Source organism: Equus asinus, chromosome 14 (assembly GCF_041296235.1).
Source record: "Equus asinus isolate D_3611 breed Donkey chromosome 14, EquAss-T2T_v2, whole genome shotgun sequence".
NCBI classification, from domain to species: domain Eukaryota; kingdom Metazoa; phylum Chordata; class Mammalia; order Perissodactyla; family Equidae; genus Equus; species Equus asinus.
In genome coordinates, this window is record NC_091803.1 from 17,577,413 (window position 1) to 17,646,378 (window position 68,966).

At 51.4% G+C, this 68,966-nt stretch overlaps 3 protein-coding genes across 18 annotated transcripts in view; 2 read left to right on the forward strand and 1 right to left on the reverse strand.

Moving 5' to 3' along the window:
- The first annotated feature begins 13,856 nt into the window (after window positions 1–13,856).
- On the forward strand, window positions 13,857–38,084 carry EIF4H (eukaryotic translation initiation factor 4H). 2 transcript variants are annotated; one of them, XM_044746705.2, is made up of 7 exons: window positions 13,982–14,160; window positions 28,869–29,056; window positions 31,059–31,123; window positions 31,210–31,306; window positions 31,609–31,668; window positions 35,764–35,901; window positions 36,187–38,084. In XM_044746705.2, exons 1-7 carry the CDS (start codon window positions 14,102–14,104, stop codon window positions 36,321–36,323), a joined length of 744 nt encoding a protein of 247 aa, XP_044602640.1. In that variant the 5' UTR covers window positions 13,982–14,101; the 3' UTR covers window positions 36,324–38,084. The 2 variants fall into 2 exon arrangements, with proteins under 2 accessions (XP_044602641.1, XP_044602640.1); XM_044746706.2 differs by lacking the exon at window positions 31,609–31,668 and having other exon boundaries at window positions 13,857–14,160.
- Window positions 38,085–44,615: 6,531 nt separating this feature from the next.
- On the forward strand, window positions 44,616–57,728 carry LAT2 (linker for activation of T cells family member 2). Of its 14 annotated transcripts, none has more exons than XM_014856738.3 (13): window positions 44,616–44,763; window positions 48,447–48,575; window positions 48,994–49,033; window positions 51,826–51,869; window positions 52,034–52,094; window positions 52,313–52,350; window positions 52,662–52,697; window positions 52,777–52,807; window positions 53,303–53,358; window positions 54,260–54,319; window positions 54,648–54,719; window positions 55,108–55,229; window positions 56,951–57,728. In XM_014856738.3, the coding sequence occupies exons 2-12, from the start codon at window positions 48,476–48,478 to the stop codon at window positions 55,209–55,211; spliced, it is 642 nt and encodes a 213-aa protein (XP_014712224.3). In that variant the 5' UTR covers window positions 44,616–44,763; window positions 48,447–48,475; the 3' UTR covers window positions 55,212–55,229; window positions 56,951–57,728. The 14 variants fall into 14 exon arrangements, 13 of the variants coding, with proteins under 13 accessions (XP_014712224.3, XP_014712225.3, XP_044602728.2 ...); XM_014856739.3 differs by having other exon boundaries at window positions 44,619–44,763; window positions 56,971–57,728; XM_044746793.2 differs by having other exon boundaries at window positions 44,622–44,763; window positions 55,108–55,225.
- A 1,600-nt stretch (window positions 57,729–59,328) lies between these two features.
- RFC2 (replication factor C subunit 2) overlaps window positions 59,329–68,966 on the reverse strand; it is a 17,043-nt gene continuing 7,405 nt past the window's right edge. Inside the window, exons 6-11 of one of the 2 annotated variants that reach the window (XM_014856732.3) lie at window positions 67,895–67,995; window positions 64,180–64,337; window positions 63,907–63,972; window positions 62,427–62,507; window positions 61,074–61,187; window positions 59,329–59,708 (exon numbers count right to left, since the gene is read on the reverse strand). In XM_014856732.3, coding sequence (XP_014712218.2) covers window positions 59,598–59,708; window positions 61,074–61,187; window positions 62,427–62,507; window positions 63,907–63,972; window positions 64,180–64,337; window positions 67,895–67,995 — 631 coding nt within the window. In that variant the 3' untranslated portion in view covers window positions 59,329–59,597. The remainder of the gene's footprint in view (window positions 59,709–61,073; window positions 61,188–62,426; window positions 62,508–63,906; window positions 63,973–64,179; window positions 64,338–67,894; window positions 67,996–68,966) is intronic. The other variant, XM_070484449.1, reaches the window with a different exon arrangement.

Genomic DNA, 68,966 nt, shown 5'->3' on the forward strand with positions numbered 1-68,966 from the left:
CCCCCCGCCCCCCGTCAGGGAAGCGTAGCAGCTCTGAGCAGTGCAGTTTTAGAGTTAGACAAAGAAAGTGATGCTCATTTCCGGTATGTGGAAAGGTCTGGAGACAGACATTTTCCTATATGTAAAATCAGGAAGAACTGGGGATTTTTAGCCAGGAGAAGCAAAACTCCTGAGGCTGAAGTGTGGTCAGACTTACCACCCACTTGTTGAGGAAGCACTGGACAGTGATGCAAGCTGTCCGGAATGGAGGCACTGACTTGTGAGGGAGAGAGATCCCCGTCCCTGGCCGTATTCCAACAGAGGTGTACTATGAATCAAGAATATTGGTGAGGCTGTTCCCACTTTGGTTATGACAATATCCCCGTTAGGAGGAGTAATGCTCTTTCCGGGAGGGGAAACACATGGGCACGTTTTTTTGAATTCACTCCATGCCTGGGGAGTGCAATTGATGTTTGGTGAACGCACTTCTTGGGTAAAGATTACCTAAACGCAGAGCGTGCCTCCACAGAGAAACTCAGGGGGAAGGGTCAGAAGAGAAGAGGAGATTTGAGTTTTATTTTAGTGATCCAACAAATCTTACACAGAGCCCTAAAACACAATTCCACTTTCAATGTCTAATATACAGATGTATTCATACTTGTCGGAAATGATATATGTACAAGATTATTTCAGAAAAAAAGTTGGAAGCAATTTAAATATCTATAAATTATGGTTCATCCACACAATGGTCTACTATACAGCCGTAAAATCAAGTGAGGGAGGCCAGCCCCTCGCCACGGTGCTTAAGTTGGGTGCACTCTGCTTCAGTGGCCCGAGTTTGCAGGTTCGGATCCTGGGCACAGACCTATACCACTGGTCAGCCATGTTGTGGCAGCAACCCACATACAAAATAGAGAAAGATTGGCACAGATGTTAGCTCAGGGCTAATCTTCCTCCACCAAAAAAAAAAAAAAAAAAGGAAGACTGGCAACAGATGTTAGCACAAGGTGACTCTTCCTCAGCGAAAAAAATCAAGTGAGGAACCCACTCATAGGTACATACCAATGAGAAATACCTAACAGAATTGTGTTCATCAAAAGATGTGGACGAGGGGCTGGCCCCGTGGCCGAGTGGTTAAGTTCGCGCGCTCCGCTGCAGGCGGCCCAGTGTTTTGTTAGTTCGAATCCTGGGCGCGGACATGGCACTGCTCATTAGACCACACTGAGGCAGCGTCCCACATGCCACAACTAGAAGAACCCACAACGAAGAATACACAACTATGTACCAGGGGGGCTTTGGGGAGAAAAAGGAAAAAATAATAATAAAAAAAAAAATCTTTAAAAAAATAAAAAATAAAATAAATAAAAAAAAAAAAGATGTGGACGAGAATGGTCACAGCAGCACTGTTAGTTAGAACTAAGCCTTGGAACCCGCCCAGGTGCCCATCAGCAGTAGAATGGATAAATGAACTGTCATGTATTCATTCAGTGGAGTGGTTCTCAGAAGAGAGAATGAATCAGCTACAACCACAAACAGTGTGGATGAATTTCACAGATGTAACATTGAGTGAAAGAAGCCAGACACCAAAGAGAAAATCCTCTATTTATATAAAGTACAAAAGCAGGCAAAACTATGCCCTGGTGTGAGAAATCAGTACCACGGTGGCTTGTGGGTAGCACGGTGCTGGCGAATATAGTTAATAATACTGCATTGTGTAGTATAAGTTGCTAAGAGAGTAGATCTTAAAAGTTCTCATCACAAGAAAAAGAAATTTGTAACTATATATGGTGACAGATGTTAACCAGACTTATTCTGGTGATCATTTCACAATATATACAAATATTGAATCATTATGGTATACACCTAAAAGTAATAGAATGTTATATGACAATTGTATCTCAATTCAAAAAATATATTGAAGGAAAAAAGATAATAAATACTAAATGAATTTTCAAAAAATACAAAAGAGGCCAGCCCCATGGCCTAGTGGTTAAATTTGGCACACTCTGCTTCAGCAGCCTGAGTTCAGTTCTCGGGCACGGACCTACACCACTTGTCAGTGGCCATACTGTGGTGGCAACCCACAAACAAAATAGAGGAAGATCGACACAGATGTTAGCTCAGGGCCAATCTTCCTCAGCAAGAAAAAAAAACAAAAGAAGAAGTTTGACAGTTGTCTTCTAGCCAACCTCTTACCCAGAAGTTCTCAGTAGCGTCCTGGGCGAGCCAGTTCTTTTCATGTAACCATCCCACATGTTGCAGAGCCATCAGCATCCACTATGTATCAACGACATTTGTGACGTTTGTGAATTAATTTCAAATGGTTCAGCCAAACCAGCAAACAAACCCTATATATACATAGGCAAATGTTAACAATTTTGTAAGTGGTGGGCATGAGGAACTCGTTAACCTGTTATTCAACTTTTCTTAATGTTTGTGACTTATCATAAGTTTGGGCAAAGTCTCTCCTCAAAGACAGCGTTTTATTCTAGTTGTCCTCACTTTTGTGTATACAGCCCTGTACAATTATTTGTAAACGAAGGAGGACCAAACCCCCAATCTACATGCAGAAAGGCCTGGGAAGCGGATGTGTTTGGGAATTGTGAGACCTGTGAGGCAGTCAGCTGGGAGCTCCAGGGTTGCAGGACTGGGGTGAGGCTGGAGAGGTGGCCTGGGTGGAACAGGGAAGGGCCTTGAATGCCACGGTAGGAAGGCTGATCTCTGCAGGGCCTCGGGCAAGCTGCTGAGCGGCAGGGCCAACTTTGGCATTTGAGTCGGGAGCAACGAGGATGATGATGGACTGGAAACAGGAGTCTTAATCTCAAGTGCCTGGAGGGGCAAGACAGCCTGGTTGGGGTCTGTGATCATCAGGGAGATATGAGTCCCCTCTGAAGGGAACAGCTGCCACCGGGGGCAGCCAGTATTCCCGCCAAGGGGGCGAAATGCGTGTGAGTCCAGCAAATTCCCAAGAGCAGGCAGAATTCCTTCTTTGTATGTGAAATCTTCTTGTCTAGTGTGTTGACCCATTTAAAAACAAAAGCAAAACAAGACACTCTTGGAGGCAAAGCAAGTCTCAGGCCCCGATCTGGCTCAGGGGCCACCCTCCGGGGCTGCAATGAGTTAGGAGGTGTGATGATGCACAGGGCAGTGTTGGTGGCTGAGCTCAGGCCACAGCAGGGAGGGTGGTGGGCAGAGCCTGATTGCAGAGACACCCAGAGGGGGGCTCCATCCGGGAGACTGGGTGACTAAGCAGATTCGGAAGGGGGAGGGTGGAGTCCAGGGCGACGCCTGGGTGTCCAGTGTGGGCGACTGACGGGTAAGGATGACACTGTGGAGACGGCATCACAGGAGGGCGGGATGCTGGGGGAGGGTCAGTCTGTGACTGGGCACGCGGATTTGAAGACCCTTTGGGAGCTTGCTGCAACAGGATGGAGACCTGGAGTCAGAGCCGGAGCCCCAGGGCAGGCAGCCGCGCTGGAGGAGGAGCTCTCTGCAGAGTCTGAGGATGGGGAAAGGGCTGAGGATGGAGGGGGTCGGGGAAGGGGATGGAGGAGGAAAGCCAAGGCTTTACAGGGGCAAAAGAGGCCACCTGGGTCCTGACTGTCACTCAAGGTGTCCCTCATCCTTCTCAACTCTGTGCCACACCCCACACAGAGAAATAGGTGGGGCCTAATAGAGACCCCTGTGGCACCCCTAGGTCCTGTCCTCCAGGCTGACTGCCCACTCATCCAGCACCGATGTGTCCAAGTCCACAGAACAGCATCTAGGCCAACCCACACGCTTCCCACGTGACCTCCATCAGGGTCGCCGGACAGCTGGACCCAGGCTGGGATGCAAGTTGTCCCCACCCTGGGATTTGTCTGCCCTGAGCCTGCCAAGCCCGTGGGGCAGAGGTGAGCTCCTCCTTCCTGTTCTAGGGGAAGAATGTGACCTTCACTGAGCAGTTACTACGGCTGGGCTGTCAGGTACTATCTAGTTTGACTGAGTATCAGACCTGCACCAAGGGGGTTATGCTGACCACAGTGTCGCCAGTGACCACCCGTGCATTCATTCACTCAGCATTCATTTACCCAGTGTCTTCTACGGGCCCTGAAACTGTTAAGCACTGGGGAGGCAGGTCTAAGAGACAGGAGTCAAATCAGAACACTAGGGAAGCGAGCTGTGTGTTGTTTGTCAGATTTCCCCAGAGGAGCCCGCCTCCACGCGGGTTCTGGCGCACTCCCCAGGGGGCCGGCTCAGAATTCTGCAGGGAAGAGAGGCCATGAAACACCTTCTGAAAAACCTCCCCGTATGTTTCTGATCTGGCAGGCTAAGACAACCAGGAAACTCTCCCAGTAAAAGTCTTTGAAATGTTTCATAAAATTAAAAAATTTTATTTTAAATACACAGTGGAGCTCCCACAAAAGAAAGGGAAATCCCAGGAGTCCAGAAACAAAGAGGAGACGAAACATCGCCGATGACAGCCAATGAGTTGACAACGCGTCTTCTCTTAGGTGTCAACAAGGGTCAGTAACCAAGAGTGACAGGAGAGAGGCCCTGTACCAGGGCTGCCAGAAAAAAATACAGGATAATGCAGGATGCCCACACACAGGCACGTGTCGCTTAACAACGGGGATACGTTCTGAGAAATGCGTCGTTAGACGACGTCGTCATTGTACGAACATCATAGCGTATACTTGCACAAAGCTAGATGCTACAGTCCACTGCACACTGTACGGAAAGCCTACTGCTCCCGGGCTACAAACCCGTCCAGCGTGTTACTGTACTGAATACCGTAGGCAGTTGTAACAGTGGTATCTGTGTATCTAAACACAGAAAAGGTACAGCAAAAATATGGTATAAAAGATAAAAAATGGTACATCCGTAGAGGGCACTTACGAATGGAGCCTGCAGGACTGGGAGTTGCTCTGGCTGAGTCAGTGAGCGGTGACGAATGTGGAGGCCAGGACATCACCGTACACGACTGCAGACTTGACAAACACTGTACCTTACACTAGACTTATTAAAAAAAATTTTCTTTAAGAATAAATAAAACAGCTTACTGTAATTGTTTTACTTGATAAACATTTTAATTTTTTTAACTTTTTGTCTGTCTGTAATAACACTTAGCACTGCACAGCTGCACAAAAATATTTGTTCATCCTTATTCTATAATCTTTTGTCTATTTTTTAATTTTCCTTTTACTTTCTAAATTCTTTTGTTAAAACTAAGACACAAACACACACGAGCCTAGGCTACAGAGTCAGGATCATCAGCATCACTGCCTTCCACCTGCACGTCTTGACCCACTGGAAGGTCTTCAGGGACAGTCACACGCATGGAGCTGTCATCTCCCTTGATAACGATGCTTCTTCTGGAACACCTCCTGACGGACCTGCCTGAGGCTCTTCTTGAGGCGATGTCACTCTTTTCAGAAATATGTCTACGGTGATTTACTTAGTTTCTTTTTCTCATCATAGATTTGCTTGTAAGCGGATAATGCACCATAAACATTATTCTCTATTAATGAGAAGCTTTTGGTGTTGGGGTCTATGTTTTCAAACTTCTTAAGGAGCTTGCTGAGGTTTGCAAACTCTTCTGCTGAACCTTCACGGTGAATTTTCTTGGGGGTTCTTCTTCTCTTCAAGTTTTTCTCTTGCCTTCTCTTCGGCTGTGCATTCCTGTTCCAGTTCCAACAACCCCTCACCAGCCAGTTCCTCAGGAGCCTCTCAGCGTCGTCCTCGTCCACACCCAGGGTAAAGCTGTCTGCCGTCTCCACCACAGCCTGGCTGATTTTTGCAGCCTCCTCACCCTTGGCAGATCCCTTGAAGTAACAGATGAACCTCTGAGTGTCTTCTTCCAGATGCCATCCACACCCTCCTCACCCCCAAGCCCAAGCAGGGTCCTTGATGCAGTCACAGACGTTGTGATCCTTGCAAAATTGCATCATTGCCTTCTCTGCGTCTTCCTCAGTTGCAGCAACAGCCTGGGCAAAGGTCCTCCGCAGGCAGTCAGCCTTATAAACCCTCTAAGTCCTTGATCCATCAGCTGGACCAAAGAGGCGGTGTGTGGAGGGAGAAACACTGCTTTGATCTGGGATGAAGATCACCAATAAAGAGAGGATGTGCGGGAGCATTACCAACAATAAGCAAGCTCTTGAAAGGTATGTTGTTCACCAAACAGTACTTCACTATTTCACTGGGATAGCAATTCAGGAGGGCACCTTGGCAGAGGAGCTGCGTCATCCATGACTTCTGATTGCTCCCGTAGTACCCTGGCAGTGTGTGCTTGCTGGTATGCTTGAAGACCCTCACTGAAGGCTGTCACTGTGCCAGATCACCGAGAGTTTCAAGTTGTAGGCTGCAACACTGCCCCCAAGTGAGCCTGTTATCTTGTCCCTGAAAGCCTTGAAGCCTGGCACGGCCTTGGCCTCCTCTGGCTGTGAGTCCTCTCAGGCATCGGCTTCCAGAGGAGGGAGGCTTCACCGTGTGGAATATTGCTCTGGCAAGTAGCCTTCCCCCACAATCAGCTTCTCTAGTTTCCGAAAGTTCTCCAGCTGCCTTCACATCAGCTCGCGCAGACCCACCCCCACTTTCACATCGTGTAATGAACAACGATTCTTGAATCATTTCAACCACCCAGAGTTACCAGTAAATTCAACACCGTAGTTGGGTCCAGCCTTGTCATTCAACATTACAAACTTTCACTTCGGCTGTGTCTGTCGTGGTGCTGAGAGGGACACACTTCTGTGTCTGGTCTTCAGTCCAGGTCACTAGAAGTTTCTCCATGTCTGATTTAGGCCCTTCTCAAATTTGTGTTAGTCTCGTTGCCTTCAATGAAGCAGAGCCTTTAACAGCTTCTGTCACTTTGTTCTTGTTCTTCAAGATCGTAGCTAGGGTGGAGTGGAACACGCCTGACTGGCAAGCAATAACCATCACTGATTTTCCACCTTCGCAGCCTTAAATCACTTTAAATTTCGTTTCCAGGTCAATCACTCAACGTGGTCTCTTACTTGCAATATTAGCAGTGGATTTCGTATGTTTAGGGGCCATGAAGAACAAAACAGCATGAGATCAAATCAAGCACAAGAGAAAATGATGCAATCAACAGACACGGTAAACAGGAGATGTATGAGGTTACTGCCTGCATGACATGGCATACTATTTTACAGTAAATGTTTTTATAAGTAGAAAGAGTACACTCTAAAGTAACAATAAAAGTATAGTATATACATAAACCACTAACGTAGTTGTTTATTACCATTACCAAGTATTACGTACTGTGCATCGTTGTATGTGCTATACTTTTATACGGCTGGCGGCGCACTGGGTTTGTTTATACCAGCAGCACCACAAATGTGCAACGCGTTGCACTAGGAAGTTACCACAGTTGGACATCACTTGGCAATAGGCATTTTTCAGCTCCACTACAATCTTATGGAACCACCACCATCTATGCAGTTTGTCATTGACTGAAACATTATGTCACACATGACTGCATAAGTTTTCCCAGAGCAATTAGAGAAGAAAATGAAATAAAAATGTATCTAGATTGGAAAGGGAGAAGTAAAACCGTCTCTATTTGCAGAAGACATAATCTTTTTTTTTTTTTTAAAGATTGGCACCTGGGCTAACAACTGTTGCCAGCCAATCTTTTTTTTTTGTTTTTCTGCTTTATTTCCCCAAACCCCCCCGTACACACTTGTATATCTTAGTTGCAGGTCCTTCTATTGTGAGATGTGGGACGCCATCTCAACGTGGCCTGACAAGAGGTGCCATGTCCACGCCCAGGATCCAAACCCTGGGCCGCCGCAGTGGAGCGCGCGAACTTAACCACTTGGCCACAGAGCTGGCCCAGAAGACATGATCTTATACATAGAAAACCCTAAGGAATCCACTTACAAGCTATTAGAATTAATAAATGAGTTCAGCAAGGTTGCAGTATACAAGACCAATACACGAAAGTCAATAGTATCTTTATACATTAGCAATGAGCAAACTGAAAAATTACGAAAACAATTCCATTTTAAAACAGTATCAAAAAAATACTTAGGGGGCCAGCCTGGTGGCATAACAGTTAAGTTCGTGCACTCTGCTTTGGTGGCCCCAGGGTTCACCAGTTCAGATGCCAGGCGCAGACCTAACACCACTCGTCAAGCCATGTTGTGGTGGCATCCCACATATAAAATAGAGGATGATGGGCACAGATTGGCTCAGGGCCAATGTTCCTCAGCAAAGAGAGGGGGATTGGCAGCGGATGTTAGCTGAGGGCTAACCTTCCTCAAAAAATATATACACATTTAGGAATAAATTTAACAAAAACAGTTGAAAACTTATACTCTGAAAACTACAAAACATTGGTGAAAGAAACTAAAGAGAAAGACATCCCATGCTCACAGATCCTAAGACTGAAAATTGTTAAACTGGCAGTACTGCCCAAACGGATCTACAAATTCAGTGCAATGCCTATTGAAATGCCAGCTGATTCTCTCAAGACTGACAAGCTGATCCTAAAATTCATATGGAAACTCAAGAGACCCCAAATAGCCAAAACAATCTTGAAAAGAAGGAACAAAGTTGGAGGACTCACACTTCCTGATTTCAAAATTTACTGCAAAGCTACAGAAATCAAGACAATGTGGTACCAGCATAAGGCTAGACTTACAGACCAATGGACTAGATTTAAGAGTCCAGAAATAAACTCTTACACTTACAGTCAGTGGATTTTTGACAAGGGTGCGAACACAAGTTGATGGGTAAAGAACAGTCTTCAACAAATTGTGCTGGAACAATTAGATATCCACACGCGAACGAAGTTGGACCCCTATGTCACACCATACACAAAAATTAACTCCAAATGGATCAAAGACCTAAATGTGAGAACTGAAACTATAAAACTCTTAGAAGAAAACACAGGCTAAACCTTTGTGATCTTGGATTAGGCAATGTTTTCTTAGATATGACATTTAAAGCATATGCAACTAAAGAAAAAATAGATAAATTGGACATGATTAAAATTTAAAAGTTTGGGGGCTGGCCCCATGGCCAAGTGGTTAAGTTCACATGCTCTGCTTTGGCGGCCTTGGGTTTCACTGGTTCGGATCCTGGGCACGGACATGGCGCTGCTCATCAGGCCATGCTGAGGCAGTGTCCCGCACAGCACAACAAGAAGGACCTACAACTAGAATATACAACTATGGACTGGGGGGCTTTGGGGAGAAGAAGAAGGAAAAAAAAGAAGATTGGCAACAGATGTTAGCTCAGGTGCCAATCTTTAAAGATTTTATTTTTCCTTTTTCTCCCCAAAGCCCCCCAGTACATAGTTGCATATATATTTTAGTTGTGGGTCCTTCTAGTTGTGGCACGTGCGACGCCGCCTCAGCACGGCTTGATGAGTGGTGCCACGTCCACGCCCAGGATTTGAACCAGCGAAACCCTGGGCCGCTGAAGCGGAGCATGAGAACTTAACCACTTGGCCACAGGGCCAGCCCCTCAGGTGCCAATCTTTAAAAAAAAAAAAAGAAAAAAGAAAAAAAATTTAAAAATTTTCTGCTTCAAATGACACCATAAAGAAAGTGAAAAAGAACACAGAATGGGAGAAAAGCTTTGTAAATCATATATCTGATAAGGGTCTTGTATCTAGAACATATAAAGAACACTTATAACTTACTAATAACAAGACAAAATGCAATTTAAAAATGGGCCAAAGGCTCTGAATATACATTTCTCCAAATAAGATATATAAATGGACAATAAACACATGAAAAGATGTTCATGGTCATCAGGGAAATGCAAATTAAAACCACAATGAGACACCACTTCACATCCATGAGTGGCTATGATCAAAAAGATAACAAGTGCTGGCGAGGATGTGGAGACATTGGCATCTGCACACTGCTGGTAGGAATGTAAATGGTGCAGCCACTTTGGAAAAGTCTGAAAGTTCCTCAAATAGTTAAACATAGAGTTACCACGTGATCCAGCACTTCACTTCCACATGTGTATCCAAGATAAGGGAAAACACTTGTCCACACACAAACTTGTCCACAAATGTTCACAGCAACATCACTCGTAAGAGCCAAAAACGGAAACAACCCAAATGTCTAACAACTGATGAATGGATAAACAAAACATGGTATACCCATACAATGGAATTTTATTTGGCAATAAAAAGGAAGGAAATACCGATACATGCTACAGCAGGGATGAACCTTGACAACACGCTAAGCAAAAGAAGTGAGTCATAAAGGACCACATATTGTCTAACTCCATTTATATGGAATGTCCAGAATATGCACATCTATAAAGATAGAAAGTAAATTAGTTGGGCCCCAGCTCTGGGGGGATGTGGGGATTGAGGAGTTAAGGCTAAGGGGAGCAGGGTTTCTTTTGGGGAATGACAATGTTCAAAAATTGTGCTGATGGTTGCAGAACCCTGTGAACATACCAGAAACCACTGAATCGTGCACGTCGAATGGCTGAATTACGTGGTATGTAAATTACACCTCAATTAAACTGTTAAAAATAATAATAAAGCACCTGAATGGTGCCGTTGTTGAGCCACAGGGTCTTTTTATCCAAAGAGCTCCAGTGGCTGCAGAAGCTCTTTGCGATGCTACCCAAGTTGAGGGACAGGAGGAAATGGGATGATGAAGAAACAGTTTTCATCTGACTCCAGATATTTTCATCTGACCGTTTCCGTAGAAGCACCAGTATTTCCTGAGCTCCGTCTATGAAGCAGGCCCTGCTCCACGTGCTGGGGCTTCATCAGCAAGCAAAGCAAACCGCCTGCTCTCAGGGAAGACATGTGAAATAAGAAAACAACAAACAGATGAGAAATCGGTGAGACAAGTGCTGGGAAAAAGAACCAGCAGGGCAGGAGAGAGAAACTTGGAGGCTGTTGCTATTTCAGACAGAGTGGTTAGAGAGGGCTTCCTTGAAGAGAGGCCTAAAGGAAGCAAAGACGGGTGCGACGCAGGTATCGGAGGACAGGAAAGCATAAGCTCGAAGCAGGAAGGTGAATGGGGGCTTAGAGGAACAGCAAAGCCGGTGTGGCTGGGCAGACAAATGCTGGGAGAGACAAGGGAGGAGGGGCCGGAAGGGCGAGCTGCCGAACGCAGGCTTCTGGACACAGCCAGGTCTTGGCTCCTCCTCTGAGGAGGACGGGAGGGTTTGAGCAGAGCTGTGATATGCCCTGATTTAGGCTGGAAGAAACACTATGGCTGCTTGTGGAAAAGAGACCAAAGGCGCAGAGTTGAAGCATCCTTCTTCACATATTTCCACCTCCTATCTGATATATTGGAGATCTTTTTGAAGTCTTTGAGTTATTTTGCAAAGTCTGCACATTTTTACTGTTAGTAAGCTATAGTTTTGTTACAAAGAAAGCATATTCAGCACGGTTTTTTCCTTCTTTATGTTCATCGTGTATAGATGGCGATTCCATGTGTCAATCTCAATTTTTCTCATATTTCTATTCACTTGTTTGGAAAGCCTTCCACCTAGAGTAACACTCATGCTTGTAACAGAAGCTCTGTAGTGGCTCCAGACAGATGCTTAATGAGACTGACACAGGTGCAGATCTGTATGGATTTACAGATTATCAGTGTCTTTTCACGTAAGTTGAAGATTTAAGTCCCTGATCTTAATCTCAACATAAAAATGGTTCATATCTAGACTATTTTAGATAAGAGTATTACACCGACAAAACAGCAACATTTCAGAACCTAAGAATAGCACGAATACTGAAAGCTGCTATCACAATCACGATTATTACTGTCTTACAGACAAAGAACTGACACATTAAAAAACATGCTTGAGGTCACACAGCTGGTAGTAAGTGGCCTGGCCAGGATTTAAACACAGGCAGTTTGAAATGCAACCCACAGGATCACCGCTACACTCAAGGCTCCTCAGTGAAAGTGGTATCCGAGCAGGACCTTCGAGAGGGCTGCAGGCCCCACTTCTGGGGCTTAAGGGGACTGGTGAAGGCTGGGATTTCCACTCTGGGGAACAAGTTAGCGAACAAATCAGGATCCAAGCTCATGCTCAGGAGAGGGTGGATCTAATTTTGCCATGGAGGCAGTCACCATGTTTATGGAACTTTCTAGTGCTGGCTTCAAATTCTCTGGATCCTGGGTGGGAGGTGGGCCATGTGCTGGAGACCAAAAGAAAGGGAAAGGGCCTACAGACAGTAGGGTCTAGGAGTGTGCCCGAAGGAACTGGTCTCGGGTGCTGGCTGGGTAGAAATGGGGATTGAGACTGAAGAGAGCGGATGACCCAAGGATGGTCCTGGTGCTGGGAGAGCCCCAGCCACAGGCCTTCCAGAAGTCTTCCCTCCCTTTACTTCGTTAACGATTAAATTACCCCCTTCACCCTTATGTAGGGCCCCACAGCAGATGACAGAGAGAATCCTCTCAACATGGTTCCTGTCCTCCAGGATCTCGCCTTGAGGTGACTTTGGACTGGGAGACTTGGAATAAAAAAATGTAAGGCCGTTCAAGAATATTAAGGTCTTAATAAAACTGGAAGAAGAAAGAATAAATACAGAAGTTTTCATTTAGTAATCAAATGCATTTAACTGCACTTTAAGAATAATAGAGTTATGGGGCAGAGATGGGGGGTCCAAGTTTAAACTGTGCAAGAGAGAAGAAACCATTGGTTCTTCTCTGAGCTATGTGCTATGAGATAAAGCTGTGTGACCTTGTGCAAGTCACTTCCTCTCTCTCGGTGTTTCCACAGCTGTAACATAAGAAACTTGGGAATTATATATGTAAAACACCCATAATGCTGCCAGACAAATAGTAGGTAGGTGCTCAAGACAGATTATTGTGGACCAGGAATTTTACAAACATTTCCTCATTTAATCTTTACAATACTGAGGAGGTAGGTGATACCCTCCCCTTACAGAGATGACAAAATTGAGACGTCAAAGAGGTTCAGTAACTTGCTTGAGGCAGAACCCAGGTTACTGTGGGTCTATCTGACAATACTACTTGAAAAGAAAAAGAGACAGAAAAACAAAAAATGTGTTAATAGTGCTCTGTCCATCCCAGTACCGGGATAAAGTAGCAGAAAATGCTTAAATATAAAAGCGTTTTTATACTCTTCTACCTACTGGGTACAGTTCTTTTGTATACTTACTTTTATATTTAGTGGGTATACACTGCAAGAATTCTATGAGGTTCTTTCAAACTGTGCCTAGACACATCAAGGTTTGGAGTAGCCAATATTACCACAATCTCAATCACAAACCTGAGAAATGACCCGGGTAATTAACTTTCATTGGTATCCATTCTTTGCTATTGCTAGATGAAATTCTAGTCAAGACAGGACTCTTCTCCAGTGCAATGACTTCTGCAAAAGCGAGATGCGCCGACTCTCCTTAGTTCAACGACAACCTACACTCTAATCTCATCTCAGGGCCCACCCCATAGCCAGGCCGCGAGTGGGCCCTTGAAGGCAGGATTCCTGTTCGCATCCGCATCGCCTCGCGCCCTCGGATCCTGACCCCAGTCTCACCCTTTCCAGGCCCTCTGCCCTTGTGCCTTCTCATTGAGTTCCCAGCTCCGGGGTCTCCGCCCTGGAGGATGTGGCCCTTACTTTGGCGCTAGCTGGCACGCCCTTGGCCAGGAAGAGGGGGTCGGCGGGGATTCCAGTGGGGCAGGCCTCTGGGGTCCCTGCAGGGTGTGAAGGACCAAACCCTAAGCGACCGCAGAAAAGCACGGGCCGGCGCAGGCTCTCAGGCCAGGCCGGAGAGGGGCCCTCAGAGAGCGCAGGGGACGCCCCGGAGGTTCTCGGGGGAGGGCCAGGCCCGCGTCCACAGGAGGGCGGGGCGGGCGGGGCGCGGGCCGGCGGCGGCGGCGGCAAAGGGTAAAACCACCGGGCCAGCACACAATGGGCCGGGGCGCGGGCCAGGCGCCGGGCCAAAGCGCCGCGGTACCACGTGGGCCGCAGAGCGCGCCGGGACAGCAGCAGCCCGTCGGCCCAGGCCGGGCGCGGCGCGGCGTACGTGCGCGCGCGCGCGTGCGTGCGTGCGATTTGCGATCAGGCGGTGCGGCGGACAGCCCCGGCGGCGGGGCGGGGGGAGTTATATTGCGGGGTCCTTCCTCGCTCACCCTGGTTCCTCTCGGAGCGGAGAAGGCAAATGGCGGACTTCGACACCTACGACGATCGGGCCTACAGCAGCTTCGGCGGCGGCAGAGGGTGAGGCGGGCGGCGCGGGCCCCGGGCGGCGCGGGCGGTGGCGAGGGCCCCGGGGCGGCGGCCGTCCCGCGCTCGCTCGGGGCGGCGAGAGGCGGGGGCCCGGCGGGCCCGCGGAGGCCGGGAGAGGCGCCTGGAGGGCCGGGGCCTGGAAATGGCGCGCTCGGGGAGGGGGCGGCGGCGGTTAGGCTCCTGGGGCTTGCCCGCGGGTCGGATCCCTGCCTCTCTTCCGGCCGGCGACGACGTGTGGTCCTTCCCCGGCCTCGGCCGCAGGGCCAGGCCGCAGCGGCGCGAGTGCCGGGAGGACGGGCGCCCGCCGCCAGCCCCATCCCCCAGGCCGGCGGGGTGCTGCAGCGCGGGGGTGGGGGCGCGGCCCGCCGCTCCAGCCCGGGTGCCCCGCGGTCCGCCGGCTCTGCAGGCGCCTGGCCCCTTCGCCACGAGGCGGGCCGAGGGGGGCGATTCCCTTCCCCTTACGTGTGAGGCAGGGATTTGGCGGCTGGAGCCCGGGACTGGTCCGATTCACGCCAGAGTTGGGGGAGACCGACCAAAGGAAACATATCGTAGCATCTTTCGTTGTTACTTTTTTTTGGGTCCGAGCACCTTGTTGATAAGTGCTGCGTGCTTGCTGGCCGGAAATTTTATGTCTCCTTAGTGTCTCGCTCTGACCTGGAGAAGGAATCTGATTCTGGTCGTATACAGACTATATATGATAGTTGAGGCACCGTGTTTAAAAGAAAAATCCTTGACTGTTTAGTAAAAAGCGTATGGTGTTTAATTCCAGGAACCCGCACTGGATTATTTTTTGTAAACACAAGTTAATTCATACAGAGTTTAGAAGATAGGTTATAAACATCTTGCTGTTGGTCAAGGACACACTTGGCCTTTTGGGCCTTTCCAGAAGGGTTACTTTCCCAGGATAACACCACAGTAGTACCTGCTGAGGTGCCCAGTCTCCGGGGTTTCAATCCCAAAAGTACCTTTGGTGAAGAATGATCTTTTAATACCTTGGTCTGGGAATGGCTCAAAGGCTTGTTTTGGTGCGGGAGTGTACCCAATAATGTTCATGACCCTGGAACATGGGAGTTGGGGAGGCGGAGCCACCTGTGATTTCAAAGACTATTTTATTTGCTAATAAAAAAGAAATAGTTGTTGGATGGCATGTAAAATTATTGCCTTTGGGGTAGGTTTCTAAACATCAAATTTGTACTTCAGTCATCTTGAAATTTAATAACTAAGATTTTTTCCCCCTGGTTTCAAGAAACATTCAGAAGTACCCAGGGAAACTCCTTAAACAAAGTGGTTCAATTTAAGGCAGATTCAAGGAGTTTTAGTTGGTTTGGGTCTACAATAAGTTAGTCATGTTATAATAATCCTGGGGATTTTTTTTTTAATTCTGCCTTTTGACAAATTTGCCAGCTCTTCTGGTGACTTGAACTGTTCAAGCTAAACTTTTAGTGACTGTCAAATTTTGACAGAGTGCCTTGAGCAATAGAAAGTGATCAAAAGTAAAATTCTCTTAAGATGCTGTTGTTTTCAGATATCAAAAGACAAATGAAAGTGTTAGCCATGTGCTCAGATGTGCTCCAGAAACTGGTATGAGAGAATAGTAGCTAGCACTCTACATCTCCCAAGCTTAAACTAATAAAAAGTCTCTTTACGGTTAAGCATCTTCTACATCTGACCTTCTTGGAATTTTCCATTTGATTTCATAGCCATGTAAAAGTACCTAGGAAATATTGCTCAGATTCTTAAAAGTAGGTTTAAACACTTGTTGGTGAATTTGTATGTGCATTTAGACAGTGTCTGGAGTGGGTCTGCAAATTTAAGAGAGGCCCGGGCATGTAGTGGTGTGGTCTGTGCCAAAGCTTTTCTATTCCAGATAGTCACTGTTATTTCGTTTTTCATATTTCCATGTTTTAATTTCATCTGATCAGGAGATATCAGTTATTGGGATCTCTGAAATTTAGCACAATGGTAGGTTAGGTGACCAGATAGTGTTTAGTGATCATTTCAGTTGTTATTTGAATAGCGTTCACATCAGGAGATGTGTTGGTGCTGTTTGTTCAGATACAATGCTTAAGCATTATAGATCCCACCTATAGAAAGCTAGTCTTGGGTTGGCTACTTTTTTTTTTTTTTTTTCAAGATTGGCCCCAAGCTAACATCTGTTGCCAATCTTTTTTTCTTCTTCTCCCCAAAGCCCCCCATTATATAGTTGTACATTCTAGTTGTAGATCCTTCTGGTTCTGCTATGTGGGATGCCGCCTCAGCATGGCTTGATCAGTGGTGCTAGGTCCATGCCCAGGATCTGAACCCCGGAAACCCTGGGCCACCAAGCAGAGTGCACGAATTTAGCCGGTTGGCCGTGGGGCCGGCCCTCGTTGGCTACTTTTTTAAGGCACCTCAACACCTTAGCTAGATTAAATTGTTCAACTCTAAACCACTGGGTCACAGGTGAAAGGAACAGCAGGTTTGAAATATACGGTCATAATCTAAAACCTTGGTTTTAATAACTATGCATTCCCCGTCCGTTTGTTTTGTAGTTGTACGTAATAGCCAGTGCGGTTCTCAGGGAGCACTGTTGGACGACCTGTAGCCGCATGCCCCCAGAAGCCAAGGAGAGAACCAGGGACTCCGTTGTTGCTCAGAAAGCAAGCCAAAACAAAATTCAAGTTCTCAGGAGTTGATTACACCAGATCTTGACTGTATTTTGTTTTTGCAGTTTGCTAAATTATCTTTCTGAGGTTCCAGTTTTTCATTTGCCACTGGCAACAAAGTGGAAAGTAAGACTGATGTTGCATTTCTAACTGCAGCCAAACCTTTCGAGTGTTACCCTGTAAAACCATCAGTCCTGAGGATCAGCTTGGAATTCGAAGTCAGCAAGAACTGAGAATCCTGAAATGGTAGCTACTAAAAATTGATCAAACGACAAATTGAAGTATTCTTTATCAGGTTCCGCTTAGGAGTTTAGAATTCTAACCTTTGAGTCTTGTAACACTTAAGCTTGGCATCTGTCTAAGTTTCTAAGCGTATTTTAAGACTTAGAGCAGGAAGGAAAGCCGTGCATGAAAGCGTAGCTGTTTCCACTGATACCGGGATTTGTAGAGGTATTGAAAAGCTCATTCTAAACTCCTATTTACCTATCTAATGGCAAGTTGTTTGGGTTTGTTGTCATCCTTCTCTTCACTCCCTAGTCTCCCAATGCTTGATTCCAAGTCAGTATCCCCTATGAAAAGTGTCATATGAATACTTGGTTTTGCCAAGAGGTCTCTGGGAGACAGTTCAGTCAGAAGCCCTAGATTTGGAATCAGGCGCTCCAGAGCTTGAGTATCAGCTCAGCCATGTATTAGCTGTGTGATCTGAAACAAGTTCCTTTATTTCTCTGAGCTTCATTTTCCCCACATGTAAGATGGAAACTCCTATAGAGGGCTGGTGGGGTAAATGACATGTCTAAGTGCATAGAACAGTATCTGGTACCTAAAAAGTACTTAATAATTGGTTGCTCTTGATTTATAATTTTTTAATGTCTTAAAATACTTCCCTTGGGGTTAGTAGGGGTGGGGAAAGTTCTCTTGAGTTAACTGAAGTGAGTTTTTACTTTCCTGGCTATACTTGTAAAGCCAAGAGAAATCTGTTCATTTTATGGCATAAAGCAGTTTATGACTAGGATACCATAAGTAATATAAATAAGTACAGAGTAATTCATTCTTGTAAATTATTGATTTGTTACAGAATTTATGCTTGGAATGTTCAATATAAATGCTTCTGATATTTCTAAAAACTTTCTTAGTGTATTTTTTAAATTTGTACTTCTGTTTGAAATTAACCTTAGTGTTCTGGGAAGACGTCACACAAATCCAAGAAGCCTTCCTGGAAGCTTGGAACATACAAAGCAGAAGGGGGTTGGGGGGCGAGTATCACTTCTGGGTCAGATTCATCTTCCGGTTTCCAGCTTCCCCTAGAAATGGGAGGGAGAGTTGGGCAGGCGAGGATGCCGTGCCTCTCTGCCTTTTCATCGTTCGTACAGCTGGTTAGGCCCGCGCACTCAGGCCACGAAATAAGTGTAAGTGCTTGATTTTGATAAAACTCAACAGCTATAATGTCTAAGTTGGCTTTTTAAATCGAATCTCCTTAGTTTTCTGAAATTTTCCTCATACCGTGATTTGTAAAACGTTCCTTCGTGATGGGGCCCTCTGGGTGTGCTCCACTGAAAACGTAACACCTCAGTTAAGCATTGCGCTCCAGCATAGGGTAGGTAGAGACTGTAATCTCCCTGTTCTGCACAGTAGTGTATAATTAATCGGTTGCATTTTGGGAGCCTTTTGAATATCTGGCTTAATACAAGACAGCTGGTTTCTCATACCTGCTTCTGTATTCACTCTTGAGATAGGCTGGGGTTGACACATATGAAGAAAATCCAGCCTTACACAAATAAGTAGTTGGAAGAGGGAGGAGGGTTTTAATAGTCTCTTCACGTAATTGTGGATATTCCTATTTGCTACCACACCAAAACTCGACAGGCAGTAGTTCCATAACGGGTAGTTACAGTGCAGAATCTGAAACTTGATCAATAAACTTTTCATACTGTTACATTAAAATCCACTGATCTGTCATGTTTTCAGTGAATCCTTGACGAGCAGATGGTTCTGTAACATGATGCATTGGTCATTTGGAAAATATCAGTTCACTGAGTTATATAAGTCCTCCAAATGTTGACACATTTCATTATACAGTATCAAAAGTCAGGTTCATTAATATCACCCTCAGTTTCATCAGAAAAATTTCAAGAGTTGGGAGGCTGTCAAGCGTGTGTTGATGGATACAAGTTTTCTTAAATTCTGGTTTTTTGCTTGAAAGCCTGCATTTTATCATTGGCAACAGATACTGTTAGTTTTCCTTGAAGTGACAGGCTCACTTATTTGCAAGAAGTCTGCCTAGTACCGAAGTCTGAATAATAGTTTGTTCATTCTTCTTTCGGATAAAAAAGGTGTTCCATGAAAAGAAGAGCTAGTTCAACTTGTAACTCAGTTGCATGAGTGCTTTTCTGGGAGATAACCGTCGTACTTTGTAGCAACAGAAGTGCTTTGTCCCCGTTTCATAACATGGGATATTAAAAAATGGGTCAAGATTTAATAAAATTAATCATTTTTACTGCTTTATCAAAGACATTCTCTAATGAAGCTGTCTTTTTTTGTTTGTTTTTTCCTTTTTCTCCCCAAAACCCCTTGGTACATAGTTGTATATTTTTAAAGATTTTTTATTTTTCATTTTTCTCCCCAAAGCCCCCCGGTACATAGTTGTATATTTTTAGCTGTGGGTCCTTCTAGTTGTGGCATGTGGGACGCCGCCCGAGCATGGCCCAGCGAGCGGTGCCATGTCCACACCCAGGATCCAACCCGGTGAAACCCTGGGCTGCTGAAGTGGAGTGCGCGAACTTAACCGTTCGGCCACGGGGCCGGCCCTGAATCTGGCTTTTTTAAATACTGCAAAGTGCATGGTGAAACAAGTAGCAGTGTGGTTTGGTATCCCTGTCTTAATTCATGCTGGGGACAATTTCAAGATCAGTGTAGGTCTGTGATAAAAAGAAGATTTGGCAGGGATACAACACCTGGCAGCCCTAAAGGACTGTTAACTGGAAGAAAAGTGTGGCTCTGGAGGCAGAGCTGGAACCACAGGAAGCCGATGTGTTCTTTTAGAGACTGTCTGAAAATATGAAGAATTGCTTCTTGAGCTAATTCTGTTAATGGAGGAACCTCAGTGTGGTCTAAATTGGGCTAGAATTTACCAGTTGCTCATTGTGCCTAACACTTAAAAATGGCTCTGAGCGTGTGCCTACATAAACAGAAGTAGACTGGTGTGTCAGACCCCCAGATGGCCGTTACCCAGGGTTTTGTTGGTTTGTTTTGTGAGATAAAATATGTGTAACATAAAATTTACAGTTTTAACCATTTCTAACTGTACAATTTGGTAGCACTAGTGTTCACAATGATTATAATTCAGTAATCACAGGGTTATGTGACCATTACCATTACCTATTTCCAGAACTTTTTCAAACAAAAACTACCCATAAAACACTCTGTTCATTTCCCAGTTTTACCTTTATCAGCATTTTTGCCATTCCTGTTTCATCTGTCTTCCGCACTATATGGGGAGGGGTAGAATATTTCAAAGCCAAGCCCAGGCACCCTGTCATTCTATCTTAAATACTTGTAATGCTTGAATATGTGTTTTTAATTGATATGGCTTTTTTTTTTTTTTGGTGAGGCAGATTGGCTCTGAGCTAACATCTGCTCCAGTCTTCCTCTATTTTGTATGTGGGACACCACCACAGCATGGTTTGATGAATGATGTGTAGGTCTGCACCCAGGATCTGAACCCACGAACCCCAGGCTGCCGAAGCATAGTGTGTGAACTTAACCCCTATAACTACCAAGCCAGCCCAGGGGTTTTCTTGTTTAACCACCAGTTTTCCTATTACCCAGTCCATGTTCAATTTTTCCCAGTTGTCTCCAAGATTACTTTGTATAGTTGGCTTGTTTGAATCTGCAAACAGGTACTTGATTATAGAAAATTGAAAGTGCAAACAAAAATCAAATCTAATATAATGACCGCCTCATGCACCTATTCCCCCCTTTTTTTTTCCGATGAACGTTTGCCCTGAGCTAATGTCTGTTGCCAGTCTTCCTCTCTTTTTGCTTGAGAAAGTGTAGCCTTGAGCTAACGTCTGATGCCATTCTTCTCTATTTTGTATGGGGGTCACCACCACAGCATGGCTGACGAGTGGTGTAGGTCTATGCCCAGGATCCAAACCCACAAATCTGGTCGCCAAGGCAGAGCATGCCAGACTTAACCACCACGCCCTGGGGCTGGGCCCCCATTACCCACTTTTTTAAAAAGTGACCACTCTTATTTCATCTGTACCTCCCCACTTCACTCTCCTCCTACACTCTTCTGGATTATTTTAAAGCAAATCTTAGATGTCACTATCATTTAATTCATCTAGAAGTACTTCAGTATGAGTGTCAAAGGTAAAAACTTTTAAAAATACTACCATAATATCATCTGAAAACAATATAGGAATAGTCCAGGAAATACTTAGGTTTCTTTAATTAGTCATAAGTTTTGATGTACAACTGATTTGTTTGAATTGGGACCAAACAAGGTTTGCACGTTGCATTTGGTCATTGTGCCTACTAAATCTCTTAATTGATCGGTTCCTCCTCTTTTTTCTTGGATATTCGTTTTTAGAGAGTGTGTGGCTTTTTTCCAGGCACTTTTAACACATTTAACTCTTGTACCATATGTGAAGTAGTAGTGAGTTAAAAATATGTTTGGTATTAACTAACATCATCATTATTAAGTATTTTAATACATATATGTGTATTTTAGTACAAATTACTTAGGTTTTTATGGTTTTTCAAATGTTAAATGAAGAAGAGAACAACTTTTGGCTCTGACTGTATGCCTTTGAATTCTAGATTTTAAATGGTGATCTGTGGCATTTTGTAGTTACCTAAATCATTGAAATTTTAAAATTAATTATATAGTTGTAAGTTATTTGTAGGTCATATCAAATCCAACGTTGTGTGAAAGTGTGGTTTCATTTAAAATGAATTGGAACTGGTGGTATATGGAGTGTAAAAGCTCAAATAATAATTTAGAAGAAAATAACTCTGAACCAGCCCTGATGGCCTAGTGGTTAAAATGTGGCTCTCACCGCTTCGGCGGCCCAGGTTCGTTTCCCGGTCACCAAACCACATGCTGTGGCAGGGGCTCACACAGAAGAACTAGAAGGACTTACAGCTGGAATATGCAACCATGCACTGGGGCTTTGGGGAGGAAAAAGAGGAAGATTGGCAACAGATGTTAGCTCAGGGTGAATCTTTCCCTTGGGGAAAAACAAAACGAACTGTGGGCCTTTGAAGTTCGGAACTAATCCATAGCTTTAAGACAGATGTTTTGGGGGTGGTATTTTCTGAGGATCAGTAAATAACTTGAGGTTTAAGATTTTATTTCCTCTGAAAAATCTGGAACTTTTGGATTGAGTAACCTTTTTCACCCATGTGAAGTTACTAATAGCCCGTTTATTTGCTTTCATTAATGTGTGAGAGTCCAGAATTTTAGTATATTATAATAAATGCCTGCCTCCTAGTAAGAAAAACTTCCCTTAAAAAAATAGATACATCACAAGTCCCTCTTGTGTTCACCATTCATCCAAACAAGGCTTTCAGACTGCCTGCTGTGTCCTAGTGGTAGGTGATGAAATCAGTTTAGTGGGTCCTGACAGCATTTAAGATGAAATAGAATAGAGAGTAGTGTACATCATACTATGAGTTGGTGCTGTTGGGCAAGCTTTTTTTAATTATTTGTACAGTTAATATGCAGGTATGTGTATGCATGCATTAAGTCACGATGTAAAATGTATTTCTTGCCATTGTACACAGCCAAAAAACCTTTTTGAAAAACACTTACGTACTTAATTTTTTTTTTTAATTTTTTTGTGAGCAAGATTGGCCCTGAGCTACCATTTGTTGCCAATCTCAAGCAAAAATCCTCCTCAAGCAAAAAGAGGAAGATTGGCAAAAGATGTTAGCTCAGGGCCAGTCTTCCTCTTTTTGCTTGAGGGGCTTGTCGCTGAGCTAACATCTGTGCCAGTCTTCCTCTGTTTTAGGTGGGATGCCACCACAGCGTGGCTTGATGAGCAGTGCTGGGTCTGTCCCCTGGATCCAAACCTGTGAACCCCGGGCCACTGAAGCGGAGTGTGTGAGCTTAACACTACACCACTGGGCTGGCCCCCCTTAAGTACTTACTTGAAGATGTCATCTAAATACGTGTAACCCCCTCCTGTATTTTAATTTTTTTTCCAAATATGAATGGCCATACTAGTGAAAGAAGTCGTTTGCAATACTAAAGTAGTTGGTAGGCCCGTGACTTCGTTCCTTACACCCCTGTAGGTGTCAGGTGCTATGGTAGTTCTAGTTCTGGGGTTCTGGAGATGAAGCAGTAAACAAGACGGAGTTCCTGCCATTGAACTATTTTGCATTTCCTTTCAAGACTTTATATCTTACAGATGTGATTGAATTATTCAGATGCCATTTATAGCAGAAAAGAGCTTCTTGAAATAGGGCTCATTGACGGATTCCCCATGGACACTGCCCCCAGTGTTTAGCAGAAACTTGCCGAGGCTTTCACCCATGTCCTGTAGTAACGACAGCTTTCAGGGTGAAGGGGTTTGATTCTGAGTGTTGGGTGAAGGCCTGGAAGGATGTGCACGCTCAGCAGGGAGGTCTGCTCGGAAATAAGGTGCCTTTAGTCCAGGTTGCATTGGGCTGGTTTTTAAAAGCCCGAGGTACCACTGAAATGTAATGTGGCATCTTGGATGGGATCCTAGAACAGAAAAAAAGACGTTAGGTTCAAACTAAGGAAATCTGAATAAACTGAACTTTAGTTAATAAAATGTATCAGTGTTGGTTCAGTGATTGTAACCAGTGTATCTTACTAATGTAGGATGTTGTAAGTAGTATAAAATGGTATTTGTGAACTAAGGGTTTGGCTTTTTGATCAAGAGGTTAACCTTTTTTGATTATTGCCTAGAAATCAGATAGGTTACACATTTTGATCATTACTTCCTTCTTTTTTCTTTTTTTTTTTCCTGAGGAACATTAGCCCTGAGCTAATAACATCTGTGCCAGTCCTCTTCTACTTTATATGTGGGTCTCTGTCACAGCACAGTTGACAAGTGGTGTAGGTCCAAGCCTGGGATCCAAACCTGCGAAGCCAGGCCACCAAAGCAGAGCACAGCAAACCCAAGCACTAGGCCATGGGACTGGCCCCTCTTTTTTTTTTAAAGCATGTTCAGTGGATTTTGTCTTTGTTGCTTACTTGTGTTTTACTCTTATAAAGGCAGTCTTAACTGTGATTTTATGTAGGATCTAGCATAGTGCCACATGCCAATCACTGAATGCTGATAAGTGTTTCTGGATGGCGTATGAAAGACTAGAGTTGTTGATCAGCCCTAATGAAACTATCTCACTTAGCTCCTAGAGGTGACAGAAGGCGAACACCTGATGTTCAGAGACTGAAGAGAGGGTGCCTGCTTTCTAGTCTCTGTATCTGGGCATTGGTCTTGATGTTCTAGGAGTGACAGCAACAGTGCTTAAATTCTGTATGGTTTCTCATGCACCTAGAAATCTTTATAAAATCTTTTCCCAGAAATAACTTGGCATGTGCCCCTCATTTTTCGTTATCTTTTATACTTTGGAAGCAAGTCTTGAGCACTTACTTGTGTCTCTCATCTGCTTACTGGATCTGACCCCAGCCCTGATCGTTGCTGCTCTTTCCCTTACAGTCACCCTCCCTCTTGGCTCCCTTCACTCCCTGGTGTCTTTGCTGCTTCATCTTCTTGGCCGTCGGCATCGTCTTGTTGAGAACTCCGCGCTCTCCCTGTCTGCTGTCTGGAAGCTGGAGTCCGGGCTTCTGTGCGCCGCCGCCGCTGAGGCTGTTTCAGTCCCGTCTCCTGAGTTTCTGCGGGCCTTTGCTTGGGGTGTGATTTCTCTTTCCGGTCTAGATGCCCGGAGCCCCTCAGTTGAATTACCAGCTCCTTGAGGATAGGAACTGAGAGTAAGGTTTGTGCCCTCTGTAGTGTGCTCTGCACTTCATGGGCGTGCAGAGCTGTAATTGATTTGGGTGAAGAAAAGTGATTTGTCTGTAGGATTTTGGTCATACTTGGAGTTGAAAGTTGGATTTCTGAACTACTGAGGAATGTACTAAGCTACATTTATTGCTTTAAAACTTTGAGTTATTGTTTTACAAATCAGTAGACTGTCCCCAAGGGGCAGAAATGGCGATGAGCAGGGAGGATCAGTGCTCGGTGTCAGGGTCATAGCCTGGAGGTCGCAGCACAGAGCTCCAGGCCGCCGTCCGAGCGGGGAGGGGGCTGCCCTGACCTGCCGCTTCGCCCCTCTGTTTCTGGTCTCGCGTCTCTGGCTGCGGGTCCGCCTCCTTCTGCACGGACAGCGCGGCCTCGGGTGTGTTTAGTCTACCCGTAGCAGGGTCAGAATTGTTACTAAACTTTTACAAAGCAGTCAGGCTTTATGACGTATTTTTATAGTTAATTTTCAACTTCTTTATGAAATAAAGATTCGAAATATGTAGAGAAGAACGGGCCAGAAAGCTGAGGGAGAGGGGATTTGGAAGAGGTCCTGCGCCCGCTGAACTAAGGTGTCAGATGAGTCTTCGTGTGTTATTTTTAACCTGGTTTAGAAAGTGCTTTCAGGTGACACAGCCTATGTATTCAGATAATAGTCCCCTCTAAACTTAAATTAGTGTCATAGGTATCTCACAGGAGTTTTAGCTCAAAGAATTTTCTGACATTTGATTTTTTCATTTGGTCGATAGCAGAATTACCGTTTAATGATGTGCACATGCACTGCATGGGGCTTCTCTCCCTCCCCTTGTGTCTCAGGTTGCTGGCACACTGTAGGCACGTGAGTGCGTGAGGGAGTAAGTTGGAATGTGCTTAAACGGCCCCAGGCCCTGGCCCTGTAGCATCTTCAGTACGCAATGGAAAGCCAAAACGCTTCAGTCCTGAGGGGCTGCTGGCATCAGGTAGGGTGCCTGGTATTCAGGACGGCTTCGATTGTTTGGGAAGGTCTGGAGCAGGCAGCCGCTGGCAGTTCCGTGCGGCCAGGTGGAGTGAGCAAGTTGATGGGCTGGGGGGAGCTGTTTCCACGTCTCTAGCTCTTACAGGACCGCTCGCCTGAACCGGCCCTTCTGTCTTCCCTGAGCCGGAGCTGGCTTCTTAGCCCACCGCCTGCTACTAGTGCTCCCGTCATCCTTCAGCCTTCACCTGGGCAGCAGACTTAGGAGGCTCGCCTGGCTCCTTAGACTTGCTCGGAGGCCAGTCAGGGCTGCTGGCCCTCCCTTTTCAGTCCTGCAGCCAGGACCCTGCTTAAGTTCTCCAGCAAAGGTTTGCTGTGCACTTTCAGCGAGCCTTCCTGCCTCCATTCTCCTGGGTCATCAAATGTTCTCCTGCTGACTTTTCATCTCTTTATTTTCACCTTAAATTTCTCAAAAATCCTTGAAGCTTTTTGCTTTTTTACATATGCACAAGCATACGCGCATGTGTGCGTACGTGGTTTATCTGTGTTTCCTGTATGCCACTCGGTTGTGAGCTGCTTGAGGGCACGGGACTGTTTTCCACCAGATGGCTGTTGTGTTGACTAAATGAATTTAGAGTGTTTTTTATTATAGTTCATCCTCCATGTTGACATTTTTCCAGATGTTTATACTGTATCTTACATATTTAGTGTCCAGACCCAAAGAATATCTTATTGAAAATATTTTAGGTTTATGGTTATTGAGGTGAGAGCAGAAGTGTTGCAAAGAGGGTTGAAATGTAAAATAACTCACATTTGCTAAACTTTGGGAGAGTGGGGAAGTGGGAGCAAGTGGACTACAAGTCGTTTGTAAACCTATTTTTCTGCTGTTAGAACAGAATGCAGGATTTCCTATTGGGAAGTAGCAGAATTCTGAGTTATTAAACTTAAAAGTTTTAGCCATCTAAGAGTTACGTCATGGTGTGGTTCTTCTGCTTTCGAGAAAAGTCCTAAAGAGTGGTACATACTTGCGATATCTGGAATTTATCTCAGGGAATTGTGGAATTTCTTTCGTGGTATTTCTAGCACTGTATAGATTAAAAAATCAAGTGGCTTTCCAAGGCTGCTCAGAAGATTTTCCCTGCAGAAAGGGTGGCTTTGAGCAGATCTTTGATCGTTGTGAGGAGACTCGTTTAGTTTAAATGTTTCTTGAAAAAGAAACACCACCTCCCTCTTCAATTTTTTTTCCCTCTTGTGTTCTGCAAACATTTTATTTTGAAACTTTTCAAACCTACAGTTGAGTTGATAGATAGATACAGTGGGCACTGGTCAATCGGCACGCTTCACGTTTGCTTTATCATGTGTGTTTATGTATGTGCACGCACACGTACCCTTAACGTGGAACCCTTTGAAAATAAATGTCAGCTGTCGTGCCGCTCCGCTCCTGAGTCCTCTGTCTCTCCTGAGAACAGGGGCATTCTCCTTCCTGCAGCGCCGTTAGCGCCCGAAGAGCTGTGCCGCTGCTGCACTGATAGCGACACACACCATGTTCACGTTTCTATCGGGGCTTTTTCTTTTATAGCTGTTTGTTCCAGGATCCAAAGATCACATGTAGCATTCGTTCTCGTGTGTCATTTGGCCCCTGCCTTTTTTGTCTTTCATGACTTTGACATATTTGAAGAATCTGTGTCAGAATGGAAGGTACGTGATGTTTGTCTGACTATGAGTGATACTTGGTTCAGTTACCTAGTAAAGGTGCTGGTGCTGGACTTGTCCAGTCAGTGGCTCTGGCTTTCTTAGACGAGCCTTGCCTCAGTCGGTAGTTGCGGAGTAGTGATTTCTCATTGCACGATTCCTTCTGCATCTATTAGCTGACATTCTTAGCTCCCCTTCCCGTTCATTCATTTAAATAGACAATGTTTTAGAGCAGTTTCAGGTTCACAGCAAAATTGATGAGAAAGTACAGAGTCCTCACATGCCCAGCCCTCACACATGCACAGGGGCACATGTCCTGCTATCAGTAACCACACTAGAGTAGTACATTTGTTACAGTCTGACCTCCAGTGACAATGTCTTTATCACCCAAAGTCTACAGTTTACATTAGGGTTCACTCTTGGGTTGTACATTCTTTGGGTTTTGACAAATGTATAATGGCCCATCTATTTGTTAATTATCTGTGAACCGTTTTTCACCGCAGTTGTAGATGGCGGTGACAGTGGTAGTTGTTAGCCTGCACATGTATTCTGTGTCAGGCAGTGTGTCTGAAGCACCTTTGCATTTATCATTTCTCAGTAACTCAAGGTCTGTGTCAGTGCTAACCCAGTTTACAAATAAAGCTTAGAGCAGTTGAGTAGCTCCTCAGGGGCACATGGTGGCGTAAGTCTGTGGCAGAGCTGGCTTTTAACCCAGCACCTCTGCAAATTAGCAGTGATATAGTCGAGTCAGGGCCTTGCCTTTGCCGCTTTCTATCTTTGTGATCGTGGACAAGTAAACACCTCTTGTTAGAGCTGAGGAAATGGCATTGAGGTTTAGATGGACCAGTAAGAGGCACCTGAAATTCAAGGACCCGGTGAAGGAGTGGGTGTGGAGTGGAGAGTAGTGTGTGCGTGATACTTGCTGCACACAGTCTCAAAATTTTATTAGAGCGTTCTTAGCCATCATCACACGGTAGCGAGACACGATTGTATTAGGAACGTGTTGGACGTCAGCAGCCTCAGTGACGCCTCCCGAATACAATGCAGTAGCTCTTGGCGGTCCATTTCCGTGTGCGCACAGTAACAGGGGCGAGGGGCATTTGCTCAGGTTTTAGGATGTAAACACTTTGCAGATGCTAATTCTGAGTCTTAGGAGGATATGTTGCATTCGGATTTGATTTTCCAGGGAAATGTATGTTCACATAGATTCTGTCTTTCCGTGGATATGTCTGTCACCAAAACACAAGGACCTTTTTCATAAACAATATTTTGGACTACTCTAATTTCACGAAGAGGTTACTGTCGTTAGAGTGGAGCGCTTCACCTGGGTGATGTGGCTGAATGGAGGACATTCCCCTTGTCCCTGCTCTGGGGCAGGAACACATGGGTGGACTTGAACCCTGTCTGTTTCCCTCCTAGGTCCCGTGGCAGTGCTGGTGGCCATGGTTCCCGTAGCCAGAAGGAGCTGCCCACAGAGCCCCCCTACACAGCATATGTAGGAAACCTACCTTTTAATACAGTGCAGGGTGACATAGATGCTATCTTTAAGGATCTCAGCATAAGGAGCGTACGGCTAGTCAGAGACAAAGACACAGACAAATTTAAAGGTGAGTTTGGGGGAGTTTTCGTTGTTTATTTTATTGTAAGGGGGAAGGCCTAAGCCAAAATGTGTTAGCGAACCAGAGGGCTCTAATTATGAAAGTGTTTTAATATTTGCCTGGTCCAAGTAGCTGAAAGAAACATACCCCTTTAACTCATAGGCCTTCAGTTCTACTTGGGAAAAAAATGTTTTACACATAATGTGGTTTGTAGAAATATGTGGCAGATACCCAAGTAAATCTGCTGCTTGCCCGACCTATACAGCAGTTCTGCCTCTGCCCCTAAAGGAGTTACCCGGAGAGGGATGAACAGGTGAAACAGGACGTGTCAGATGCGTTTCACCTTGGCTGACTCAGGCATTTTTCTTTAATCTAGTTATTTATTATAAAATCCGAAAGATAACCTAGGAAGTGTTGTCACTAAACATTTTGGACCTTGGAGCATGTGTTTGGGACAGAGTTGGCTCAGATGTCAGATAAAGTTAGTGTCTGTAGATTCGTCTCTTCAGGGCACTGGAGCAGAGGAGTAAGGCTGAAGAATCAGATGGGCCTTATCCTCTAGCTTTCAGCGTTTCCTGGAGGAAACGTGCTCAGTATTTAAGTGCATGGTGCAAGGTACACGGGCATTTGGTTTACGTTCTTTATCCAGAAGTCTGTCTGAAAAGTACAGAGTGATTTATGGTGGCAGCTGTACAAGAAGCAGACATCTGAGTAGTTCTTTATGTAGGTGGTATTTTTATCATTTCAAAGTTTTTTGACTTTAGAACCTGAAGGCTTGTGATAGTAAGTGATCAAACAATGAAAACAAATACATTAAGCTTGTGAAAGTAAGTCCCGCCCAAGTTTGCCTCCTAGCAAGTGTTTGGAGTCCACACTTAGGGTGCAGATGTGTGGGTGGAGCCAGCTTTTGGGCTGCATCTGTAGCAGCAAGTCTTAAGGCTTGTCTCAGGATCGTCTTCAGTTCTGGCAGCTCTAGTGTGTGACGTGTGTGACAGGGCTGTTGCTGCCTCTTTGAACTTGGGAGTGGTTTTCTCAGTTCCTCCAAACATTGAATCTACTTAGGGGAGAAGGTAGGGGGAAGGGGATGCAGGCGGGGGCGAGGTGCCCTCTCCAGCTGAGCGGTGCATCCTTTGTGTAGGAGTAGTCAGCAGACAGTGAACAGGAGAAGTCTGGACCCAGGCCTTCGAAGCGCTTGGTGTAGTGGGTTTGAAGGTGAGGTGTACCCATGACGCAGGATGAGGATCGTGGGGTGGCGCCAGGGTGCAGTGGGAGCATGTTGGGGCAGGGGGATGCTTAACCCAGATGTAGACTCCAGGCGGCAAGGAAGGGGCGTGGACTAGAGTGCTGCAGGTAGAGGGAGAAGCTTATTCACAGGTGAGAAGGAAGGTGTGGTTTCCTCTGCCTGGAATCTTCTCTGCTTATGAGCCTGTGTCAGAATCTAGCATCAGGAACACAGGTGTCAGTACTACATGCTTGAACTGAGGCCCTCTGCCTTCTAATTAGCACCCCGAGGAGGTTGCCTTGTTGCTGAGGGTGTATTTTTTAGCTTTGTAAAGTGAATTTTATACCAGCTACCTGAGCAGTAAGTAATAGGCACCTTCAGCCTGTTCCTTTAAAGATGTTCAGTATCGAATTTGAAATTTCTCTTAAAGCCCCAATTAGGTTATATTAAAGCCATTCAGAAGTCAGAACTAACAGTTCTTCAAGGACCCAAGACAGGTTTCAATATTATGGTTAAAATATAGAAAAAGAAAGCTTTATACAAACGCAGCTGCTGCCTCAGTGCTTGTTTGATTAGCACTTTCTGCTAGAATATAACTGAGAGGGAGCAAGGCCAGTCGAGTTCTGGTGATTGAAAAGTAAAACATGCTCCTTCAGGCTCTGCTAGTCTGCTGTCATCTAGATGCAAGGAAGGTGCTCGTTCTGCTCTGGGAAATGGTACAGACAGGGATCCCACCACATCTGTAGCCCAGAAGTCCTTGAGGAAATTGGGGTTTGTTTTCTCTTACAGGGTTCTGCTATGTAGAATTTGACGAGGTGGATTCCCTTAAGGAAGCCTTGACATACGATGGTGCAGTAAGTATCTTCAGGATTTCTCTGTCATGTTAATAATGGAATTTTTTTCTTGCCAATACTTAACATTATTTTTCCCTTATTATTAGCTGTTGGGCGATCGGTCGCTTCGTGTGGACATTGCAGAGGGCAGAAAACAAGATAAAGGTGGCTTTGGATTCAGGAAAGGTGGACCAGATGACAGAGGTGACTAGTTCTTCTAAAACTGACCATAAACTTTGCTGTGTTTGCAATTACATAAACTGCCCACTGATTACAGCTCTGAAGGTTACTAGTAGAACTCTCTAACGTGTAAAATTTTAGAAAGAATGGATGATGCTTCTGCAAGCCTGGGTTTTTCAGGGGTTTTTTTCCTGTTGGCAACAAAAACTCTCATAATTTCATTGAACCTCCCATCACATGAGATGTCCGTCTTCCCAGTGAATTTTCCCTGTTTGTGCAGCAAGGTAATGATACGAGCTCAACTTTACCTTTTTGTGTATCCTCAGGAATGGGTGGCTCTCGAGAGTCTAGAGGTGGCTGGGATTCCCGGGATGACTCCAATTCTGGTATCAGTATTTAAAGTATCATCGCTTACCTCTTTCAGCAGCCTTGCTGCTGTCGTACGTTTCTTGTGAGTAGCCCGCCTGGCCGGACTACTCCTAGTTCCTTTCACAAATGACACTTCCCCCTGCGGTACCCAGGCGTGCAGTAGCCTCTGTTAGGACCTGCCTGCGGGGGGAGGACTGGAGCGTTCCACCCTGTGGGCAAGTTCCGCTGACCCCCTTCGCTTTGTCACCTTTCCTTAGCCTGCTGTTCTCACAGGCGTCTCCATCTCGCGCAGTGGTCTTTCTCGGGGGCTAGCCCCTTGGTGGCTCTTGTATGAATGGCACAAACAGAAGTACTATTACTTCTGGAAATAGTGTGGAGGTTCTAGAAATGCCCAGAAAGCTTCATGACTGTGGTTCCTGGTGGCACCCTCGTAGATGGTAAAAGGCAGTCCTGGTGGCCTGTTTTCACCTGAAGGGCATGCCCTCCTATCCCCAGTGGTGGACGTGGCCCACTCTACCGTTCCTGCTCTTAACTTACCCAGGCAGACCAGTAGGTGCCTCCTGGTCTCAACTCAAGGGGCCAGTTTGCACGCCCGGCCTCTGCTTTGAAGGGTTGATCTCCTAAACATTGCTTCATCTCTTTACCTTATTTTTTAATTATATAAGTAATTCATGTAAGTGATAAAACATGTCAGTTGTAATAGAAAGGTAGAAAATGAAAAAACACTCAGTGTCGAGGAGTTGGTAAGTATGGGAAGAATTGGTACAGGGTGTCTTATGAGTCTAAAATTTTTAGAAATTCATTTCCAGTACTGCTTTAGAAAACACTTGACGGCTTGTGTCTGTTGAATAATTTAATTCCTAAAACTCCTATAGCCAATCAGAAACGAGCTTATTCATAAAAGTACAGTATAATCCAGTAAACCTGTAATTTTATGTATAAGCTAGTCTCTGATTGAAACATGCAACAAATGTCTTTTCACAGCCAGTCCAGGCGCAGCAGTTAGTGGCTGCGTGAGCGGTGGCTTTGGACCTGCCAGTTTTGTGTCTCCTAGTGCTGTAGAAATAGCACATGGTCTCTTGGCCCCAGAGTTAAGGACGGTCCCACATAACTCGTGCTTTCTACCGTTGGCTTAGCTTGGCCTTTCACTCGGAAGCAGAGACGTAGTGAACGTGGCCAGAGAAGCCGCCTTGCCACCTCAGTTCCACTGTGAACTGGAGTGTCTGAGTGACTCCTGAAACCAGGAGTGCCCACACAGTCGAGTAACACCTATATGCGTTATTGGTGAAAATAGATCTTTTTTACATTTTAAAAGAATGATGCCGTTTTTTAAATGACACACACTCATTGTAAAATAAATAAATAAATAAATAATACAGAGAAGAAAGCCAGTAAGAAAGTCCCGCCGTCAGAAATAGCCAGTGTGTGCAACTAAAGTTTGTAAAGAAAAAACAAGATTTCTCATGAACAGTGTGCCTCCTGGAAATGTTATCAAACTTGAATAAAAGATATCTGTTGATGTCAGACCCTCCTCTTCCCTCATGGTCTTCCCATTGCTCGTATCCTAAGAGACTTTGAAATGAGGCTGCCACTTGATGTTCATGTGCCCTGGTTGTTTCCTCTGCCAGCCTTTGTCTCGCGCCCCTGGACGAAGCAGCAGTCAACGTTTATCTGCCTTGTCAACATGGGTGCAAGCCGTTTGTTTTATGCTAAACACTGGGAGCAAAAAGTATTTACTTTCAGGGGCTGGCCCGGTGGCCTAGTGGTTAAGTTCTCACACTCTGCTTTGGTGGCCCAGGGTTCGAAGGCTTGGATCCCAGGCGTGGACCGAGCACCACTCCTCAAGCCATGCTGTGGCAGCATGCTACATAAAGTAGAGGAAGATTGGCACAGACTTTAGCTCAGCAACAATCTTCCTCACCAACAGAGAAAAATTATTTACTCCCCTATTAAAGGAGAGTAACTTTCCTTCTGTACTCACAGGGAAAGGTACACTTCACAGCTTGGTTGAGGAAAATATCAGGTTAGATGTCTGAATACTAATTAAGCTTGTTTAGTGCACAGTCGAAGCTCTGCTTGTTAAAGAAGGACTTTGTAAGGAACCTTGTACTTGACTGTGTGCATCCAGGTGTGTTCTCCCCCACAGCCGTGCTCCTGTTGGTCTAAATCTTTTTAGAGTTATTTTCATTCCTTGCTTTGTTAAAATTGATGTTGTTCAGCTCAGTCTCTGAACTGGGTTTCAGATAACTTGATTTCCAAACTCCTGGACACCTCTGAAGAACAGAAAAATTCGCCACTGTAGATAGAGTTGATTCTCCATCTTTCCGGCGGTTAGGTTCTGTCGGATCATTAGGAGCACAGAATTAGTGAATAGTGAACCGCTGCTCCTGGGGGACGTGAGGGCAGGTTCCTCTGAGCCTCTGGTTGCAATATTTTTGTCAACCAGTCAGTACATGACCTTGTGCGCTGTGTTTCTGTTTTAAAGACGCTTTATGTGAAATATATTGTTGATTGATTAACAGTGAGCTCGTGGCCAGCAGCTCTCTAACTCTGTCTGAAGGAAGCTCCTCCTCTCACACACACTGTCCATCAGGCACATGGCAGCCCTCCTGCACCCTGGGACACTAGGCAGCTCCCGAGCGCTGTGGGTGCCCTTTTTTTTTTTTAAGGAAGATTAGCTCTGAGCTAACTACTGCCCATCTTCCTCCACTTTATACGTGGGACGCCTGCCACAGCATGGCTTGCCAAGCGGTGCCATGTCCACACCTGGGATCCAAACCGGCAAACCCCGGCCTCCGAAGCGAAACATGAGCACTTGACCGCTGCACCACCAGGCTGGCCCCTGTGGGTGCCCTTTTAAGCAGAGGAATCACCAGCAGAAAGCATAAGAGAGCAGACACCTGGCACGCAGTAGATTGGGAACAGGGTGCTTGTTTCACACCGGACAAGCTGAAGCAGGAAGGCAGGGTGTGGTCTGGTTGGACCTCAGCTGGGAACACGTGTGGCAGGAGGCTCTTGTGCAGCTCTCCACATCCAGCAAAAGCGCGGCCGGTGCTGGTTGGGGTGACAAACAAATTTAGTGAGTGGACTAATTTATAAATAGAAAATCTGTGAGTAATGGGCATCGGCTACATAGAGAAGAATATTCCTCAGACTCAGGATTCTCCCTAAAGATACGTTCCTACAAAGCTTTGAGCAGCGGCACCATCCTTGGAGTGAGTAAAGTTGTCACTCTTGGGAGCTTAAATGGGGTGAGCTCATTTGTTTAATTGTAATCGTATTTCTTAAAGTTTTTACTGAAAGTTAACTCTAACTTCAATAAACTATACTGTTAAAAGGTTAATTAGCTTAAACGCCCCCTCAATGAAAGATCTTCAGTTAAATACAGAACTAAATAAGGCGTAAGCTTCTTAAAATGAAGCCCATGGAGAAAATATTTTTCCTTCTGCACACTGAGGACACTGGCACTTCCTCTTAAGGAGTCTAGATGAGGTGCGCTGTGCTTCTGGTGGTCACTGTGATGCAGACACACATGCACAGGGCAGGGGGCGGGGTGCAGGCTGGGGCGTGGCGCTCTGCGCCTCCCCGTGCCCCGAGCTGGGAGGGCCGCGCTCGCATAACTTCCTTCTTTACCACACAGGTGCTTTGCTTTTAGACTGACCCACACCAGAAACACAACAGAAACAGAAAAATGGGGAGTGTCACCCAGAGGTGACGTCGTATTTGTATTTCTTCATATCTAGCTTTTTCTTGTGATCTTGCATCTAAATTTCAGGTCTTTTTAATAACGTTATAGGTTTATATTAGAAAACAGAATAAAATGTGCTTTGAGGATTTTTTTTGTTTTGTTTTAAGCCATATTAGAATGTGTCTTCTAGCTCATTTTCGTTTCCTCGCCTAAGATTCTTTTTTATTTAAAAAGTCTCTTAGCACTGAAATTACCCCGCAGATTCACATTTGGACTCCTTTTCGATGCGCTTTATTTTGGAAAAACTTCCAATGCTGGACAGACTAAAGAATTTAGAATTAAACTCAAACAATTCACACAGGCTCTGTAATCAGCTTTGTGATCGTCGTTTAGAAAGTAACTCAGCGTCCTCTTCCTTCTTCAGCCTTCAGGGATGACTTCCTAGGCGGCAGGGGGGGGAGTCGCCCAGGTGACCGGCGAACGGGCCCCCCAATGGGGAGTCGCTTCAGAGATGGCCCTCCCCTTCGAGGCTCCGGCATGGATTTCAGAGAACCAACAGAAGGTATGGCAGTGACTTGTGAGTGGAGGGCGTCTTTCCGTGGCACGTGGGCTCCGCCCCGCAGCGTTCGCCGCCTTAGGCCGTTGCTCGGTTGGCCGGTAGACCCCCCGCTTGGGCTGACTAGTAGGTTTCCCTTTATTCGGGTGTCTGGGGATGCAGTGGTTCTTCAGGGCTATTAATTTTTTAGAAATTTAGCCTGGGTTGTAGAGATCAGCATCAGTTTGGTCGTTTTCCCCGGGTGGGGACTGGGATCCGTTCTTTATAAGCCGTGTTTTTTGCCTCCTCCAGAGGAAAGAGCACAGAGACCACGGCTCCAGCTTAAACCTCGCACAGTTGCAACGCCGCTCAATCAAGTAGCCAACCCCAACTCCGCCATCTTCGGGGGCGCCCGGCCCAGGGAGGAGGTCCAGAAGGAGCAGGAATGAGCTGCCGTCGGGAGGGAGTGGGGCGTGGGCGCGCAGAGCGAGACCACGGCTGGCGGCCTCCGCACCAGCAGCCCTGCGGTCACCGCTCCTGCGCCTGCCCTCTGTCCTCCTTTCTTCCAGCGGAAACACAGCTTGTGAGCGCATGTCAGCAGTGAACAAGTGGTTTTTAGCACATCCTCGCCTTTGCTGTCTAGTGCCTGTTCCGTGCTTTTTTTTCCGTCTGCCACTCCTTGCCCATTTCCCTTCTGTCCTTTTTTCTGTTTTGCTCCTCCTTTCCTTCCAGCGCACGAGTGTCTCTGGCGCAGCGAAGGCGCCACCGTGTGGGAGCTCCTTGGATCGAGGCGCTGCTTCGTGCTCTCCTTTGCTTCCTCTTTACTTTAGACGCACTGGCCAGGTCCAGTCGTTGCCTTTGGTTTGCTCAGTGCTTCTCTCCCGACCTGCATGTTGAGTTCTGTATTGCTGTGGCTTCCGAGAACAAACCAGAGGAGAAGTCACAGACTGGAGAGTCTCGTTTGTACTCAGCTGTGATGAACATCCAGAATTTGAGACACCTTGTTTTCAAAGCAAGGATAAAAGATGTGTTGATCCTCGCAGATTCCTTCCTGTCCCTCTTTATAGGTAGTCCTGTCTCTTACCCCCTCCCCACGTGGGTGATTCGGGCAGAACAGGCTCGCCTTTCACACATGAAACCTGAGGGAAGAGGGAGGTGGAAGGTTGGCGCGGCATTCCCAGGGAGGGTCCCCAGGTTTCATTAGTGCTCTTTCACAGCCGTGTCCAAACTCGTTCCCTCTTTTAAACCGCTGTGTTAGAGGCTGGATCTAGCGAACAGCTGTCTGGTTTCCTTTCCACTGGGCAGAGGTGCTGCGGGGACAGAGGGTGTGGGCGGAGAGCCGCGCCAAGCCTGCTGGGTAGTGCAGACGCTGCTCTTGTCCACGCCCCTGTGGCTTGTGTTCAGCATCTCTCCCTGTGTTTATCTGTTCCTGATAGAAGGAACAGAATGAGATGCATGCTTCTCGCCCTCCCTTAATTTCATGATGAAAATGGACCTAGAAACTGGCACTTTACTCTGTTTCACTTCATGAATTGAGAATGTTACTATGCAGAGCTGCCAAGAATCATAAGATAACTGGTAGGTGGCTGTGCGGCATGAGGGCTCCCCCTTGGGGCAGTTTCTTGTTCCCACGTACAGTGTTCAGCAGTTCAGGGCTAGGGGCTGGGCACCTATGTGAGAACAGATGAAAGTTTTTAGCACCGAGTCCAGTCTGTCCCATTGGGAGCAATTTGGAGTGGGCTGGCCGCTTAGAGCCCTCCCCCGCGTGCGTGGAGGCCGAGGGCAGCCTGCCCGCGGCGCAGTATGCTCCGGTTGTAATTTGTCACCAGCTGGCACCCTTGGCTTCTCTTACTTTGTCTATGCTATGAGGTCTCAGCAATTCACAGAACTCTCCCTCCTTTCCTGCTTCCACCTGTCACCTTTGCTTCTGAAATAAGAACCATTTGTGTAACACCAGTACTTAACTTAAGAAAGACATGCATTCTGTGGTCGTAATCAGACGATGCTCTCAGATGACCTACTCACATCTTCAGTGTGGAAAGATTAAGAACAACACAAGTTCCTCTCAACTTCTGGGCAATCCAGTTGACTTTTAAATGTAAGAATGGAATTCCAAACACTTAACACATTCAGCTATATGACAGAAAGTAAATCTATGGATATGGTATTTTGTGAATGATCTTTTAAATAAAAGAAAACCTTACGTAATATTTAATGCTTGTCTTTATTTTTTATTTCTTTTTAGCTGCTCGTGAAAAAAACAAGTTTGAATTTGGAGAGCAGTGTCCACATTTAGCAGGTGTACTGTGATTTCAAAGCATCTCGCTCTTCAAAGTTACAGGATTGGTGAAGTTATTCTCAAAGCTAGTGATGGTTAGAAATAGGATGCCAATTTTTTTCCTGTATTTTTCCCCCTTATTTCCTAAAAATAATTTTCCTAACGGAAACCTTCGCTACAACGTGATCCTAGCTTCTGGTTGGATATGGGGACTTTTTTCCCTTGGATGAAGGAACTCAGGTATTTTGTGCAGCATGCGCCTGCTTTAACAGCTGCTGATTTTAGAAGAAATTCTGGGTGCCCATCCTGACAGTGATGGGTGCCGCTTTGTGGCAAGCAGCTCGTGTGTTCTCGGAGGTGCTGCTGTGTCGCTGGGTGGGGTTATGCCCAGTGGGTAAGGGGCAGAGCTTTGAGCCATGTTGGGAGAGGCCTGGCTGGCGGGGAGCGCGGCTGTGCAGACCCGGCACCGTGCAGAAGTGCCTGCACGGAGGACCTCGACTGCGGCTTAACCTGGACACGAGGTGGGGAGCTGGGTGCTGTGCCAGCGAGTGCGGGGGGACTCCCCGAGCAGGAGTGTGGAGGAGAGGACCGGATGCCTGCCAGTGTTTTCTTTAAGGGGACAGTCCCCGAGACTGAAAACCCTCTGCCCTAAGCTGGGGAGCTGGGCCTTGGTCTCCTGGAGGGATTTCCACGGGCTGGTGGCCAGAGACTCGGAATCCAGTTCTGAGACTTCTCTCCCAGGGTCCTTTGGGTTCCATCTTGGAAGGGTGTGTGGAATGTGCAGACCCTTGAAGGAGTCACCCAGGTCTCCCAGGAGTTCAGAAGTTTCTGCGGATTGACATGTCTCCTGTGCAGCTGCGCAGCCTTCCTGCCTCCCCTGATGTCACTGTAACTTCATAAGGGCGGGTTCTCCTAAGCTCCTGTTCCCTTGCCGTGTGACAGTAAATATTATAGAAAGTGTTCTGGGAGCTGCCTCCCATCCATAAGTAAGTAAAGGAAACGAGTGAAGAGAGGAGGGTATGTCTTCTCAAATAAGCACCTAAATAAATAGGGTCATTTTCATAAAAGGTAGCACCAACTGTGTCAATGTTCCAGAGAGCGGTGTAGACAGATAGCTGGTGCCTGGTTTCTCTCTGCTACTCCTGAACTGGCTTGAGAGAGGGCAAAAATGGAGTGCCAAGTGAGTTATTGTACTAAGGGACTCAGGTTCCTAAGAATGTCCTTACCCTGGAGTCCATATTGTCAGGGGCCAGATTGCTTCCCCAGGACCTAGGAGAGGAAGCTTCCACAGCAGACTTTCAGAAGCCTGGGTTCCCACCATGTCTCAGATGTCTCGTTTCTCTAGGGAGGTCTGAGTGAGCAGGAGGCAGAAAGGGAAGAGGTCAGGAGGGGGGCGTTTGTGTGATGGAGGAAAGTGTTGGAACTGTCACTGGCGTCCGCTTCCTGTTCGTGATTTCAAAGCAGTAGCCTGGTTTCTTGGTGGAGGAGATTATGTGGTAGAAGTTTAGTCTAGAACAAGAAGCACTAATTAGCTCAACATGTAATGCCGCTCCGGCTTGAGACTCACCAGAAACAGCATTTCTTTGCAGTGCTCTGTGGCCTCGAGGTCCCTGGGCCTGTGTTTGCAGCAGCCTGGCACTCAGCACTTTTCCCGAGTCACACTTCCTTGATTCCCCTGGGGCCTCTGCTCAAATTCCAGATGGCCATCAGGTCACGCAGGGTCACACACAGGCAGGGCTCGCTCTGCAGTGACGAGTGCAGTCGTGCAGGGGCTTCGGGGTCGAGGGGAGAGGGCTGGGCCTCCAGTGGGACCCCTCGCCAGTGCTCTCAGGGAAGTCAGGAGGGGAGGCGGGCAGGCGGGCGCTGCATCCAGGGCTTTAAAGGACCTTCAGTCCAGGACAGCAGGGCATGTGCGTGTCACATCATCGTCGCCCGCTCTGCCCTCCCCTCCCCGGATGGTTTGCCCGGTGTAGGGTGGCGAAACAGCCAACAACGTCCCCCTGGGGGGACTGCACAGGCGGCGGGCTGCTGGGGCCGGGCTCCTTATGCTCTGTGAAGCAGCGGCTGGCCCAGGCCTGGCCACACATCCTTTATTGGTGAGGAGCTGTGCCCTATCTTTAGTGTTTTCTTGACCAACCTTTAACAACGTTGAGCTGTTTCAGTTACTTTCTCACTTGTGTGATGTTAATGGGCTTAGAAACACATCTAGTATCTCAGAATCTTCCTTTTCCAATTTTTTCTCGTGAAAATGAACCAAAATAATGAAGTCTATGTACTTAATTATAACCTACCACTCATCTCTTCCCCCATAACTGCACGATGTTAAATGTACAAAGAAAAGCAGACCATTCCACGGTGGCAGGCTCCCTGGCATTCACTTTGGGCGCGAGAAAGAATTTGTTTCCTGTACCCGTTCTTCTAGCTGAGAGACACGATGTAAATGTTAGTAAAATCATGACTGGCCTCGAAGTTGGGAGAGCAGATCAAAGCAGCTTTTCAGCAGCCCAGAGATTCTATAAATAGTACAAGCTTCCTTGTGCTATTGTTAGAAGTCTTTCTCCTATGTACTATACTCTTGAAATTAAGAATATGCTCACTAGATTTAGAAAGTACTTTATCACAACATAAGCGAAATGCAAAAAGTTACAAACTAAAGAAAGACGAGTCCGTCAAGAATTCCTGCAAATTGGTAAGAGAAATAGAAAGCTAAGCAAAATATTAAGTATTGCATAGAAGAGGAACTATGGCCAAAAAATGACGTTCTTCCTCGTTAGCGATCAAGGAATTCTAAGTCAAGACTGCAGAGAAATAAAACACTATTTCACACGCATTCAAATGGCAAAAATCAAGAAGCCTGTTAAACCAGTTGCTGGAGAGTTTGTGCATCTCGGGTCTTAGAGGTGGGAGAGTGGATGGGCACAGCCACTCTGGAAGTTTAACTTGAAATTAGCAATAACTTGAAAATGGAATGTTCCCGTACTCTGGAGCCCAGTGGTTCCCCTCCCAGGTACGGACCCAGGAGAACCGACAGTCACAGCAGCAAAAACTGTTCAGAGTGGAAAGCTGTACAGCCATCTAAAGGAATGAACTACAGCCACACACAGCAATGTGTGTGGACCACAGCAACATGGTGGGTGGAAAATGAGTCCCGAATGCTTACAGACAGCAGGATGCCTTTTCTTACACATAAAACACTTTGGGTGCCGGCCCTGTGGCCGAGTGGTTAAGTTCACGTGCTCCGCTTCGGCGGCCCAGGGTTTCGCCGGTTCGGATCCTGGGTGCAGACATGGCACCGCTCGTCAAGCCGTGCTGAGGCAACACCCCGCATGCCAAAACTAGAAGGACCCACAACTAAAAATATACAACTGTGTACTGGGGGGCTTTGGGGAGAGAAGAAAAATAAAATTTTTAAAAAAAAACTTTAGAAATACATGTAGGTGACAAAAAACAAAATAAAAAGATGCTACTTAGGTTGGGGGAAGCGGGAAACTGGGGGAATATTCTAGTTTCCGTTGGGTGGTGAGCTCACGACCAAAGATAAGTGTTGTGGGTGGCTGGGGATGAGGGGAGAGTGGTGCTCCTTTGCACCTAGGAGTTGGGGGTGGCAGTCAGACGACTCCAGGGGCTTCTAGAAGGTTGTATACACTTTGAAGATGCCTTTTTCCTTTTTTTTTTAAATTAATCTTCTCCCCCCAGTATATAGTTGTATATTTTGGTTGTGGGTCCTTCTAGTTGTGGCATGTGGGATGCCGCCTCAGCATGGCCTGATGAGCAGTGCCATGTCCGCACCCAGGATCCGAACTGGTGAAACTCTAGGCCGCTGAAGCGGAGCATGCGAACTTAACCACTCAGCCATGGGGTGGCCCCAAGATGCCTTTTTCTGCAGAAAAGCCATAGCTTCCTCTCAGCCTTGGAACTGGTTATTTCTCAGAGCTGTTGCATTTCTACCCAGGCATCTTGCTTCTGGAACAAACATGCACACAACTGTTACTCAGCTGTGAACCAAGCAGCCGAATGGCCCTGTGGGAGTGACGACAAAATTTTGGAAATAGATGGCAGTGATGACCGACCGTTCAACGTTATGAATGTAATTAATGCCAGCAAATTGCTCAATTAAAAATGGTTAAAATGGTACATTTTAAGTTACACATATTTTGTCACAACTTTAAAAAAATTATGTAAGACACCAAAAACCATTGAATTGTAAAAAAAAAAAAAACCTTAGTGCACTAGAATTTATACAACTGGACTTTAAAAACTGTCTAGCTTTTTGTTTTGGGGGGTTTTTTTGGTGAGCAAGATTGGTCCTGAGCTAACACCTATTGCCAATCTTCCTCTCTTGCTTGACAAAGAGTGGCCCTGAGGTGGCATCTGGGCCAGTCTCCCTCCATTTTGTATGTGGGATGCCACCAGAGCATGGCTTGACGTACGTCTACACCTGGGATCTGAACCCATGAACCTGGGCCACCAAAGCAGAGTGCACCACCTTAGCCACTACACCAGCAGGCCAGCCCCAACTGTCTAGTTTTTTAAAGCTTATTTTCTAGTTCACAATGGAATGGTTTATAGATAAAAGAGAACTTGGAGGAATTTGAGAATTGCCTGGAAAGGGGGCAGGGTCCTCCTTCCACTCAGGTCCAAAGAGGGTCTTCGGATGGACAGGCCTCTGATTTTGTTGACAGAAAACAGGCTCAGAGAGGGTCCTGAAGGGCTCCTAGGTCCCCTGTGGATTGACCTTGAGACTTTGCCAGTGGTCAGAGGTCACTTGTCCAGCACCTGCCGTTGCTGGGCCCGGGACGGAAGCCGGGAGTGTGGAGATGCTCCATTCCCATTGGACATGATGGGGCTTCTGTCCGTCCCGTGGGCAGGAAATGCCAGGCAGGCCCGTAGTCCGGGTCTGGATGGAAACTGACTCAGGCTTGTCCCTGTAGTGTGAGGAGGGGCCAGGCAGGTGGTCCTAGCGGAGCAGGGCTGCTGGTGCACACCCATGGATGTCCCTGCTCACAGGTGGTGGGGAGACAACAGGTTTTGGGGTCTGGGTTCAAATCTAGCTCCATGAGCCTCCAGTCGTCTCAGCAGTGTCAGAAAACTAATGTCCAGCTGGTGAGAGTTACCATGGGAATCACGTGTCGCATTTTGCCCAGCATGGAACAAGGGAGCACGGCGCTGACCGCACCACACAGGTCTGGGAGTCAGACGGGGTGAGCCTTAGACCTGGTCCCACTACCTACGAGGACAGAGACAAGCTCCCGGCCCTGACGGCCCCGGGATTTCCCCAAGCTTCCAGTCCATGTGCTACCCTTCTCTCCCACAGGGTGGCAGCACCGGGCAGCCCAGGACCCTGGTTTCTGTTTCAGTTCCGCTCGGCCTCCTGTCTGTGCTGCCACCCAGGCCTAGCCCTGGCTGTGCTGGGCCACCGGATGGGGCTGAAGAGAAACCCAGTCCCAGGCCAACAGCGGCCCCAGAGCTGGGGAGCCCAGGGTCTGGGACGCCTCTCAGGCTTCCCTGGGGTCTCTAGCAGGTGGGGTACCACTAACAGTTCAATGGCCTTGGGCAGGTTACTTAATGACCCCTAACACGAGGCCCCCAGAAGGACGTGTGTGGTTACTAAGCAGCTGCTCGAGGGCCGCAGGCCACCGTCCAGTCCTCCCAGCCCCTCGGTCCCCCGCTGAGGGCAGGAGCTGGGTGGGGCAGGGGTCAGGGTGGGGTCAGGTTGCCTGGCTCCCCCCTGCCCTGTAGGCCCCCCCGAGGGAGGGCTCTGCACGCCCCTGAGCCCCATCCGGAGAAGACAGCTAATGAGGTGTGGCTCCCGGGACTGGAGCAGTCCTGATGTCCCTCCTTCCTCTGTCCTTCAGCTCGGCCCTGTCCTGCATCTTCTGACGCCTGTGACTGTCCGTTCCTCTGTCTGTATGTCTCCATCATTTGTTCTGTCCGCCCCACCCATCCATGTCCCAGGCTCTGTGTGTGTGTCTGTGTGTGCGTGTGTGTGTGTGTGTACACGTGTGTCTGGTTCTCTGGGACTTTGCTCTCTGAGTGTCTCTGTCTCTGCCTCCCTCCCTCTGGGGGTCTCTGTCAATCTGTCTTCCTGCGTCTCCCTCTGTGTCTCTTGGTCCATCTCAGGCCCAGTCTCTGCCCGTCTCTCTCTGTCCCTCCGTGAATGTGTGTGTGTGTGCGTGTGTTGTCAGTGTGGTATGTATTTCTGTGTGTTGTGTATTGTGTGTGTGTGTCTCCATGTCTCCCATTCTCTCACTGCGGTTTGTGTGTGTGTGAGCCCCTCCACTTCATTCTCCTTCTCCCTGTCCCTTTGCATGTGGCCCTTCCCCTCCCTGACTACGTTTACATGTGTGTGTCGTGTCTTTCTGCTCCCTCTGCGCCTGTGCCCGTCCTTGTCTCTGTCCCTGTCCCTCTGTCTCTCTGTGAGTGGCTCCCGGGCCCGCCTGTTACGGCAGGGCCTGTCCAGCAGGGCGGCGGATGTGTGAGGATGATTCAGGGGCTGACAGGAAGCCCGCCACCGGGCCGGCCGCCCGCCAGTGTCTGCGGCGTCTGCTGGCAGCTGGGGCAGGTGCGTGGGTCAGGATGAGGCAGCCGCAGTGAGGAGCCCCGATTCCCAGGTAGGCCTTTCCCAGGAGCTCCTGGAGCCTGGTCCTGAGGTGGGGGTCCCACCACTGTCCCCCTGCCACCCTAGAGGGCCGGGAGTGGCCCACAGGAGCACTGGCGGCCGGCTGGGTGGAGTGGAAGCGCCTGGCTCCCTCCCCTCGCCCCAGTCCTGGCCCTGCAGCCCTGGCTGGAGCCCCCACCAGACCCTGCGGCCCTCCAAGGGGCTCCGGCCTTCCCAGCCCAGCCCCGGGCAGCCCCGGGGTGGGGGGCCCATCACTTCCAGAGACTGGTGAGAGATAGCCAATTGGCCAGGACAGCAGCTCCCCAGGCCAGCCCATGAGCCTTGGTTTCTCCATCTATAAAATGGAACCGTTATGTGAAATGGGAGGATGGGTGAGCCTCCAGGCAAGCGTTCCAGGCCCTGCCCCAGGCCAGAGGGGAGCAGCCATCCCTGGGCCCCCACCTGCCGGGCCCGGCCTGGCCTGCCAGCTCCCTGCTGGGGACTGAGAGGCTGTGGGCCCCGGGGAGCTCGAGCGGCTCTGTCAACAGGTGGCCCTGGCCTTCACCATCCCCCCAGTGCCCTGGGCCAAGGGCTGTCCAGGCCCCTGGCCGACCCCCTGGGCATTAAGGGCCTCTGCTAGTGGCCTTTAGGTCGGCCTCACCTGAAGGCCAAGGTCATTTGGGAAAACGGAACAAGCCCCGAGGAGAACCTGCAGATAAGGGGACCTCTCACTCCCCCAGCCAGCCCTGAGCCCAGGTGGGCCTCAGTTTCCCCATCTACAGCATGAGGAGGGCTGCAGAGCAAGCAGCATGGTCTCCAGGAGGCCCACCCAGCCCAGCCCCGAGGGCTTTTCTGCAGCCAGCTTGCTGCGAGCTTTGTTCATATGAAAACTGCCCACTTCCCTTTGTGTTATTTTGGCCTGCAGAGCCGGGCTGTGGCCACCCCCCTAGGTCTGCCTGGCCCCTTGGGGCCCTCCCAGGGCTGCTGGGCCTGCCTCCCCTGGGGCTCAGCCCCCTCCCTCCCCCTGCTCTCAGAACCCGGGTGGCAAAGCAAGGAGAAAGGGCAGAGTTATTCCGTCTGGGGGGCAGCCACAGGACTTTCCCTCAAATTAGTCTTTCTTTTAAAAAATATTTCATGATTCTTAAAAAGGTAATACAAGAAAGGGATAAAGGTGTATGGCCTTCAGGTCCAGCCTGCCCTGGGTTTGATCTTGGCTCTGTGACTGGCCAGCTGTGTGACCTTGGACAGTGTACTCACCCCTCTGGGCCTCCCTTTCCTTCCTTGGAAGAGAGGAGCTGCGTCTCCCCTGTGAGGCTGTGCGTGTCTGTGACAGCTGAGGGGCTGGGGCATGAGCAACACACCACTTCAGACCCCACCCCTCCAGGCACCCCAGCACGACACCCATGTGGGGCAGTGGAGGGGGCTCAGGCTGCATGTCTGGGGGACCAGGCCGGGGGGAGGGTGCACCTGGGGGACCGTGCCCCACCCTGCACTAGCGCCTTATGCTGGGCCTGGTATGACAAACCGAGGGAGGAGTGTCATTATTTCCCCCATGTGACAAGAGGGGCCACCAAAGCCTGGTGACGCTGGGATTCAGCAACTGGGGTAGAACTGGTGCGCCACGTCCCCCACTTCCTCACCCAGTGCCAGGTGGGGGGAGATCACCAGAGCTGGGGGCGCCCCCAGGGTGCTACTTGTCCAGGAAGCAAGAGGGCCTCCGGGGGTCGGGGTCCCCTGGAATGGAGGGCCGCCCTTCCCCGGAGGTGGCAGGGGCGAGCAGACCAGCTCCCGGGGCCTCGAACGCCAGGCCAAGAGCGTGGACCTGCTCCTGGGGTCTTAAGCAGACCCCAGGGTAGCCAGGGCTGGACCCCGGCACCCTGGCGCTCCCGGCAAGCCTGTGCGTGACCCGCCCGCATATCTGTGCCCAGATCTCCTTCGGGGTGGGAAGAGTATCTGTCCTAACCGCAGGACAGAGATGCCGAGGGTCGGGGGCCCGAGGGAGCCGTCCATCCCAGCCGGCCGGAAACGAGACCCCAAGCACGTTTCTCAGGAGCCCCGACCACAGGCCGGGCCAGGTTCATCATTCCCCGGCAGCGCTTTGAGGAAGGCCCTGGCTGGATCCCCACTTTATCGATGAGAAAGCAGGCCAAGGGACTGAGGCTCAGGCAGGATGTGACCCAGGAGTCCTCCCTCCGAGCCCAGGTGCTCCCAGCCTCCGGCGGCCTGAGACAGCCTGGAGTCAAGGCTGGGGGTCGGGACAGAGACTGCCTGGGGCTGCCGGCCGGAGGCGGGGTCGCAGGAGGGAGGCAGTGCCCAGGCCCTGAGGGGGGAGCGCTGAGCCCCCTGGGACAGCATCGCGGGTGATGGGGTCGTCCTGTCTCCTCATTCGGAGGCCGCCCGTCGTGCATTTCGGGCATCCACGTGCTCCCACTGACTCGCTGGTGCTCTGGGGAGGGGGAGGCGGCCTCTCCGGGACTCGGTGCTGCCGGGAGACTCCTTGCCATCTTTGCCATGGGGATGTGGGAAGCTCAGAGAGGCTTCCAGCTTTGCCCAAGGCCACACAGCTGGGGGGAGGGGAGCAGGGGCAGCGCAGGCCTCAGGGGACCTCCCAGCCTGGCCTTCCCCAGCTGTAAGACGGGGAGCAGCCCTCCTCCAAGGTGGCCGAGGCCGGAGGAACACAGCTGTGCATAGGGTGGGCGCTCCGTAGTGGGGGCTCCTGTGCCTGCCACGGGGCCGGCCCGAGACCCTCTGTTGCCCTGAGCTGGGTCCCCGGCCCTTTGTGAGGGGCTGTGTCTTTATAGCCACAACGATTCTCTGGGAGCCCCCTCGAGAGGGCTGCCCTTGCTCACACCAGGCCCTAGTGTGGGGCTGCCTGTGGCTTCACCGAGGCCTGGCAACCACAGTGTGGCCTCGAGGTAGGCCCAGCCACTGACCAAGCAGTGGCTTGACGCCAGCCAGGGATTCAGGCCTCTTCGCCCTGCCGCATCTCCCTTCCAGCCCCACCTTCCCAGCACATCCCACCACTGGCCGCCACAGGCAGCCCACCAGGTCCTTCCGCCCAGAGCCCCATTCTCCCCTCATCCCCTCAGGCTCCCTCCTCCCGGCTCCCAGGGCAGGAGGAACCTGGGCAAGCAGGCGTTTAAGGAGTGGAAGGCTATGGATGGGGCAGAGCAGAGCCCTGGGGCGGAGACTGCTGGGGCCCCTGCACAGAAGGGGCGGGAGAGCAGGGCTGGGTTGACAGGAGGAAAGGGATGCAACAGCAGAGCCCGAGTCGGGGTCCGCAGGCCAGAGCTTGCATTCTGTCTTCCCACTTAGCAGCTGTGGGATCAGGCCTCAGTGTCTCTACCTGTGAAACGGAGCGAGCCTCTTCCTCAAAGGGTGGTTGTGTGAATTAGGCAAGGGTGTGGACAGGAGTGTGCACACACGTGTCAGGCTGTCTGCTGGGTGCCCAGACCCTGCCAGCACTTGCCAAGTGTTGACAAGGCCCCAGGGTCTGGGGTCAGAAGGGGAACAGGGCTGGTTCCACCCGGACGGGTCCTGGAGCAGGGAGGGAAGCGGTGTCCCTCAGCCTGGGCTCAGCTGTGGGGCTGTCAGGGGACAGTGCGGGTCAGAAACCTGAGGGCGTGGGGCTGCGCAGATTCCTGGCGGGGTGGCCCGGCAGCCCCCGACCTGGCTCACAGGGCACCCACACTGCAGCTTTGCAGGCGGAGTGGCCGAGAGCGGACATGAGCACCGAGACTGAGACTGAGCTGCTGTGGCCAGGGGCGGCCCTGCTGCTGCTGCTGGGGGCAGTGGCCGGCCTGTGTATGCGCTGTTCCCGCCCAGGTAAGGCCTGGCGTGGGGACATGGAGGAGATGATGTCCTCCCGGGGCTGCGTGGGCCAGCCCTGCTGCGGTGGGAGGGACAGCCATATCAGCCTCCTGAGGCAAGGGCGACACCCCAGGGCCCGCCCCTGAGGCTATGGGGCTGGCTCACTGGGGAGCTTGGGTTTTCTGGGTCAGGGCGAGGGTCTGAGGCTGGGGGATGCTCTGGACAAGGGGTGGCTGGGCTGCTTGGCTGTGTCTCCTGAATGAATGGCAAGTGAACGCGCTGTCAGTGTCAGGCTGTCCGCAGCGATGGCGGCTCGGCCCCCATGGCCTCCATGTCCGAGGCCCCCACAGGGCACAGGGGAGACAAGCCGAGGAGCCTGGGTCTCAGCCCCCACCCAGGTCCAGGACGCCCACTAGTCTGTCCGTTCTTGCAGGTACGAAGCGGTCTGAGAAAATCTACCAGCAAAGGAGCCTGTAAGTGCCCCAGTGTCCCCAGCCTGGTGACTTCGTGTGCCCAGGCGTGGGCACCTGCACGGAAGTCCCCTTGCATATCCCCGCACCCTGTCCTCACCCTTCACTCCCACCTCATCCATGCCGGCCTCTAGTTGTTCCCAGCAGTAGGGGAGAGAGAGGCGTCCAGGGGCTCCAGGCCCGGCCCCAGCCTGGGCTGCGGGGCTCGGGGAGGCGGCGATGCTACTCTCCTGACTGCCCAGGAGCACCTCCAGAGATCCCGCCTCTGACCCCAGCCCAGGGGCGCCCGCTGCGCTGGTGCTGGAGGCTGACGGGGAATCCCACCTCCCGGGCAGGAAGCAGAATGTGAGCCGTGTCCGAATGCCCCCTGGAAAACGTCAAAGGAGCCCAGGGGAGGCTGTGGGCACGTCCCTTGGGGGATCAGGGAAGCCCCCACCGACAAAGGAGGAGGGAAGGATCTTACGCAAGAGTGAAGGCAAAAGGGGACGTTCCAGAGAGAGAGAACAGTGGGTAGTTGCTGACGTAGGCCCAGGGTGGACACTGTCTTCCGGGGATGAGGCGGCAGGTGCAGGTGTCTTGAGAGAGCTGAGCTGGATGGGGAGGGAGGAGGGCCCTGACTGTGTGTGTGTGTGGGGGGGGGGGGCCGCAGCCTTTGTCCTAAGGGCCAAGGGGAGCCACGGAGGAAGCAGGGGCTTGTGAGCAGCAGGAAGGAGGGAGGTGGGGGTAGACATGAACTGGGGTCACTGACCCCAGGCGGAGTGCTGGGACCCAGGTGGGGTGGAGTTCCAGGCACTTCGGGGGCAGGTGGCTGCTCTCTGGGCCCTGGGGGGGTCAGCCATGCCAGGTGCTGCAGACCAGGGGGTGGCCCAGGAACACCCCCCCGCAGGAGGGCAGTGGCTATTGGTGTCCTTACGTGGAGCAGGAGAGTGACTGACCCAGGGCTGAGGGGCCTCTGAGACCAGCATGCACACATGTGCACAGGCCTGCACGCCCGCTCACACCCACAGGCTCCCTGCACACTTGCTCATGCGTGCACTTCTCCCACATGCAGCCCTTGTGTGCACGCCCGGGCAGGCACTCACATACAAATGCGCACACACACCCTTTCTCATTTCCTTTTGCAACTGAAAAACCACAATGAGATTTGAAAATAGAATTTTCCCATCCAAGCCCACCCCTGCCACTGGGGCTGGACCTTTCCAGACTCTTTTGGCCACCTGGTCCCCTGGATCGCCTGCCCGCAACCTCCACCAGGGCTGGGCTGGGCTCCCCCAGTGCCCCCCATGCCCCTGCCCCAGGCAGCTCTCCCAGTGTCTCCCCTCCCCTCCTCCTTCAGTCCTGCCCACTCCAGAGCCCTGAGTGATCTGAGAACTGCAGAGTGTCAGAGCCAGAAGCTAAAATTCCTCATGTGGGAGGTGGGAAACTGGGTCTGGGTGGAAGGAGGTGGGACAGGAGACTTGGGTTCTCCCCTCCTCACTTGGGTTCAGTCTTGCCAGCCTACGTGAAGCGACTGCTGTGTGTGCCAGATCGAGTCCCCGCATCACTTCCTCTGGCAACCCATGCCTGACTCTCTCCTGTGCATTTAGAACATCCTTCCTAAATAAGATCACCCTGACCCCCAAGCCCCCAGGAACTTCTGGAAGGCTGAGCCAGGTCCCCATTTGGGCCCACGGAAGGAGCCCAAATGCTTTAATGATTAGGTAATCTGCTCCACCATCCTTAGTGGTGGCTTCCATTCTCAAGGGCACTTCATGGTCCAAAATGGCAACTAGAGCTCCAGCCCTCATCTCTGCATTCCAGGCAAGAGAACGATAAAAAGGGTGCACTTCAGTTGGCAGTGCCTCCTGTAAGGAGCCTTCCTGGAAGTCCCAACACCTTTGGCTTGCATTTCATTGACCTAGAGCTTAATCACGTGGCCACACTTAGGTATAAAGCAGGCTGGGAAATAGAGTCTTTTAGATGGGCACGTGGCTGCCTAAATAAAAACCAGGGTTCTGGGGCCAGCCTCGTGGCCAAGTGGTTAAGCTTGCGTGCTCTGCTTCGACGGCCAGGGGTTCACCGGTTCAAATCCTGGGTGTGGACATGGCATTGCTCATTAGGCCATGTTGAGGCGACATCCCACATAGAGGAACTAGAATGACCTACAACTAGGATAAACAACTACGTACTGGGAGGCTTTGGGGAGAAAAAAAACAAAAAAAAGAGGAAGATTGGCAACAGATGTTCGCTCAGGGCCAATCTTCCTTATTATGTTCAAAAACAAAAACCAGGGCTTTGTTTCAAAGGAAGAAGGGACACTGGGCGAGACCAGCGCCTAGCTGTGTCCGCTAAGCCTTGACGCCACCCCCCAGGCATTCGGGAGTGCGGGGTGTGTGAACATCTTGAGAGGGGAGCACTCGCTCGGGAATGTTAAACCCTCCTGGGGTGGCAGGTGGGGGCAGCCTCTCTGTCCCTCCTGGTTGAAGTCACCGCTGGGTCCCTGAGCAGCTGCCCCGACCCCCTTGTGCCCAGAGTCTCAGGGCTGCCTCTCTGGGGGTCCGGGAGGCGCGTCAGGGAGTGGGTCTGGCTGGCAGCAGAGAAGGGGGGACCCGGTGGAGGGCAGGGGAGCAGTCCAGGGAACAGGGCCACCGGGAGCCCTGGCTCTGAGGCCCAGAGGGGCGGCAGCTGCTCCTCGCTCTTGCCTGCTCTGTCCCTCCCTCTGTTCCTCGTCCCTGTCTGTCCGTCCCGCCTGTCTCTCTGTCCCTCGGGCTGCAGGAGGCCCAGCCCTGGTGCAGCACAGCCCCGTGTGTTTCCAGGCACGAGAATCAACAGAGCTTCGCAGTGGCCCGGACCTATTCCCGTGAGTCCCCGGATGGAAGGGTCCAGGGCGGGGCTCGGGGCTGGGGTGCCCGTATCAAAGCCCCTCTGTCCCTGTTGTCCTGAGGCTGTGACCAGGCCTGACCCGGCAGGGCGAGGGCGTGGGGGCTGCCCTGGGGGCCTGGCCGACACCCCTCTCCTTTGCAGTGGTCAGGCAGGCCTGGCCAGGGCCCCTGGCGGACACGGCCTCTGACGTGGAGCCGGCAAGGTAGGAACAAGCCCCCGTCCATCCCAGGCCGAGGCTCACAGCCCCACAGGAGGCGATGAGGAGGCCCCTGGGGTCCCCACCTGCTGAGCCCGGGCCAAGACCTCGCTCGTTCCTCGGGCCCCAGGCCCCAGTGCTGCGGGGCTGTGGACTTCAGACCCCCAGAAACCAGAGGGCTCTCCCCGGCCCCTCCTCAGCCCCTGCCCTCCCGTCCCCTGCAGGAAGGACAAGCTGCTGCGCTTCTCCCCCAGCCTCGAGGGTGAGCGACTCTCAGACACGGGGCGGGGCAGGGGCCAGGGCGCTGGGACAGGCGACTACCTGGTGGAACAGGCACTGTGCAGGGGGGGCGCCTGTGCCAGGCGAGGGGAGCCAGGCCTGATGGGGAGGACTTTGCAGAGGAGACCCCCGGGCTGGGCTGGGAGGCCTGCTGGGACTGGCCAAGCAGGGAGGGGACAGAGCGAGTGTAGGTGGGAAACAGCCGGGCCTCGGGGTGCAGGCCCTTCCCTGGGCTGCTGGAGCGGGAGGTGGGCAGGGCCGGCGAGGGAGTCACGGGTCCGGCCTTCCTTCCAGATCCTGCATCCGCCAGGTACCAGGACTTCAGCAAAGGTGGGTGGGCTCCAGGGAGGGGGGCTGCGCTGGGGGCCCACAGCCCGGGCTCAGGCCTAATCCTTGCCTCCTCCTGCAGGAAGCAGGCATGGGACAGACGCGGCCTACATGTGAGTGGCTTCCCGGCCGGCGCCTCCTCCCCCGGCCACCCTGCCCTCAGCTTCCTCATTTGTGAAGGCCTTCTGCCCTAGGACCCGCCGCCCAGGCAGGCTCGCGGGAGCATCGTTTCCCCTCAGGTGGCCATGGCTTCGTGGGGAAAGACATATGGCCCTGCTCTGGGGAGGAGCCTCATCCCATCAGAGACAATTCCATGGAACCCCAGAGACAAAGCGCCCTCAGATGTCTCCTCATCTTACAGATGGGCCAACTGAGGCCCAGGGCAGGCGGGGACTTGCCTCGGGTCACATGGCGACGTGGCCAGAGCGGGGCTGCCAGCCCTCGGCCTCAGGGTGGCTCAGGAGCACAGGGAAGAGGGATGGAGGGACTGGGGGAGAAGCTGATCAGGCCCCCCAGGCCCTGGGGGCACGGTAGCTGGAGAGCCTTGGCCCCACGATGCCCCACCAACTGCCATGCAGCGACCGAGGCCATGTCTGTTTTCTTGCCAGAGACCCCATCACCATGGAGTGTTACAACTGGGGGTGGTTCCAGAAGCCCCCGGCAGGTGAGGCAGAGGATGAGGAGGGGGAGGGAGGAGGCAGGCACAGCAGGGAGGCTGGGCCCCTCGTCGTGCTGGCTCCTGAGGGCCAGGCGGCACGGGATGAGCACCTGTGGGGCCTCAGAGGAAGGCCCTGGACGGGCTGCCTTGCCGACGGACGCCAAGCCCCGTAGGCTCCAAGGACACTAGGACCTTAGGCCCTTAAGCTTTGCTTTCCAGAAGGAGAAACTGAGGACCAAGGGTGGGCAGTGCCTGCTGAGAGGTGCACGGGCTGGAGCTCACATCCAGCCCCTCGACCTGGGGTCCTGCCTGGGCCGCGCTGGGGTGCTGGAGAGAGGGCTCTGCTGTCCCTGCTGCTTCTGAATTGGGGAGGGGCCTCATTTCTTGGAGCCCCTCTGACCCAGATGGACCCCAGATGGGTGAGGTGGTGGTTAGAGCTCAGCTTCCCTGGTCCACGGGTGATGAGGGGGTGCCAGGCTCCAACATGCCACCCCCAGCCTAGGCCCTGGGGCAAAGCCTCCTCAGCCTGCCTGCCCTGCCTGGTTCCTGGCTCTCCTCTGCCCAGCAGCTCTGCCTGTCCCTCACTGCCTGACAGAGATGGGCCTCCCTCCCTCCACCTATCCATTGTGGGCCTGATTGCAGCTCAGCCTCACCTCCCCACTGTAATCAGGGGTGACCTGGGAAGATGATGAAGGAGTCCGGGGGGAGGCTGCTGGAGCCAGGCCAGCGCCCATTAAGAAGCTTGTCTAGGAAAGTGTTCGAGGCCCTGGGGCACCCAGAGGGCTGGGGCTTGGCAGGACAGGTCACCTGCCAAGGGAGTACAGGAGGGAGGGAGGAAGGGAGGGAGGAAGAGGCAGCTTGTGGGGCCAGGCCCACCAACATCCCGAGCCCTCCCCTCTCCCTGCAGATGACGATGATACCAATTCCTATGAGAACGTGCTCATCTGCAAGCAGACCACTGAGTCAGGTGAGGCTGCCAGCCCCGCGCCGGGCCAGGAGCCAGGTCTCCTCCCCGCCTGCACAGGGGACATGCTCAAAGGCATCGCCCGCCTTGAAGCCCGGAAGGTTCACCGATGTCTTGGTGCCTTTGGGTAAAGCATCGCCTTGTGTCCCGGGATGGGGCCCCATGAGTCGTGGGCCTCAGTGGGAACGCACTGAGGGATCCCTTCCTCCCCAAGGGGCCGCCCAGCACGAGGGCCAGGACGCCTCTCTGGAGGCCAGGGCACCCTGCTGGCCTGAGGACTGCCACGGTGGCTGCCCCTCTGCCAGCCTTTCTCCTGGCGCTCTCCCTGCAGGCGATGAGGAGTCTGAGGACTATCAGAACTCGGCATCCATCCAGCAGTGGCAGGAGTCCAGGAGGGTCATGGGTAAGTGGTGGGAAAGCAGGGGGCTCCTAGATGGTCACCTTCAGCAGGCTCGGAGGGGCCTGGCCTGGAAGGGGAGGTGGGGGAAGTTGCCGGGGAAGGGCCAGCCCTGGGTAGGCTTCCCCGCAGCCAGTCCAGCCGATTCCACAGGGAAGCCTCTGGCGCATCGGCGGCTGCAGAGGCCTTGAACAGTGCCCCTGAGGGCGGGTCCTCCTGGGCAGGCGGCCGTCCAGCTGCAGGAATGGGGTCACACTTGCCTGCTCCTGGGGTAGGACGAGTCTCTGGCAAATCCCAGAGACGGGACAGACACACCGTCCAGGGAAGCCTTTCCTGCGTGTGTCCGTGTGAACCATCTGTCTAACCACCTGCCCACTGGTCCGTCCATCCGCAGAGCAAGTCCTGAGAGAAGCGCCTGCCGCCTGGGCAGGGAGCCCGGACGAGGACGGCGGGGAGCCCGACTATGTGAACGGGGATGTGGCGGCCACAGAAGCCTAGAGAAGACCTGGGAGGCAGGTACAGCTGCCTCGGTCCATAGGGGCCCCATTCAAAGGCAAAAGGAGGGAGCTCGGCCGGAGGAGCCACGGTGGGGGCCATGGGGCAGCACCCAGGAGTGCTGAGACGGGGCAGCTCTGCAGGGTGCTGGGCTCCCGAGCAGTCCAGCCTGCCTGCCCCCGACTCCTGTGGCCAACTCACGGCAGACACGGAGTCTCAGGCAGAGGGGGTGTCAGGCAGGGAGGGCTGGTGAGTCGTGGGGTGAAGGGGTGGGCTCTGGGGGGGGGGGTCTCTGCAGCCCCGGGGGAGTGAGTGCATCTCCAGGGAGCTCTTTCCTCACCTGCAAAATGGAGCTAATGGGCCCTACGTCTTAGACGAGACACTGGGTGTGAAGCAGGAACCCAGCAGGGTTCAGCCAGGGGTGGACTCGGGGCTGGGGGTGGGATTGGGAGGCGGTGCCAATGACAATAGTGGCTGAAATGTTGGGGAGCCACTGCACCAGCCGACATGGTGCCAAGCGCTCACACACACCATCCGTGGCACCCCAAAGGCACAGAGCAGACAAGCCACCTGCCTGAGTTCACATGCTGAGCAGAGACGGGGACGGAAACCCAAGCACTCCGACATTGGAGCCCAGGCTCTGCTACTGTGTGGGAGGCAAGGGCCCTTGAAGGCTGTCCTATGTCCCGATCTGGGGACACGGGAATCCTCTCAGCAGGCAGCGGGCCCGGGCTGGTCCAGAGCCAGGAGCAGGAGCAGCCCACTGCTTGTTCATTCACCCAACAGTTACCCAGCACCTGCCAGGGGCTAGTGCTGCCTCAAGTGCTGGGGACATGGGAGTAAACAAATACAGAAAAACCCCTGACTGCTTGAACTTTCATCTGGGGGTAGAGAATGGATGATCACAAGATGAGAGGACAGAAGGGAAATGCTTCGTGTCGGGTGGGGACCCGTCTGGCAGGAGGGGTACCATGGGACAGTGGTGCGATCTGAGGGGAGCCCCTCTTCACCCAGCAGAGGGAAGGCCCAGGCCCCCAGGCAGGAGTGTGCCCAGGGGTCTGACGCTAGCAGGAAGAGGCGTGAGTGACTGGGGACTGCAGAGGTGGAGGGAGGGGGCACTGGGTGTCTTCTGGGATGGGGCATGTGAGAGACTTCTTTCAAGGAACACTGGCTGCAGAGTAGAAAACTGAATGCAGGGTGACAGCAGGGGGGCAGGAGACCAAGACGTGACAGCCAGAATCCAGATGACCCGTTGGCCCAGGAGGTAGTGGTGGAGGCGGGTGATGAATGACGGGTGCAGCTGACAGGGCTCACTGCCACCCTGGGTGGGGTGCAGGGGGCAGAGGCTGCAGGGTGGGCCTGAACCACGAGGAGAGCTCCATGGCACTGAGATCCGGGAGGCTGCAGGCGGAGCAGGTTTGGGGGTGAGGTGGGTTTATTCTGGACCCACTGGGTTGGAGGTGTGACCATGCAGGGGGAAAGGTGCGGTGGGCAGTCAGAGACCTGCGCCTGCACTCAGGGAGAGGTCAGGCTGGAGCCGGACATGGAGGGCAGGTGGGAATGACCAGGCCTTGGCCAGGACCAGCATAGTCAGGGTTTCAAAGAAAAAGGGAAGCACTGGGAATACGAAACATGGCAAAGGCTGCTCGCAGATGCAGGGCACCTGGACACCGAGCATCGCCGCGTCCCTCCCTCACCCGAACCAGCCGCTCTGCCAAGGCAAACCTTTCCTTTTAACACAGCCTCTCCATCTTCACTGAAGGAGCCCAGGGACCCCCAAGCTCACAGGACTGTCACTCGCCCCCCGAGAGTCCCTCCTCTAGAGCTGCTCGCCTCCTAGACCCCAGGCACAGTGACCCCAGCACGTCTCGAGGACCATCCACCTGAAAGGACAGTCCCACATGGAATCACCCTCCAACCAGCCTCCAGGGGGCAGGAGCCTGGCCGGCTGCCCAGGGCCAGCCACACTCCCACGCCCACATCTAAAATTCACGGCACAACTCCGGTGTTTGCATCCTTTTTGCTTTGGATTTAGATCGTACATTGCTTACTCCTGTCGGCTGCTGGGTTTGCTGTGATTGGTCAGTTTGCACAGTTAATTTATATAGGTGGAGCCATATTTAACATTCTGCATTTCCGGGTAGCGTCTGTCTGTCTGGCCTCCTGTAAGCATTACACACACGTAACCTCAGCAGACATTCAGGGGCCTGGGCACTCCTGTCTTTGGGCCTCGGCTCACTCAGGAGATGACCTTTCGGTGGCAGTGTCTGCTGTGGACAAGCCACCACAAGCTCTGGAGAAGGACCAGCAGAGTGGAGGAGTGGCCAGGAGCGGCCCCGGAAATCCTCTGCTCCAGGGCTGGCCTCAGCTGAGCCGACTGGGCAGAAACACGACGGTCTCGTGGGAGGGCAGGGGCCCGAAGGGCCCTTCTGAGTCAGAACAGCCAGAGTGAGGGATAAAAAGGCCTCCTCCAAACACAATGTCTCAATAAACTGTTCTAGCGCAAGCGCCGAAACTCTCCGACGTCTGCTTTCCCTGCTCCATGCGACCCCTTCCAAGGGGATGAAGGTCGAGCCTCTTGTTGACTAGAAAGGGACCCTGAGGCGTGGAGCATGGAAGCCTGGGGACAGGCACTTGGTCCCTGGGTCCAGCCCTCCGTCCAGGACACCACCCCAATTCTTTCCACGAGAAGTTGGTGTGGTAAGTTGAGAACAAACATCCAGAGCCCAAGTGTTGTCTTCACACCCCAGAGTCCTGACCCCACGAACTCAGAGACAGAACTCAGGCCAGAAAAGGAGTGGCGGGGCTCTGGCGGGGTCCAGCCTCCACAGGCAGCAGCTGTGGGCCTGGGGGCCTCACCTGCCAAATGGGCCCCATCCCTCCTGCGCCTCACTGGGATCCCGGGGCTCCAGACAAACAGTAAGACTGAGAAGGAATGAGAGCGTATTTTGTAAAACTTCACCTGGCAGTTTTTGAGGACCTTGTTTTTTTCCCTCTTAACCAAAACCTTATCCCAAAGGGCCAGTGATCCTGGAGCCTTTCCTGTGTCCGTAGTGTCCCTGTTCAGCAATGTGGTCTGGACAAGTGACTGCACCTGCCCGGGAGGGAGGGCGCAAAGTAAAGTGCCATCAGGTCTGTCCCCACCTGCTGCCTCCCGCACCAGAAGTCAGGACAGAGGGGCAGAGCCAAGAGCCGAGAGCCAAGCTCGGGCTGGGCGAGGTCAGGGAGCTCTCGGGGCACATGGGAGGAGCCCCAGGGCAGGAGGCAGCGCTTCACCCAAGTCCGTTTCAGTCAAAGCTTTCCGGGCAGCCACCAATGGGGGGATGCTGAGTCAGCCCACCCCCTTCGACACCATTCTCAAACGACACCAAGGATCTGCTTCCGAGCAACCCCGAGGTTGGGCAGAGCGGTGGGAACAGAGCCAACGAGACCGGCCCCGTGCTGGGAAAACTGTTGGGGTGGACGGGGATGTGCGAGGGCCACTTTATCATCCTCTCTACTTTCATGTACAATTGATATTTTCCACAATTAAAGGAGACAGTACTTGCGGGGAGGAAAAGGCAATCCTACAAATTAATACAAAATTTCCTGGGGAACTCCAGAGCAAGGCGTGCACACGGCCACGCAGCAAAGGCGAGCTGAGGGAGCGCCCGGCTGCCTCCTCAGGGAGGCCGGCAAGGCCCTTCTGGAGGCTCAGGGCCCGGGCTGTCCTGAGAGCGTATCCAGGAGTCTACGCAGTCAGTAAAATACAGCAGACCCTGCCCTCGCCCCCTGGAACTGTCCCTCAGACTTCTAGGAAAGTGAGACTAGCTTGTCCAGTCTATTATCTAAGTCACCTTTTTTTTTTTAAACACTTTAAAGATTTTTTTTTTTTTTCCTTTTTCTCCCCAAAGCCCCCCGGTACATAGTTGTATATTCTTCGTTGTGGGTCCTTTTAGTTGTGGCATGCGGGACGCTGCCTCAGCGTGGTTTGATGAGCAGTGCCATGTCCGCGCCCAGGATTCGAACCAACGAAACACTGGGCCGCCTGCAGCGGAGCGCGCGAACTTAACCACTCGGCCACGGGGCCAGCCCCCTAAGTCACCTTTTGTACTTGGAGGACACCAGGGACACACACAGAGACAGGAAGCTGGCTTTCCTTGCAGCCTTGCATTGTCCCCTATTGCCAACAAAACTGCATGACTTTATTAGCTCAAATGCCAACACACGCCCGGATCAGGTGCCATGCCCTGGAGGGGCTCTGGGCCTTCCCTCCCTCCACCACGCCCGTGAGTCTGAGGCCGAGGCGCATCCACCGCGGGCGGCTCGGGCGGCGATCTCCCACTTCAGAAGGCTGCGCTCCGCCTTTCCACGAGGAGGATGCTCGTACCCAGCCAGCGAGCTCCCGCCCTAGCTGGCCACCGGGGCCATGGTCTTCTGACACAGCCGGGCCAGGAGCCCCGCCATCTGCAGCAGGGAGTTCACGCCGTCCGCTATTTTCACGTGAGTGTATCCGATCTCCTGGAAAACAAATTGGACCCCGACCCGCTTCACAGTGAGGGGGGTGCATCGCCTAACTCCGAGCTGGGGGTAATACAAAGCTGATGCCAGGGTCTCAAACTCAGAACCGGAAAACGAACTCTGAGTGGTAACGAATCACGTTTCACTAAAATTCAATTTAGTTCCTAAAAGGATATTGGTATTTCTTTGTAAGATACTGCTATGAAAATACAAAACAAAAACCAAAAAAACAGCCAGGCTTGGAGAAAATATTAAAGTATTTATAAAACACATCTGATAAAGGACTTGCATTCAGAATATATACAGAACTCTCAACTCAGGAATAAGAAAACAACCCAATTAAAAAATGGGTTGACTGGAACAGACACTTCAGCACAGAAGCTGGCAGATAAGCTCATGAGAAAGTGCCTGAGGTCACTCGTCACTGGGAAATGCAATGAAAGCCACCCTGAGCCCATACACACAGTCGGAACAGCCAAAACCCGCTGAGCAGTGCAGGCACCGGCGAGGATGCGCACGGCCTGGGACACTGGCGCGGCGCCGGCAGCAACGCACACACTCCGGGCGCTTTGGAAAACAGGGCGGCAGCTGCTTCTGAAGCTAAAGCTCCACTTACCGCTCAACCGAGCAGCCTCCCTCCTGGCACTCTCCCGAGAGAAGCAAGAACGCCTGCCCAAGTTCACAACAATTCACGAACACAAACGCTTATAACGGCTTTCTTCAAAGCCATCAAAACCTGGAAACCCAAACGCCCTTCAACTGGTGAACAGACTGGTCCGTCCACACAGTGGAACATGACTCAGCAACAGAAAGGATCCGCTGACAGAGGCGACAACGGCACAGACAAGTCTGAAATGCCTGAAGCTGCGTGCAGGGAGCCAGACTCAAAAGGCTATGTTCTGCCCGATTCCATTTCTGGCATTCTGGAAAATTCTGCCCCCAAACGGAAAATAGATCAGTGATTTCCAGGTGCTAGGGGAGGGGCTGACTGCAAAGGGGCACATAAATTTGAGGGGATGACAGAGTTCACTCCTTGATGGTGGTGTGTTTACAAGACCAAATTCTTTTGTCAACAGAATGCACCTAAGAAGCTGAATTTTACTCTAGGTAAATAATGCCTCAATTAAAATGACCTTAAAGAGAAATAAACAAATTAATCTCCACTGAAGAGAGGCATCTAAGGAACAGCAGGTCACCGACTGGCAGAGGCGGCTTAAATGAGCCACCAGCCCCCAGGACAGCAGCCCCTGCCCCCACCATCGACAGGCACTTACCGGGCATCTCCCAGGTGCCAGGCCTGTGAGCAAGACAAGGCCAGCTCGGCCACACTCCCGAGGAGAGCAGCGTTGCCCTGCTCTCACTCACCTTAATAAACTCCAGTTTCAAGTATTCTGCCATTTGGAAGGTTTTACACACTCGAAAAATGTTGCCAATGATGTCCTCTGGGGAATAGCCGAGATGCCACAGGTGCGCAAGGATCTAGACATGAGAAGGTAACTGTGAACACAGGACGCTGTGGGAAGACGAGGCCAAAGCCTCGCCAGTCCCAGCCTGTCACAAGCTGGGAACGGGCAGATGGTCCCAGACAGCCCAAGCGATTCTGAGAATGAGCTGAGCCGCTCGGAGCTGCGGGCGGGCCACGCCCTTCAGGTCCTGAGGGGCAAGTGAAGCAATTTTCCCAGCAGGCAGAGACAACATGGCAAACGTTTCAGAACCTGCTGCAAGATGGTCTACCACCACGCCCGTGTAATGTCTACCCAGGGCTCTCAGAAAGCTTTCTCACTCATCCCAGGAAGGAGCCCGGAGAGGGAGCTGCAGAGCCAGAGACCCGCTGTGCCTTCCCTGGCCGCAAGCTAATGCGCCCCCTGCAGGGCAGCCCCAAGTGGGGCACGGATGACAGCGGCCCCAGCCTCTGGCCTTCTCTGCCCCAGGCCCTTGCTCCCACCCCCAGCCCATAGGGACCACAGGGCCTGCAGTCAGTCGTCTTGCCTTTGCTTTAGCACTGGGGTGCCTTCGGTTGGGGAAGCTCTGTGCTCATAAATCTGCAGGCCTCCATCAGGCCACATGCCAGCTCTCTGCCTCAGTCTCCCTGCCTCACACTCCAGGTTCACAGCGGGGCTGGCCCTGCCCTAAACCCAGATGGCTTCTAGCTGAGTTTGGTAGGAGCAGGAGGAGGGAAACCTGCTGTGATCAGACCAGTGGCCTTGAATCATGCCGGTGCCACCATGTGGACTTGATGGTCACCTGAACCCCAGTGACGCCCACTGGAGCCTGCTCACAGGACTGGACTCTACAATCAGGTAAGAAACCCCCAGTCCCCCTCTCTTGGCTGACCAGGGACTGCAAGTCCCAGAGCCCACTCCCACACCCCTCAAAGGATGGAGAGAGCCGTTTCCCCTCGACAGAGAAAGACGCCACACGGCGACGTGAGCAGTGGGCTGACTGTCTCCGTGTCCTAGGGGGCAGTTCCCCTTGTGGAGAGTGTGATGACAGCAGAAGGGCAGGACTTGGAAGTGCGGGTCCCCTGTTCTTGAAGAGCCATCCAGGGCCAGGAGTTCAGCCTCCCTGAACCCGTTTCCCATCTGCAGAGGGCACTCGACTCCGAGCACCATGCCAGGAACACCGAGCAGCGGTGCCTGTGGAGCCCGGCACCGGGAGCGCTGCCCTGCCCTGCTCAAGAGGCGGAGGCCCCTCGGGGTTCAGGAGGGCGGGGCGCACCTTGTACGCTCCGTCAATGTCGGCGTTCACGCAGTGCTGGATCATCTCCTTCACCAGCAAGGGGTGCGGCTCGTCGCAGACCTGCCCAAACCGCAAAGAAAGGCCCATCAGGGCTGAGGGGACAGTCTTAGGAGGAGCCCTGGCACCCGACTTCTGGGCGCTCTATACAACCAAGTCCTCAACTGGCTTTCTGCATTGAATGCTCCAGCAAACAGAACCGGATTTGGAAACATCGCTCTCATCACCAAACACGCCAGCAAATAGAGAGCGGTGTCACCCTACTGCAGCGAGGGAAAGCTTCCAACCCATGATTACAGATTCTCAAACACAGGGCAAGTTGACAAGGGACAATGGGCCATCTGTGCTGGTGGCAGCTGTAAGGCTGTTAGTCACCTGTCTCAGATCGCCTGCAGGACCACTTGCCCAGAACCACTTAGAATCCACCAAGAATTGCCAGATCTGTGGGGCCAATCTCCCAAGTGGAAGAACAGGGGCCCTCAGGCTCAGCGGGTCAACCTGGCAGGAGCCTGGAGCGGGGGCGGCTCTGCCTGAGCCCAAGGGCTGCCTCCCGTGCGCTCCCTGCACAGCCTTAGGTCCCGCCCCCTGGCGCACATTGACACTGAAATCAAACAGAAGCTTCCTAGAGATGCTCCAGACGGCACCTCGCCTGCCCGGCCTTCCCTTCCCAGTTCCATTCCTGCCCTCGGAGGTCAGGCTTCCCCAGCCCTCCAAGCCTTGCTCCAGGACGAAACTCCACCCCAACTACCACCACAGGTGCCCACATGAGCCCCCTGCCCTCCATGTCCTTAAACACAACACCACCAAGGTCTGAGCAGGGGCCTTCCACACAGCTCTTCACTGTGAACTTGCTAAGAGGAGCTACAGACTGAATGCACGACGGCCCGACCCAGTTTCTCCCTAAATCAGGGGGAAATCGGTCTCCAAAATGGCACTCAGACACCGAGCTGCTGGGATGTGGCAGCCAGGTTCCAAAAGAATTCCCGAAGAAAAATCCCTCACCAATGTGAGAGAGTGAGAGTCTTTTTCCTCCATGTGGCTTTGAAGAGCTTTGCTACCCGCCCTCCTGGCTGTGACATGGGGACAGGGCCACCTCAGGGTGGGGAGGCCGAGAGGAAAGGCTGTGCTTCCTTCTGCCCTCTAGCAGCTGGGTGACCTCGGGCAAGCCTTGGAGCCTGTTTCCTCAGCCACAAGATGCGGAGAGGACGTCTGTGTGCAGGGATGTTGTGAGCATCAAATAAGACCCAGGGGAGGTGCCCAGCTCCAGGCGTGTGGCAGGGATGATGACAGCACTTCCATCTGTCCACACACACTGGTGGCACCCAGAGTCCCTCCCTGCAGAGGTGGCCCCAGCTCAGCGGCAACGGGGTCTGCCCCTTCTTCCAGCCCGGCCCACCTCCACCTGGCCGGCCCCAGCGGATGACACGGCTTTAGCAGCCGGAGCCCCAGCCAGCTTCTGTACCTTGAACACATTCTCACTGTTAATAAAGCCGAATCCCGAGAAGGTCGACTGCAAGTTGTTCAATGCCTGTGGAGGAACAACATGTCAAGGGTGACTTTCCACCCGGCTGTCCCCACCCCTCCGTGGAGTCTGAGCCACGCACCCCTCCCCGCAGGCCTGTTCTCCTCGGCCCACGGCCCCACCAGCATGCTGCGTCAGCGTCCCCACTCCGGCTGCACCATCTCTGTGCAGCGGTCACCTTCTTCTTGCCCCCAAATACAGCCCGGCACGCACCTGCCTCATGTCTCCCTGGGCGGTGAAGACAATGGCTTCCAAGCCATCGTCGGTGTAGGGCACGTTCTCCTTCTCGATTATGGTCATGAGCCGCGCAAGCACCTGGGCATCGGTGAGCTTCGTGTAGCGGAGGACAGCGCACCGGGACTGGATGGGCTCTGCGCGGGACAGGAGGGTGAGGCCCACGGCAGAGCACGGTGTGGCCTGTCAGTTCTCAAGTCCCAGGAAGCAGCCGCATGGTCACATGGCCCAGCCAGGCCGCATCACTCTGTGCCCCACAGGCACTAGCCAGCGACTTGGTCATTAGGCCCAATTTCAAAATATCAACCAATAAGCAAAAAGAGGCCCCAGCCAGCACCCCCCGGGACGACCTTGGCTAGCCACAGATATCCACGTGCCACAGCCTGCAGGTGAGTCAGCACTGGCCCAGGTGGACGCCAGATCACGGTGTGTGCTGGACATCTGGCTGGTCATGCCCCAGCAGTCTGGGGTGAGCACAAGACACGTGTGCGGCTTCTTTAACGCTCCCCGGGAGAGTCTGACCACAGCCAGAGCTGAGAAGCACTAGGCAGACGGACACAGGATTCCAGAAGCCCACCCTAACCCTCGGGGTCGACTATGACAAGCGCTTCCCCGTGAGCTCAAGCACCATCGGTCTCTCTCTGACCCATCCTCTGCTCTGCCACCACACTGGCGTTCCTCAAAATGCTTTGCTCTGTCACCTCCTCCTGCCAGGGCACGCCTTCAAGAGCCCCACCATCAGTGCAGTTGGCTCCGAGCCTGGCATGTACAATCTCCGCACAGCTCGCCTGTCTCTACTCCCCTAAGCCATGTCTGGTGCCTTGTCTCCTGGAACAAACCGACCTGCGCCCTCCTGGCGGGCTCTCCCCACCTCCCCACCGAGGACGTCCTTTTCACTAGTTTTTCCCATTTAAATCACAACCATCACCGGAAGCTCCCCTCGAACCTCCTCCTCATGGAGCCGGCCCCGATCTCCCCAGACTGAGGTGGCCTCCCCACCTCTGTCCTCACACACTTTGAGGAACACATTCCTGTTAGTTTATCTGCATTAAAGAAACCAGTTACCTCCTGAGGTGCTGAGGACGCGGGGGACAAATATTATGACAAGGTCCTGGCTCCTCACAGCTTAAGCTTACAGGGACAGAAGGAGGCATGAAAAGGAAGTCATGACGCAACGGGACAGGCCATGCCAGAGGCTTCTAGGAACAGCCCTGGGGCCCAGGCCAGAGAGCGATCAGCTCAGCCGGGTGCAGGCGAGCTCTCGGTGGAGGCGAGTTCTGAGCTGGGTCTTTAGGGGATGAGTCTCCAGCCTGGAAAGGCAGGAGGAACAGCACATTCAAAGCAGGCGTGATGCAAGGGCTCAGGGGATTCAAGCACGGTGACATGCTGAGGCTGCAGTCCATGGAGTGAAAGGAGATGGGGCTGCGGCCCCGGGGTCCTGTGGGCTAGCCTGGAGCACACGGCCATGCAGGCACCCGGAGACCACTGGGGGCTTCCGCAGGGAGTGGCAGGTCAGACTTGTGCTGAGAGGACCCTGGCAGCCAGCTGGTGACTCAGGAGCGAGAGGAACCTGGGCAACACTGCACCCGAGAAGGGGACAGACAGTGCGGCCAGACCTGAGCGAGAGAAGCGGCTGCAGCTTGAGACACTGGGGAGGCCGGATGACCCTGGATTTGACTTTGGCGAGGAGGCCGTGGCGGTGAGCAGAAACAGGTGGACTTGAGGTGGCTCGGGGTGCTGGCTGGGGGCCCCCCCATCCGTGCGTGGTCTCCTGCAGGGCACGGACAGAATCTCGCAGATCTGAAGCCTGAGCTGAGCCCTGGGCACAGAATGCGCTTGAGGTCTGTCCAAGGGACGAGACTTCCCAGAGAGCAGCCTTCCGAAGAGTTAGTCCATTGCAACTTCCCGAACTCAGGAAGCTCCACGATGGACCCACTTACACATGTGCTTCCTCAGCACACACAAGAGAAGGACTGATGGTTTAAAACCAATTACTATTCCGAGGACACTAGAAGTTTCCTTTCAGGGGCCAGCCCGGTGGCGCAGTGGTTAAGTGCATACGTTCCACTTCGGGGGCCTGGGGTTCGCCGGTTCAGATCCCAGGTGCGGACATGGCACCACTTGGCACGCCATGCTGTGGTGGGCATCCCACATATAAAGTGGAGGAAGATGGGCACGGATGTTAGCTCAGGGCCAGTCTTCCTCAGCAAAAAGAGGAGGATTAGCGGCAGATGTTAGCTCAAGGCTAATCTTCCTCAAAAAAAAAAAAAGAAGTTTCCTTTCGTAGATTTTTCTCTCTTGAGAAGCTGAATTCACAGAATTTAAATACCCATCAGAATAAGGCAGCCACAGCCTTCCTCAGAGAAAGCGTGGCTCCCTCTCACCTGTATGACCCCAGGAGCCAAGGCCAGGGTCAGTTACCGAGTTTAAGATCACCTCTGCAGCAAGCTGATCGTGAGCCATTTCCACTAAAGCTAAAAAATGAATCTCTTTAGGGTTTCATTCACGGGCTTGCTATATCTCTTTAGAAATTAAAAGAAATCAGAACGCTGTGTCTATCTGAAACATTAACGGAAAGGGAGGGCCAGAGCTTTCTCCACTGACAACGGTGCCTCCTATCGCTAAACAAACTCGTCTCCACACAGCCCTGCACCAAATGCACTCGGGGAGGGGCCTCAGGTCTCAGTGCTCCTGCCCTCACACACGTGTGCCCCCCAGGTAAGGACACAGGCCAGCCACACCGCACAAGCGGAGACCTCCGGCCGTTCCCTCCACCACACCCGGGGGTTCGGAAGGTAGAGCATGGCTCCCATTAAACTCTGTACGTCCCACACCAGCACGGGGCCGACGCCTACCGAGAACAGAGGAAATGCGTGACCATCTGGGGGAAGTAAAAGGACACAACAGTCTCAGTGACACGAGAGCCCGCAGAAGCTGGAAACCATGACTACAGGGGCATCACGGTGGGTGACAGGCTTGTCTGCAACAGCGCCCACTGGCCTGGGTGAAGCCAAGTCGATGGCTGAGCTCACATAGGCCGGGGGTTAGTAGGGCAGACAGTGGGACAACAGAGCTGTGAGAAATGGTGAGAGAGAGACAAAGCCGGACTGTGCCGGCAATCTGCGTCAGAAAGGGAAGGATGCGAGACCAGCAGGGAGTTGAGACTGAGACCAGAGGCTCAAAGCAGTGAGGGAGCCACAGACTGCTGGGGGCGGGGCGTGCAAGGACAAACGCCAGGTCAGAGAGAAGACTAACATGCAAGGTTTCACAGGTGACACAATTCCTGGTAATAACAAAGCACCGTGTGCAGACACAGTGTGTGCCAAGTGCTCAGAACACACAGAGTGCAGGAGCACTTCTGGAGAGGGCCAGTGACCATGGCACTGTGCACAGGATACCAAAACGTCATGTGTGTCTGTGCTGGCGCAAGAGTCACACAGGCCTGGGGTTCCAATCTCAGCTCTTCTACTTGCTGTCTGACTTGGGGCAAACCACTCACCCTCTCTGAGCTCCAGTTTTGTCATCTCTAACATGCAGCTAATAACACCGAAGCACAGAATTATATAAGGTTAAATGAAAAAGTTGATTATATAGTGCTCAGCCCATGGCAGGCAACCCAAAAGTCCCTATTCTTCTGCTAAACAGCCAACACGAGCACCACACGGGCCCAAAGCTCCCCAGAGCTGACCCTCACCTATGATTTTATCTGATGCATTACAAGCAAGAGCAAAGCGGGTCGTTTTGGAGTAGATTTCCATGGTTCTCCTCAAGGCTTGCTGGGCTCCATCGGTCATGCTGAGAAGAAAAACACAAGGGAGCAGTTTGCAGCTGGAACCCAGGGCCCACTGGACACAAGCCCCTCTCTATCGGCCTGGAGCCTGAACTCCCGACAGAGGATGCTCAGCCGCTCTGCAGGACCCCGCCTGGGTCTCACACGGGCAGGCTGCTCCCACGCGCGGAGCCAGGCCCTGCGGCCGGGCTACCCGAGCTCCCTTGCAGCTCCTTCCTCGGTTAGTTTGGGACCTTAGGCAAAGTACCTGAGCATCAGTGTCATCCTCTGTAAGGAGAGAACAATGCTACCTACCTCAGAGGGTTGTCGGGACAATTAAATGAGACAGTAACATGTAAAGGGGCCAGCAGAGTGCCCAGCATGATGGAAACGCTTCCATGTAAGAACCAATAAACGTCAGCTGCCATTTTTGCTTTAAATAGTGCTCCAGTAAAATGGTTAGGGTGCAGCCTACCATGGAACGTAACAGAACACAGAACACTGCTTTTTACAGTAAAAGGACAAACCAGGACACAAAATTATATATGTTATGATCTCAACTATGCACAAGTGCATAGTATACAAAAACAGGAGATGACATAAGCAAGATATTGACAATATTTTCTAGATTTTCTTCAAAGAACGCGAATTACTGTTGTCTTTTTTAACGTCATTAAGATTTTTTCATTTATACTGGCAATGGTTGTACAACGTTGTGAATGTGCTGAATGCCGCTGAATTATACACTTTAAAATGACGAAAATGGCTAGTATTATGTGTATTTCACCACAATTTTACAAATATTTAAATTACTCACAGAAAGGAGACTGATAGAAACACATTAACCGACTCTGCGTTTTAAGGCTCGGGCCCCCACTGCGTGGCTTTTGAGGATGCTGTGCAAACCCACCACAAGGGTGCAGAGAGCCTCTCCGCCTGACTCAACAAAGGCGCTAAGAGGCGTGGAGAAAGGTCAAAGCGCGTCTGGCAAAGCCCC

Coding starts and splice junctions, on each gene's coding strand:
- EIF4H (XM_044746705.2), top strand. CDS start 14,102: ATGGCGGACTTCGACACCTACGACGATCGGGCCTACAGCAGCTTCGGC. Junction 29,057..31,058: donor AGACACAGACAAATTTAAAG/GTGAGTTTGGGG, acceptor TTTCTCTTACAG/GGTTCTGCTATGTAGAATTT. Junction 31,669..35,763: donor CCGGGATGACTCCAATTCTG/GTATCAGTATTT, acceptor TTCCTTCTTCAG/CCTTCAGGGATGACTTCCTA.
- LAT2 (XM_070484450.1), top strand. CDS start 48,476: ATGAGCACCGAGACTGAGACTGAGCTGCTGTGGCCAGGGGCGGCCCTG. Junction 51,870..52,033: donor AGTGGCCCGGACCTATTCCC/GTGAGTCCCCGG, acceptor TCTCCTTTGCAG/TGGTCAGGCAGGCCTGGCCA. Junction 52,351..52,776: donor CTTCTCCCCCAGCCTCGAGG/GTGAGCGACTCT, acceptor CTCCTCCTGCAG/GAAGCAGGCATGGGACAGAC.